The 72,089-nt window shown below is 36.7% G+C and overlaps 2 protein-coding genes across 3 annotated transcripts in view; both read right to left on the bottom strand.

The window, feature by feature from the left end:
• The window catches only part of LOC131075745 (transcriptional corepressor LEUNIG), a 4,890-nt gene extending 2,927 nt beyond the window's left edge, over positions 1–1,963 (bottom strand). Inside the window, exon 1 of the mRNA XM_058012630.2 lies at positions 1,755–1,963. Coding sequence (XP_057868613.1) covers positions 1,755–1,757 — 3 coding nt within the window. The 5' untranslated portion in view covers positions 1,758–1,963. The remainder of the gene's footprint in view (positions 1–1,754) is intronic.
• A 14,803-nt stretch (positions 1,964–16,766) lies between these two features.
• On the bottom strand, positions 16,767–51,486 carry LOC131075753 (uncharacterized). Of its 2 annotated transcripts, XM_058012642.2 has the most exons (5): positions 50,443–51,439; positions 50,259–50,295; positions 39,030–39,266; positions 38,868–38,915; positions 16,767–17,362 (listed from the first exon to the last, which is right to left on the bottom strand). In XM_058012642.2, the coding sequence occupies exons 1-5, from the start codon at positions 50,781–50,783 to the stop codon at positions 17,117–17,119; spliced, it is 909 nt and encodes a 302-aa protein (XP_057868625.1). In that variant the 5' UTR covers positions 50,784–51,439; the 3' UTR covers positions 16,767–17,116. The 2 variants fall into 2 exon arrangements, with proteins under 2 accessions (XP_057868625.1, XP_057868632.1); XM_058012649.2 differs by lacking the exon at positions 38,868–38,915 and having other exon boundaries at positions 50,443–51,486.
• Between the last annotated feature and the right edge of the window lie 20,603 nt (positions 51,487–72,089).

The raw sequence follows: 72,089 nt of genomic DNA, 5'->3' as shown, positions 1-72,089 counted from the left end.
CGTTGTTAAAAAATGAATACTAATAGCTGGAAATTGGTTTCTGGAATAAATTGAGAAAAAAGTTTGTAGAAATATGACTACTTCAAACTAACATTTAGAATCAATCAAGCTGTATGATCACTAAACTTGTCATAAGTAAATCTAATCATGAATCATTTAATTTGCTTGGGAAAATTGGGTTAAGTTTCTGTTTCAGCATCCGAACAATCAATTGAAATGGAAAACAATTTTGTTAAAAATGAAGATCAAAAGAAATTTAACAATCAGTGGAATGGATGGCGAGGCAAGAGTCCCTGTGCCATCAGCTCTATACATTATCATGGCTTTGATGAGCTGCCACTGCGCTACAATGCACCACCCATGGACATCACAATATCAGGGGTATGAGTTGATGGAGTTGCGGGTGCAGAACTTAGAGAGGGACCAGTAGTATTTGCAGTTCCTGAGCTATTAGCTGGACCAGAAGATGAACCAAGCTGCTTTCTTTTTCTTCAATTCTGACCTTTAGAAACCAGCCTTTAACAACCGCAAAAATTCAGAAAATAAGTTTTCTCAACCAAACTCTATTAAATACTCACTCGGAGGTTTCCGGCGCAGGCGCATGGGCTTTACATTTTCTCTAAGAATGACTTGTCATGTTTCATATATGCTATAACCCAATACATTGATGAGACAGGAAGGAGGTGCAAATCCCTTAAAAATCCCCACACCAAAAGAAGGCATCTCATAACCCAATACATTGATGAGACATATGGAAAGGGTGAGTATAATATTCATGGAGCATTTTCAAGAGTTATAAAGCTGAGGTCCAAGCTTATACCTCATACCCTGTTAAATACAAACTATAACTCACCATATATTTTACCAAACAAAGGAAGAAAAATATCCAATCAGAAAAATAAGCTGAGGTGCCATACAGTCCTGGCATAGGATACCCGCCGTGATAACTTAACCAAAAAGGAAGATCAAAAAGAACCCAAACCACAGAGATGCAAAGACTCCTCTGTTTCAAGTGCTAAGATGGTTCCAATTATATAATACAATCTAGAAATGTGCCCTTGACAAAGGGAGAAATATTAATTATTAGAAAGGAACCAACCCATTTTTTCTTCAATAGCAGGCAAGTCCTGTTGCATACAAAACGGCAATAAATTTGAGGAAAGACTAAGGTAATAATCTCCAACTAACCAAATCAATCCAAATACTAAGATGCACTGTCAAGAAACAATCATTTGGCGGTTAGGGTAAGAGTTAAGACCATGAAAACATTATAACCGAAGAGAAATCCCAAATCCTTTTCATCCTCACGAAAACGTACTTCAAAATAGATCAGTAATCCTCCCAAGAAGTCACACACGATGACCATAAGTAAAGGTAAATTCTTATGGCACAATATTGCATAACATCGAATGGTTACCCAGCATTTCCAATTTAACAATAATTATTAATTCCAAACCACAGCGCCCCCAATGCCATTTAAGAAAAAAAAATTAAATCATCGGAATACAACCTCAGGAAAAAAGAAGCGAAAACAAAACCTTATCAAACCCTAAAGATCGAACCACATGGTAGTTGAACTTGAGGACTGCTCAATTTTCAAAAATCTAATTGACAAAAAACAGGAAATAACACCGATCTCATCACATAGATCCAATTAACTTAACAAGACAACGGCTGGATTACATGTCAACCTTATACAGACCAAAAATATACAGCGAAGAGGAAATTTTCGTTTTAAAAATAAACCAGCGTACCATTTTCCTCGGAGGAACAATTCCGATCTGTGTAAAATTAGAAGCTACTCGTAAATATTGTGCTAAGATGGGAGAGGCGTGGCACAGAACCTTCTCTTTCTAAGACAAGTAAATAAATGAAGTAGAAATTTTAAAGACGCCTGGACTGAGAATTGAACCATGCTGAAACCAACTAAAGTATCAACAAAAAGAAATCACAACTCTTGTTTCTGGTTGTTTACTATTTTACTGTAATAGATTTTGATCAAGTAATTTATTATTTTGTTTCTTTTTGAATAAAGTTATTAGAGATTTTTTTAGAGGAAAGTCTAGGAAAGATGTCTAGACTTGCAAACTATTAAATGAAAAATGCTAAGTAATTCTTGTATAACATGAACATTTCTTTCATTATTTTGAAGAGATGTTTCATTTAAGTATTGTGAGGATTTTATGATCTTTTGGTTAATCAACTAATCACAAATACATCGAAAAAATGAACACACTACACATCTAGAGACTCAATCAAGGTCAAATATGCACTTTACATTCATTCTCCAAAGATTACAAGGTATTAATTACAATAATCGAGTAAACCCAAAACCAACATAATACTAAAAATGTGATACCTAGAATTGGAACTTGAAACCATGGGGCTTCTCACAATATTTCTTATTTGCTAGTTATGTTGATGCTCTATATCTATTTTTTCATCCTCTATGCAATGAAATTTTAAGCCCTTAAATTTTTCTTGCAAATCATGTTCAAAGGGGGGATGCCAAGTATGCTTGAAATCCTAAAAATCCAATATTTTTGGGGTCAATAGGGCATGCTTGTTCCTTCATGTCATGTTTTTTTGTTTAATTTAGGTACATGAAATTTGTTTTAATCTTATCCATTTATACATGTTAAGGGTTGAGGGGCATTGTCATTAGATTTGCAACATTTATAAGCATTAACATCTAGTTTAGGAAAGGTGAGCGAGAAGGTGAGAGGAGAACATTGAGCCTTGGCATGAATTTTTCAGTAATCTAGTGCATGCAAGGGTATGGTCTCAAAAAGGACCTAAGGAGATGTCCATGGAGAAATTAAGAGTTGTTATAGAATAAAGGAGGAACCACATATGCAAGGAAATAGTGAAAGGGGAGAGGTATATCTATAGTTCTAGAGCCTAAGTATGGAATAAAATGTCAAGGATCAAATCTAGAGAGGACATCAAGACCAAAGAGAAAAATGGTTGGGGATTGAGAGTATTAAAATTTGGTGCAAGTCCTATAAGGGATCTAAGACTAGCAAGGAAAAGGAGAGAAATTTTGAGAGGCAAGTCACTAGAAAGACTTGACATTAAGGAACTAGTGCCAAATTTTGGGGTTCCTTGTAGGTACACGATTTTGGGTAACATAGGATAAATGATTGAGAAATTTAAGTCGATTTCATAGGATAAAAGCCAAACTTGGGGCTAAGTCCCAAGGTTTCAAGTCCAAAAGGACATCCATGACTCGAGAGAAGGATAGGGAGACAGAGATGAAAACCAAGGGTTGAGTCCCAGCCCTATAATTTCTTATCCTCTATGTTCCCTCAAAACCTTACTTCTCTACTCTCTCCTTGCTCCTTGATCCCTCTTTTGTGTGTCCTATGTCCTCAAGAAGACCTAATACTAAGGGACTAAGTTTTTGTCTCTAATCTCTAGTCTTTTTTTTACTTGGGTCCTTGTGGTCTCTTCCCATTTTCTTTCCCTTTCCTCATTGAGTGTGGACCCTTGGCTAGAACTAGGACCTTGCTTGAATTTTCCCTACACTCTAATCCCTATAATTCCTTATCCTGCACTCCTTCTTGGTCCTTGATCCCTCTTAGCCAAGGGTCCACGCTCAATGAGGAAAGGGGAAGCAAAGAGGAAGATACCATAAGGACCCAAGGTAGAAAAGGACTAGAGACTAACACTTAGTCCCTTAGTCTTAGGTCTTCTTGAGGACATAGGACACACAAAAGAGGGATCAAGGAACAAGGGGAGAGTAGAGAGGTGTGGTTTTGAGATAACTTAGAAGCCCAATAAAAAATGCTTTGGTGCTAATATCTAAGGTGAATGAAGAGTGAGACACAATGTAGAATTGTAAGGATCAAGCTTTCAAGGGAATGAAGAACCCTAAGGAAAATTCCATAGGTCCCAATTCCACACAAGACCCTGTTATCGTTGATTTCAGACTCAACAAAAATATTGGATAACCCTTACAAAATTTGTTTGTTTCACCCACACCCTCTAAGCATGCATGTTGAGGCACTTGTCAAACCATATCATGTGTAGTCAAGCTCTCAATTTGTCAATCTAAAAGATTGATAAATTGTCTTTTTAGGAGTTAGTTTGTATTTCTTTGTATATTATTGGAGTTAAACCCCAAGTTTGCATAAGTCTCAAGTATAGGTGTAGTTCATATTTACAACTTCGAACTACACCAAAGTCACCCTCTTAGTGTAGTTAGGAGTTACAACTCCAAGCTACAGGAAACCTGTGCATTCACAAGATGTAGTTCGGGGTCGTAACTTCAAACTACACCCAAAGCACATTCATAAGTGTAGTTCAAAGTTGTAACCCTTAACTACACCTAGCTTGTCGTGAAATAATCGCAAATATTACACAACAAGACCTTCACATTGGTGTAAATCGGAGTTATAACTCTAAACTACATCATCCCAAATACAAACCCAAATTGCATGACTTGCATGTGTTGAACCCTCCCAGGTACAAATAAGGTTTTAAACCCCTATTTGCAATTCTTGGTCTATTTTGTCTAACTCTGGGAATTCTTCAATCAGTACTGCACTCCACTCTAGACGCCAAATTCCACACACCGAAACCAAATGACTCTAAAATACAAGCTACCTTGAAACAATATGAAGGTTTTTTGAAGAAGGATGATGATAATGAAGATGTGTCTTCAAACGCTTAGTCATTTTCTCCATGCTTTCTAGTTTATGTAATTTGTAATTTGTTTTCAACATTTTACATCTATTTTTGTACAAATGAAATGGCATGTAACAACAACACAAGTCCAAAGTCAAATAGGACTCTGTTGTTGAATAAGTCAATATTAGTTGCAATTTTCCCTCTTTTTTCTCATAAGTTCTTCTCTATAAATATAAGGGTGCTCATTGTAAATATTTATCTTTTAGCATTGCAACAAAACTCTACCAAATTGTGTAGCATTTTGAGACTTTGAGCTTATTTTGTGAGGCATTTTTCAAGTAAATAAAGGAGCAATTATGCCTTCAAACTTTGTGTTGAAGCATTATTTCATATGAGTGTAGTGTTCATATGTCAATATAATTATATGACCTTGTATTTATTCAAGAAGTATAGTGTTATTGTTTTGAGTTTTAAAAGAAATTTGAATTTGATATCTGAGAGTCTTTGAGCTACAATACCAAGTTTAGAAGTTAGAATTCGGAGTCAAGAGATAGAAAATTTTGATAAGTCTTTGACCTACAAATTTTCTCTCTCTCATATGTTTTAGGTAATATTATATCTAAAAGTTTTTGTGCTTCAATATATTGTTATCTTTGTTGTTGAACTTAGATAAGAAATTGTGGAAGTCTTCGTGCTACACAATTTTCTTAATTGTGTTGGTACATTGTTGAGTTGTTATTCCATTCAACTTAACTCTTTACTGGTTATTATTGCTCATACTAGTGTCTTGAAAGTTCCAAGTATTGAAATAAGTGAAACCCCTTATTCTCAAAAAATAAAAATAAAGAAAAGAAAAAAAGAGAATAAAGAAGCATTCATTCTAAAAGAGAGAATTGAATATTAGTAACACCCTTGGATAGAATAGAGTAGTTGATTTTATAATAGATACTACATCCTTAGTGGAAAAGCAATAAGAAGACATCCTCCCCTTTGTGAGGGGCGATTTAATATCTCATATTGTGGTTGAAACTAATATTTTGTAAACCTTTCCAGTTTACATAATTTTCAACCAACAAACCCCATAACATGTTGAACACACACCAAATGCTAAGAACAAGAGGGGGGTGGATCAGCATCAACTCAAATTCATCCATCTGTGAATACTTAAAACATTAAGTTCAAATCTGTCGAAATAAAGAATAGAACAGAGCATTCATCACACAAGGACAAAAAAAAATTACACGAAAAAACCCAATGGGGGAAAAACCACGATAAGGATAAACTCACAATATATAAAACAAGTATAACAAATGTTTGTTTTAGGCTCACTACCAAGGAAGCTTATTGCCACCTAGACTTGTAGGCTAAAGCGTATTGCCCTAGGACAAGATACAATGACTTGCAGACTTAAGATCACTTCTCTAGGGTAAGATACAATATCACAATATTACAGTGAATCACATTAGGTGAACCATTGTAGAAGAAGCATCTCAAATGTTGATAGTATGGTCCTCTTTGTAGCACAAATCTGAATATGTCACACTGACTTAGCACACTTCAAAACTTCACATCAATTCTCACATCTCTATGACAAATACATACATTCATAACTATATTCACATGCTTGCATATTCATGATGATTTGTCCTTCATATGTGCCCTTTGCAACATCCAAAAATATCAAGTAGTTCGGCTCAATAGGACTCAATAAGTGAAACATATGACAATGCACAAGTCATCACAATACATAATCAACAAAATAGGTTGTGGATCAACCCAAATCATAGTCGGCCTTAATAAATGATAACAGACCTCCAAGCATTCTCCAACATAAGTAGAATAGGTCGGGAGCCACTGCAATCAACAAAATACACAGTTAGCTTTGAAAACATCAAGCATGCTTATCAAAAATTGATCCAAACACAACTTGACATCCAAGACATAATATGAACCACCAAACGAGACATGTGACCCATATACAACCATTCTTCAATCATCTCCTGAAGTGACAAGTCCGCAATCATAAGAAAGACTCATTGTCACAACACTTAGACCTTTCTTCGAACTTCTAGTTATGGAAAATTTACCGTCATCATGCAGGCACACAAATATTAATCATAGTGACCTCATCATTTGCATAAGATGTAAAACATGTGAACCAATACATACCATAAACTTGCAACCATCTGATGAATGTACAGACTGCCTTCCACACCACTGACCAATCTGGCGTGGCACAACTCTTCTCAAACATCCCCAACATACATCATATGATTCATCAACATCCATGACACAAGTTCCATCTCTCCAACTTAGTGACAGCACATATGACACAAGTTCCATCTATCCAACTTAGTGACAACACATATTGTTAGATGTCATGGTTGGCATCAATGATAACACATATTTCCAACACTCTCAACAAGTCTCCAACACAATCTAGGGTGAAAACGGCCCAACAAAAACATAAAATCTTAGGATTCGGATGATCACAAGCAACTCCAACACATGGAGGACCCATTTGTGATTTCTTTGATCGAGTATATTTAATGGGTAAAACAAGACAAGGGGAAACAAAGGGGTAAAGACTCGATAAATTCTATAAATCAAGAGGCTTGTAAATATAGGCACCAATAAGAATGATGGCATTTCATCCAGCATAAGAACTTTGTAAACCCCTCAATAGAATGGAATTGTGTAGAGGATGCACATGACAATGGTTTATAGGGCTAGTGGAGCATACCTTACAATTTTTCCCTTCAACTCACTTTGGCTAGGGTATCCTTTTATACAATAAATGTTGGCATAACTGATGGAGATGGTGATGAGATTGTTGGCTTGATGATGATGATATAATTATAATAGGATGTTTGATGACTTTATTTGTGTTGTCATTGATGGCAACCATGTTTGTTTAGTCATCTAGGTCATCTAGACCAACCGGTAGTGGAATGAGTTAGACAATAAAACTGCTAAGTTGTTGTCAACCGGTAAACAAGAATCAAGTGACTGGTACTGATGATTGGAGAAGATTCAGGTGTTGCATTTCAAAATATATGTTCATAACATTGGCATGAGTCTGTGATTGAAATCACATCAAGTTTGGTGAACCGGTAAGCACATTTATAACTGACTAATATGAACTCTGTGAAGAAGAATGAATACCGGTATCAGATCTTTAACCAGTAATGATTTATAGTTTGGTGGTGGATCGTATCATGATCATAACTTAGTGATGACGTGTCATAATCCATGTGTAATGATAAGATGCTATTTGAGCGTGTACAAGGATCAAATTTCTTGGGAAACAGTAAAGTGCTTAGAAGAATGAAACAAGGGTTTGATTGCTTATCAAATCGATGTGCGGTGATCATTCAATGGCGGAAATCATCTAGAAATTTATTATAATGATCTGCAATGTATTTTGGCAAAGTTTTTTGCAGCACTAAATGTAAATTCATTGTATCTTGTTGATGTAATTAGGGTTTGTAGCTGCCCTAACTAAAATGTGTATTTAGGGCTAGTTGGAGAAGAGATTTTGTGTCGGTGATTTGAGAAGAAGGCATTGCCGAACCAATTTGAAGTGTTTGCATGTGTGTAGTAGAGTTGTGTTGAAAAAGATATGTACTAGCAAGCAAGGAAGTGTTGTAATCAGATCATTTGCCATGTTGTTCCCTAACAGTTACAACAGTTTGAAATTCCTTAATCAAGTAGATCCTAACAAGTCTTATATTGTAAATCCCTTCATCGGGTGGCTCATTAACTTGAGTTTGAAATCCTCTAACAAGGTTACTCTTAACAGGGTAGAGCTCCTAAAAGGGCTGAGGCAAAATCCCTTAACCGAGTGACTCCTAACAATGTCTACTCTTAACCGAGCATATTGTAAGCTCTTAACCAGGCTAGGCCTTTAACCATGCGCATTCCAAAAGAGTGCAAAATATTTTGCGGGTGCTAATTCCCACCGTGGTTTTTCCCAGTTGGGTTTCCACGTGAAAAATCATTGTGTTATGGTTTGCATGTTTTGTTGGATGTTTGCTTATGTGGTTATATTTCTTGCATGCTTATTGATTTTCAAGTTGGTGAAAGTTGTTATCAGATTTATTAAGTTTTTGCTTGCACTGATTCACCCCCCCCCCCCCCCTCTCAGTGCCTTATAAGTTTATCAATTGGTATCAAAGCCTAATTCCCTTAAGGCTTAACCGCTTGGGAAGGATCTCTAATGCTAACATGGGGGAAGGTTCAATGAGTTATAGAGAGCTTTCACACATGCTTGCAAAATCTGAAGAAGCCCTTGGTGAACTAAGGTCAAGTACAAAGCTTCATTGGCTAAGAGAAGAGAGTTGGTTGAGCAATTGATGGAACTCGGTGAAAACAGTTCCTCTAAGGAAGCAACCATTGATGCCTTGTCTAATGAGGTGGAAAAGGTGAATGATGAAAAGACAAATTTGAAGAGAGAGTTGGAAGCCCTCACCATCAGGATGAGCCAAGAGTTGGAAGCCAGGAGGGCAGCTGAAAACAAAATAAGAGATAAGGAGCATGAGATCTTTAAGTTGAACCAGGAAATTGGTACCTTGTGTGTACATCTTCATGAGGAAAAAGAGGAAAAAGAGGAAATATAGGCTCATCTATACATGGCTATGTCTCTTAGAGAAAGTCTCACAAAGAAGAATGAGGAGCTTACCAAGGAGATGGCTGATGCAAATGAGTTACCAGCTAAATTCAACAAGGCCATTGCTATGCTTGATGAGAAGATTCAGACACAAAGGTAGAAAGGTGATACACATGGCTTGGATACACAACCTTTGAACAAGGAGAGCCATCCAGTACTAAGGACACCATGTGCATAAAGCCAAATCTGCACTAAAGACCAAGAAGAACACCGATAAGAGAACCTACAAACCAATATGTTTTAACTATCATAAGGTAGATCATACTGCAAATATTTGTAGAAGTAGATCCAATACTTTTGATGGATATAGACCTAATGTATATCAAGGATATAAGCCTAGTACTTTTGACTGATATTGCTTCAATTATAACAATTATGGGCATAGAGCTGTTGAATGCAGATCAAGAGTGAACAATCGGAGATCTTACATGGATCAGAGGTATAATGGTGAATGGTAGAGATCTTACAATGACCGAAGAAACCCTACTTGGCAGAGACCTTATGTGAACCGGTCTAGTCCATATGAAATGGAGAATAGATGGAATGTGACAAGTTCAATTTATCACAACTATGGTCATGTGGCTATGAATTGTCGGAGAAGAACTGATAGAGGCAATGTTGGACCTTGGAGAGAATCTGGAATGGCATGTTTCCACTATCACAAACTGGGACACATTGTAAGGTTTTGTAGAGCTATAATGAACCAACTAGTTAATCAGTCTGTTGACCGAAAAGGAAAGAAGAAGGTAGATGTGGAAGAAACTAGAAGTGAGATGAATAAGATATGGAGGAAGAAAAGTGAGGAGAAACCATCGAAGGACTCCAATTCTTCACCTGGTGTGGAGAATCCCTGACTGGAAAACCAAGCTATGTATGAAGCTTAGGGGGAGCCTATTGTCAAAACCATTTCCAGACCCCCTAAATGGTGTGTGGTAAGTCAAATCTGCATGTTTTGATGCAATATGATGTTATGAAGTGATTTTGAACCAGTTACATCTCAAACCGGTAAATTGGATGTAATATATGAACCGGTAGCAAGTTCTAGGGTTGAACGGTGATTAGGGTATGTTCAACCAATTTAGCATTAAATGCAGTTGGTAAAAGGCAAATAAAAAGTTGTTTTATAGTCTCATTTTTTACTTAGCATTTTTTAGAGCACATTTGGAGAGAAACAGAAACATAGAAGAGCATTTAATTGCTACTTTGGCGAAGTTGATAGCATATTGTGAAGATTTGTGGAAAAGTGAATCGGTGGAAGAGCATTCAGACCGGAAACCCTAGTTGCGAGGAAGTCTGATGCTTTCAGCAAGTTTAAGGCATTCAAAGTCTTAGTGGAGAAAGAAACCGGTAAGAACCTAAAGTGCCTAAGATCAGAACAGGGTGGAGAATTCACATCAGCTGAATTTGTGAAATACTGTGATGAGAATGGAATCAAGAGACAACTATCTGCACCAAGGACACCACAACAGAATGGGATTGCGGAAAGGAGGAATCGGGCCATAGTTGAAGCAGTAAGAACAATGTTGATATAAGGGGATGTACCTAAAATGTTTTGGAGAGAAGCAGTCAGCACTGCAGTATACACAATGAATCGGGTATTGGTCAAGAAAGGTAGTGACAAAACTCCCTATGAATTATGGTATTGTCATACTCCTAATGTTAGTTATTTAAAAGTCTTTGGCAGCAAGTGTTACATAAAGAGAGATGAGTATACCAGAAAGTTTGATCCTAAAAGTGATGAAGGAACTTTCCTTAGTTACTCAACTAAGAGCAAACAATTCAAGTGCTTTAATAAAAGAACCAAGAAGATTGTGGAAAGTGTCAATGTGAAAGTTGATGAGTATTCTGACAAATCTGATGATACCAGCAAGTCTGATGCAGTAGATAAACAAAAGATAGTGATCATTGATTCGAAAATTCAAAATGATGCTGAGAAAAACAGTGTGGAGGATACTGCTCAACTGGTGGAAGATGATGAAGAAGAAGAGGCTTCTACATCAGAACCGGTTATACCTAGATATGTAAAGTTGAATCACTCTGTAGATCAGATAATTGGAGACAAGAATGCTGGAGTACAAACAAGAAGAAAAATCAGAGAAAGTGTTTGTCTGATTTCCACAGTTGAACCTAAGACAGTGAGGGAAGCTCTCAAGGATGATGATTGGATAAAGGCTATGAATGAGGAGCTTGATCAAATAGAGAAGAACAACACTTGGTCACTTGTCCCAAGACCAGTTGATAAAAATGTGATTGGTACTAAGTGGGTGTTCAGGAACAAATTGAATGAAGATGGTGAAGTGGTTAGGAACAAGGCTAGACTAGTTTGCAAAGGATATGCACAAGAAGAAGGTGAGGATTATGGAGAAACCTTTGCACCGGTTGCAAGACTTGAAGGAGTAAGAATGCTACTTGCATTTGCAGCATTCAAAGGATTCAATGTATACCAAATGGATGTCAAGTCATCATTTTTTAATGGAATTCTAGAAGAAGAGGTTTACATTGAACAACCGGATGGGTTTGCATTGACTGAAGACAAGGACATGGTGTGCAAACTTCATAAAGCTTTATATGGGCTAAAGCAAGCTCCAAGGGCATGGTATGAGAGACTCTATTCGCACTTGATAAAGATTGGATTTCAAAGAACCAGTGAGGACAGCAACATTTACTTGAAGACAGAAGAAGACAAGTTATTGATTGTAGAAGTGTTTGTAGATGATATCATATTTGGAGGAGATGATGACATGAGTTTAACTTTTGTAGAAGAAATGAAAAAGGAATTTGAAATGTCTTTGATAGGTGAAATCAAAGTTTCCATTGGTTTGCAGGTCCAACAGATGAAAGGAGGAATCTTTATCAGCCAGTCCAAATATGTGAAAGAGGCATTGAAAAACTTTGGAATGGAAGATTGTAAACTAGTTGGAACCCCTATGGTTATTGATTGCAGATTATCCAAGGAATATGATTCAGATCCAATAGATGAAACTGAGTATAGATCAATGATTGGTAATCTACACTATGGTGTTCATAGCAGACCGGACATTGCTCATGTAGTTGGTATAGTGGCTAGATTTCAGAAAAATCCTAAAGAGACATATATGGTGGCAGTGAAGAAAATTTTCAGGTATCTTAGAGGAACTATTGATTATGGATTATGGTATCCATACAAAGGAAAGTTCTCTTTGAAGGTGTTCACAGATGTTGATTGGGAAGGTAATATAGATGACCGGAAGAGCACAACCAGTGGTACATTCTTTCTAGGAGGAAGACTGGTATCCTAGACTAGTAAGAAACAAAGTTGCATTTCTTAGTCTATAGCAGAAGCAGAGTATGTGGTTGCATCTATGAATTGTACTCAAGCAATATGGATGAGTCATGTATTAGAAGGATTCAAGGAGAATATGACAGAACCGGTGGTCATATATTGTGATAATACAAGTGCAATAAGCATTTCAAAGAATCTTGTATTGCATGCTAGAACAAAGCATATTGAACTGAAGTATCATTATACAAGAGTAAGAGTGCAGGAAAAGAAAGTCGGGATGGATCATGTGTCAAGCAAGGAGCAGTTGGCTGACATCTTCACTAAGCCATTGCCTAAAGAAACCTTTGAGTATCTCAGAGGCAAGCTAGGGGTTATACCCCTACAAAAGGTCAACTAAGATGTTGTTGCAGCATCAATCTAGTGGACTAATTGAAGATCATTCACTGTGGATTGATGAGAAAAGGGCTGCTCCTCAAGGGGAGCGGCAGAGATGAAGAAAACAATAGCAGCAGAAGATGAATTTGACACTTTGCACCTTTGGCATTGTTGTCAAAGGGGGAGAAGAAAAGTAAAGGGAGAGAAGAACAATGAAGAGCAAAAAGAGAAGAAGAATTGATGAAGGGAGAAGAACAAGTGAAATAGAATAGAAGAAGAAAAGAACACTACAACGGTCATAACAGTTAGAGTTCCAGTTTTGCGTAGTGAGCTTTTGGTGTTGCCATCAATGCCAAAGGGGGAGATTGTTGGCATAATTGATGGAGATGATGATGAGATGAGAAGATGATCGGTAAAGTTGATATAAGGAGATTGTTGGCTTGATGATGATGATATAATTGTAATAGGATGTTTGATGACTTTATTTGTGTTGTCATTGATGGAAATCATATTTGTTTAGTCATCTAGGTCATCTAGACCAACCGGTATAGCCTAATCGGTAGTGGAATGAGTTAGACGGTAAAACTGCTAAGTTGTTGTCAACCGGTAAACAGGAACAAAGCGATGATCAAGTAACTAGTATAGATGATTGGAGAAGATTCAGGTGTTGCGGTTCAGAATATATGTTCATAACATTGGCATGAGTCTATGATTGAAATCGCATCAAGTTTAGTACTAAATCGGTAAGCACATTTATAATTGACTGATATGAACTCTGTGAAGTAGAATGAATACCGGTATCAGATCTTTAACCGATAATGATTTATGGTTTGGCAGTGGATCTTATAATGATCATAACTTAGTGATGGCGTGTCATAATTTGTATGTAATGATAAGATCGTATTTGAGCGCATACAACAATCGGATTTCTTGGGAAACAACAAAGTGCTTAGAAGAATGAAACAAGGGTTTGATTGCTTATCAAATCCATGTGCGATGATCATTCAATGGCAAAAATAATCTATAAATTTGTTGTAATGATCTGTAATGTATTTTGGTGGAGTGTTTTGTTGCGCTAAATGTAAATTCATTGTATCAATTTCAAATCATTTGTATTAATTATTCTAATTAAATCTTCTCTTCCACTTTAACATTACTTTTCTCTTTTAACATTACTTTCTTTGTGTCACACAATAGAAAATATTATTTTTAAGATAAAATTGTATTCAATATTAACATTTTTATTGATTGGCCATTTTTTTTAAAGAAATCTATGAGGGCACTTAGTAGTTATAGTTCTTTGTTTTTGAGGAAAAAGACAGTTGATACCAAATTATGTGAATATTCTCCAGTTCAAACCCAAGAATATCTTTCATAATGTGAAACAATAAGAATTTGATTAAGTCAAATAGCGAAGTTCCAAGCAGAAAATTCATGGTAAAATGCAGAAGCGATAAAATAAGGCATTTTCACTGTTGATCCATTCGAAGCAGTGAATATTCATTTGAAGTTTTCTAAGCTCTTTTTAAAAGACTTATCCCTTTGTTCATTTGAAGTTTTCTACATTGTGGGAAAAATCCTACACATCACAAATTTGACTCCAGACGAAATGATACAAAATATAGTAATATAATGAGCAAAGATAAATTTATGAACATCTAGGTTCCTATATATTTTTATCAAGACAATCGCTCAAAATAAACTCAAAAACTAAATGTCAATTGACATATGTATTGTACTCCGGTTGTATATACAAAAGATAGAATTATCATTACTATCATTATTTTTTTAATTAACCTGGAGATTTATTTACTTGTTGATAGTATGAAGATTACAAACGTCTAGTATTTCAGACCAACTCGCTTGGATTGGGAATAGTAGATTCTAAATTGGGTCAAAGCTTTTACAAGCATGGCTAAGTTAGCTTTTTTTTTATTGGAGTGAGCAATTTCAAATTACAAAGATGAAAGTCAGCTGTAGATGAAAGTCAGCTGTAATCAAACAGCTGTTACAAAAATACAACAGCAACAAGAAATTGCTACCAAAACATCAGAAATAACAGTTACATGATATCATCAACAGAAGTAAATGTCTCCTGTATACAATCAGAAATAACAGTTACATGATATCATCAACAGAAGTAAATGTCTCCTGTATACAATCACATGATATCATCAGCAAAAATAAAAGTCATAGCTGTTGTCATCTTCAACAAATAAAATCATGGTTGTCGTCATCTTCAACAAATACAGTCATGGCTGCAATAAAGGTTCCACCTTTGTGTACAATCCGCTCCAAAGCAATGTCCATCATAAGTTAGTTGCCCTCCAACCAATTGCTACACTTAAAGGCTTTATGAACTTGATTTATTAAGTTTTATAGTATGAAGCTTACAAACATCTAGTATTTCAGACTAACTCCCTTGAATTGGGTATAGTAGATTCTAAGTTGGGTCAAAGCTTTTACAAGCACAGCCATAAGTTAGATGCCCTCCGACCAATGGCTAAACAGAAAAGCTTTATGAACTAGACCTTGATTTATAAAGTTTTCCAAAAGGATAAAACAAGATTTAAAAATATTTTAGTATTGATAAAGGAATTAAGGGTGGTTCAGTTTCTCTCAATATTCAAACAAGAATAATGTGTTAAATGGAACTTAAATACAAGATACCCATCTCATTCTATAGTTAAAAAATGAAAGCAGAGCTATTAACTATCCATATATAAACATGAGAACTTGCAGTTAAAATATCAAAGTTTTGTTGAAATTCAGTCTCAATTACAATTTTTGACAACATACATCAACTTCGTGTCAGCAATCATCGAATAAGTGTGATTTAAATGTCTGCTTGTTAATTCCATACTTAGCTACTGCTGCAATTTATAGGTTATGATAGTTATGAATTCTACCAGTCCTCAAAAGTTATATAGCTAGCATGTCACATAATTGGTTATTAATAATACACCTGAACTACCCATGCAGTCAGGGCTATTATCAGGAGACAGACAAGTGACGTGCGCAATATGATTTTGCGAATCTTTTCACCTTATGCTAACCTAAACCTACAAAAGACAAAGACCACCGGACAACGATAACGATGACGACGATGAACATACAGCAAAGACGAAACAACGACCAACAAGAGAGGATAACTAAATCAGTTATACCTGTACTCGGTTGATGTGGTTATACCTGTAAAGGGGCCTGCTGGTTAGAACTAAATCTCGTTGGTTATGGATAACTGCACTTTCTTTCTTTTTGTATTTTTATGGTTTAAGATTCTCTGGGAAATAAAATGCGAAGCGTAAAGGGAAACAAGAAAATAACAATAAAGACCAATATAATAACAACTTAATGAACTATTCAATTAATTCCCTGCAACCCAAGCAATTATCAAATATTATCCAAGTTAGCATTCAACAACAGACCTCCAGAAAACCTGCAACTTCCAATAGAACAATTTGGAAGTTGCTCAAATTTCAGACAATATGATTGTTTAATTTGTGTCTTTTGAGCTAATCTGAATACATATTATTTTAGGATCCACTTTTCTTCCTTAATTGCAACGCACTGTTATTGACAACAAAAATTGGTAAATGCCAGTTTTTTGACAGGATGGTGACCTTGTCAAACTCTGCTGAACAGAAAGTGATTGATTTGATTCATACCTTTATCATCATAAATTTATGAATGTATGTCTAAATTTCAAAATGCATTGTGACAACTAGATAATCAATTCATCTGACACAACAAAAATTGATGATCTACCAATCTGAATCTATATTGAAATTTACAAGAAATTTAACGTAAATGCAAGTACACAACACATGTAAATATTTCATTCTCTTGGAGAACTTATATTCGTCCGTTTGAGGATTCCAAAATTACTAGTACAATTTAGTAAGCATACAGAATCTGAAAGAAAAACTCATCCGTCCATCAAGGTGTGAAATTCATGTAAAACAAGTGATGTCTATATGCATTTTTACATCTTGCACATTCCAAATTAAACAATGGAATGCATCTGAGCCATAGGTTTATTCTCTTGTATTAGAAATTGGAAACAAATCCTCTAGTCCTAGCAATTATGAGACAGAAAAAAAAGAAATGGACAGATTTGTCTTTTTTTCCTTTAATTTGTCTTTCTTTTGATTCAGAAGAGAACAAACTACAGGTGTTTATCTACACTTCAAGCACATGACACATTTTGAACGCTGCTGTTTTTGCTGGTCATGTTCTTGATTAGTTTCTGTCTCTACATTCTCCATTGCTTTGATAAATTTTCGCATATGTTGTATATACTCAGGGTACAGCTCCAAATTGCAGTGGCCACCACCTTTTATCCACAAAGGATCATATCTTTCTTTGCTTAGCTCCCATAGTGTCTTTCCATGTGCCCAGTCAACTACATTATCAGCTGTTCCCTGCAACAATAGTGAGGCATTATGTTAAAAACTCCATTATAATCAATAAATACTTCATTTGCAGCCATCACACATCCATCCAACCCTTCACCACTGGAAATTAAGACAGAATCCAACCCATAATATTAATCATATTAATTAGCAGGACTAGAAACATAATCAAAATATGGTCCAAGGGATTGGTTAAAACATTAGGTTTTCATTGTGGAGATCAAAGTTCAATTCCCCATAGGGGCATCTAAAGTGGAATTCTAAGTTGTACTCTTGGTCTTCCATTGATGGCTTCTAATATGGAGGTGGTTTCTAAATAAAAGTGGATTTCTATGTAGTCACTCTTGGTCTTCCATAGGTGATTTCTCACATGTTTTCTCATAAGGAGATTGCATTGGTCTCACGTTGATGCTCGAATAAGCAACATATTTGTAATCAATAAGCAAATCAAAAAAATCAAAATATGATAACAGATGTAGGTACAGGTAGGATACAGGGACCCCATTCTAGAAATTGAATTTCTTGGTGCATCTGGTTCTTCCACAGATGTCAGCATCAATTGACAGCAGATCATAAGAAATGGACATCAGACAATCAGATACTTGGGAAAGGATTAAAACTTAAGCCCTTATCATCTTACTAGAGTCTAGAGTAGTCAAGTATCATCTTACTAGAGTCTAGAGTAGTCAAGCCTTCCAAAAAGTTTGTCCCAAGAGATAAAAGTGAACTAGCCTTGTTGCATAAGTAGAAATTGCCAAAGAAATAAAGAGCTTTTTTCAAGCAAATGATTGTGAGCTCCAATATTTATCATAAAATTGCAAAGAAACCCAAATTTGCAAAGTATTTGTCATAAGCTTGCCATTGCATCTAAAATTAGACATAGATCATATAATTTAATAATAATTTAAATTAACGGCTGTACACATATTTGGTTTTTGATTATGTGAATTATGACCTCTACCATACTCAAGATATATAGTTAGTTTTTACAAGTTACTACAAACGTCTCTCTACTTTATACTTTCATTGATTCATGCAAAAGTGACTCACAAATTCTGTGAATTATAACCTCTAGCATACTCAAGATATATAGTTTGTTTTTACAAGTTACTTACACCCAGAATGCATGTAACAAATGTGTCTCTATTTTACACTTTTATTGATTCATGCAAAAGTGACTGACAAATTTCAATTAAGTTTTGGTTATCATTGATGTCGTCTTCATCACACGTAACTGGAATCTCTGTTGTTTAGTTTGTTTTCCAGTCAGTAGTAAAATTAAATGAAGGAACAACCATTAAGTTGTAACGATCAAAGTCCCAACCAAAAAGTTATTACTAGAGACCTCGGTGATGAGACTTTTGGATTTAAAAACAGAGATCTTATTTGTTGTTGCTTCCCTAGTATCGAATTTAAGTGTGTTTTCCTGTCATATGTGCAATATTGATACCACATATCTAAGTGTAATTTTTTTTAAAATAAAAAATTATAAAGTCTTGTGATAATTATAATTTATGTACTTTTAATTTGTCCTCGTATGATGAAAAGGTTGTTGCTTTTCTTTTAAATTGCACATATGTTTTCCTGAAGCTACATAGTTGTCCTGGTCATAAAGGATCAAATGGAATTCTTATTAACATCCTCAATAATTATGTTACAAGTTTAGCAATCTTGGATACTGTTTCTAAGGACTTTACAAGTATTAAAATAACACAATTGCAATTCTGAAGAAAGTGTTCATTTGCTCAAGACAAGCTAACAAATAAAATTGTCATCAATTATGCACACGTGAGCACATGGACAGCTCCCATATATGAGTACTCCGCACACACAGTGCCTCGAATAGAACTTATAGACAATCCACAGCTAATGAATCACAATTTAACATAATACATTATCAATCAACTCAATAATGCACTGATAAGTTTCCAAGACCATTCCTTTGTTTACTTAACCTTCATAAATTTAAAACCATGAACTACAAAACAAACATGTAATATAGCATAATGTGATGCATGAAGACGTATATATACAACATCATCAAAGTCTTAAATATTTCGTTCAGTTCATTATGTGAAATGTGCCTTGCTATTTTTTCCGGCAATTTCTACCAAAAATTTAAATTTTTACAACAATGCAATTTTATTTTATTTTTGGAATGGACTATACATACCATGTGAATAACAGAATTATTCAAATTCAAATAAATTATTTAAATTTGAGTAATATTTAGATAATTTTAATTAACCTGGTCAATTCTCCTTATGCTTGCAAACACCTTCAATAATTTCCAGAGCCTTTTAAATTTGACCTACTAGTGGCCAAAAGGGCCACAAGGAATGCAGCAGATGGGAAAGAAAACACAAATTGAAATGCGCACCTTACCAATCTGAATTCCTCATTTTATTATTGGCTGCATCCCTTTTCCCTGTGATCCCCTTCTACAGTAATAATTAAAACAAGATGGTAGTGGCTGGGTGTTTGGACCCCACAAACATTCTGAATTTCCCAAACAAAATTGCACTACTGCACTAGCTTCCCTATTTCAATCTATCATCTTCCAAAGCCCCTTCTTAGAATTGTGCTGTCCCATGCTGAAGTCGCATCCAGCGAATGGCATTCAAATGGTGGTGGTAGAGATAATAGGCAGCTGCAGACTTTAGGGAGCCCCACAGCTTGTAAGGAATTCCCTTATTTATTTATTTTCCTTTAAAACCTAGCGGCCTAGTTGGGAGGCAACTAGCTGAAGGCCCAAGTAAATTTTGCAAATTTATACCTGCCTCTCCCTTCCGGACTATGAATATTCTTCTTTTTATGTCTCTGCTACATTTCAACAGAGAGATGGCAGCAATGTAGATCTGCGCTCCTCTTTATTTATTATTATTATTTTCTTTTATGCTCTTTCACCCAATAAATTGTAAAGCTTGCGTCAAGAGGAGGATTAGGGTAGGGCTGGGAGAGAGAACAGAATCTCCTGATTTATTCTGCAGCAACGATGCCTGCAATTTAAATGAAATATATTTATTTTTTGACCTGCTTCCTACAATAACCTATAAGCCCGAATTTAATCTCCGAAATAAGTCTACTCTGGAAACTAAAATATTTATGTCCTCTAATTGCCAAAGATCCAAGAGGGTTTACATTCTAAAGTAGAAATACTAAACCAAAGCTCTGCACAAGGGTTTCTGAAAAAATTGAAAATGATAGAATGAATGTGCCTTTTCCAGCCAACCCTAAAAAGTAATTAAAAACTGCATTTTTTATTTTATTTTAAATATTCAACCTTCCCTTTTCTAATTATAATTATTATTTCTTTATTTGAATATTCACCATTTTTCAGTTTATGATTCTTATTTTGCTTCTTAGCCCAAATTCATAATAATAAATTAAGTGTCACCTTCCAATGTTATACTTTAAGGTGCTTTTGGACCACTTCATAAATTATTATTTTATTATTCCCCTGCAAGTCTTCCCTTCAGCCTAAGGGGATAAAATATAGGCTTCAGGTCCACCAATTTGACTCAATTTGAGAAAAAAGGACATTACATTATGCATGCCCCTTTTATATGTCCCACATCAAAACAATGATTCGGGCAGCATTTACTCTTGACTTGTTCAAAAGCACGTATTTGCCAATAGTTCACTTAATGGAAGGGATTACCTGAGGTTAACATCAGTCAGTCATGCAAGCAACATGCAGATATGCATACTACCACCCTTTCCAATAGGAAGGAAACTTTCTCTTTTGGGAACAAGGACGTGTTTTACAGCAGAGCTGTTAGAGTGGAAAGACAACACAGAGGGACATAGGACACCTAAGAAAGAATTGACATGCTAACTTTTGCAAATTATTAAATCCCAAAATTTTGACCAAGAGTGGTGAACAGAAAAAGAATTTTGTCCAGCATCAGGAAAATTCCACATAATTAACTAAGCTCACAATAATCAATCCTCTATGCTAAATATTTATTTTCTTTTTTGAAATTTTGACCCAGTCAAACACATCTTGTTACCTAATAATATTTAACCAAGAGAAAATATTGGCTTGAGGCCTTCCATTTCAAAAATAAACATAGATTTGAGGTCTTCCAGTTCCCACATAGAAAGAAAAGTGAAGATCAGATTCAATCAGGCTATGCATATAGCTTTGAATTTTCCATTACAATTCCAAATTTCTAACCATCACAACATTATTATAGAAAATGGCATTCCAAATTGCAAGAAAATATAAATTTAAATAAGCAGCAATAAACAATCAGGACCAAAAGCACAACCATAAAAAAGGTAACCGCTTGTTAAACAAATATCCATTGGGACAAAAACATTACTCCCTGCATACTACTGTATATTTGATGTAATTGTCACACTAAAAACCTGTTTTGATAAAAAGGTGAGCATCTTTCATTAATTTCATCAAGATGAATTCCCCCATCATCTGTACAGGTGGGAGCCTAATCTCAATAAACATCCTAAAGCTTCCATCAAGTCAAAGCCTTAATTAGGATTCATAACTAATATGCAAAGATAGACATTGAGGATCCTGCACATCTAAGACAGATGCAGTTCTAGAGGTGGGAACTCCAAAACATTGGGGCCCTCTCATATCTCTCCTGATATGCTTATTCCTCCGATATACTTGGAGATGGCCTACAATATCATATACATGTTGGAGTCTCTATTGGTACCATCTCCTTGTGACCCATCTGTGGCAGCGAAATAATATTGTTCTTTGCTTCAGCGCAGTGCACATATCTGAACTTCATAGAGTTCCCTAATTTGCAAGAGAGTTCTACATGATACAAAATGGGTTTTGTTCTTATCTGCTTGAACAATGAATTTATTTCTTTGATTATATTATTATCACTAATACACAGAGACGTGTCCCCGGGGTTTTCTGACTGTGTCCCCATACTGGAGACATCTTGGGGATGGGGACAGCTTGGGGACGTTTCCTCGGGTCTAACACTCTAAACAATATATGCTTTGATCAATTTATTGGGGTTTCAATGAAAGTATATAGACTAACTATTCACGAGAATGCTACCAATGTTTGATAACATGAAGATTGTTGTGTTTTAAGGATTCTATAATGTATATGTCAATATGATGAATGATTCTATAATGTATATATAATTTTATATAGCCATCCCCTTTGCTGTCCCCTGACGTCCCCAAAATATTATATGTTTTCCTACCAGCAACCTACAAACTAAAATGGTCCTGTTTTGTATTGATGGATCTTGCACCTTCATAGCTAATTCATAAGCATTGTTTCTTCGAGATTTAGAACAGAGAAATGGATTCCAGGGTCAGGGGACTACAGGCCCCAATTTCAGAATGGTGGAGGAATGGTGGCTAGAGGTGCAAATATAATATATCATGGGTCCAAAACATATTTTATTTTTGGCTTTTTAAAACCAAAGCAAGGGTATGGGGCAAAGCCCCTCGTGGGGTTGGGTAAGAACACACCTGCCCTCATGAAGGTTTTGGGGCAGCTCCCCCAGTGGGATTTGAGAGGCAACACCCCTCACAGGGGTCCGGGTAATGGTAGAATGTGACCAACAAGGTCGAGGGGCAGCATCTACCATGCAGTTTGGGGACCATGGGGGTGGAGCCCACACCATTAAGCCCAAAATTAAGGCCCTCAAGATCACATGGTACCTACATGATGCATGTCATTTCCATAACTTCATCACTGAAATTTCTCTCTAACACCAAATTTTCATTATTTCTGATCAAATATTCATTCTTCAAAGAACTAGCAATGAAGCTGGAAATCTGACCAGTCTAAATGATGAGGGTATGCAATTGAAGACAAGAATAGTGTCATTCTTGATTTTTTTCAATTTATTTTCTTCTCAGTTTTTAGAATCCCCTTACAGCAGTCAGCACAAACTCAAAATATTTACAAAAACTTGATAAAATTGACCACCACCCCACCCTCACCACTTCCCACTTTCTACTAAGCCCGAGGTGTCAGTAATGTATGAATTAAGAAGTATTTGACCACCAACTTTCTAAAGTTGAGATAGGAGAACATGCATCCGAGTAAACGAAAACAGTAACAGCTATTTTAAATTTTAATAGTTTATTTTGCATCCACAAACACTGTAAATATTCCTTCTTTCTTCTAAGTCAACCATTTGTATATGTCATTGTGTCATTTATCTGTTAAAAGCTTCCACACAAATCAAAATTGCTATCATGACATAGAGAAACTTTGTTTTGAGACAGTTCAAGGATGCCCAGGCGTTCCCAGATATCCAGGGATGTCAGGGAGTCCTTCCAACGTCCCTTGCAGTTGGGTATACCCTCAGGACATTCCCTGCTTTGGCAGAAGTGTCTCAGGGACATCCCCTTTCACAGGCAGCAGGGAGACATTTCATCCCTATCCCCAAAATGGCTCATTTTTAGGGGAGGACATGTCCATCTGGAATACACTCATAAGTCGGTTCTTTCATGCACTGGACCTCATTTAACATATGCACTACGTGACTACTCCATAAGGCTTTACTGCAGAAACTCAAAATAGATTTACAGGAATTAGTTTGGAAAAAAACCATGTTTGTTCTAAATATCTGCTGAAACATACTGATTTTTTCATCTATATCCCTACAGATAATATTTAACAGCATAGGTGTCTGCTGAAATTAACCTGTCAATTGCATAGGCCTTATGCCCTTCTAAAAGATATATGCTACATACACTTGTGAGCATCTCTATTCTTTTTTGGCCCCAGCATCTTTATTGACTCTGCATCTTCTCCATAATTACTTTCTCTCAAAATTCTATAATATGCACATTCTTGCTTCCTTAAGACATACAAACTTAAGATTTAGAAGTTAATTTCTTATGCAGCAAAGATAGGCAGGTGGAAGCAACAGTGAATATGTTTACATAAGTTCCTACAAAGGACATATGCAGTGTGCATGATGCCAGGCATGACAGTTCATACAACCCAGCTGCTCTTTGTCCACATCAACCTTTCCTGCAAATGAAGGTTAGAAAAAAATCTATTGAGTGGTTTGCATGCTTACATTGGCGGCCACAAAAAACATTATGTACTGATGACCATGAGCAAGGAAATAATTAGTCTGGCATATTAATAACTGTGATGACTCATAAATCTTGAGGGTAGTACCCCACACTAAAAAGTCTATTGATTAACTCGTACAAATTTCATGACCACATATGTAGGCATATCTAGCAATTTGCAGTCTAATTTGTTGACAATAATTGTAACCTCTCCTAGTACTCCATTGACTAGGCCAATTTGAATCCATAACTTGTTGGCATAATTTATCAAACAATACGTAACAGAACTTCTTGGTCATGATGGTGATAATCAAGGCAAGGACACTGTTGTGCATTCTCTGCAACACCATAAATAGGAGATTTAGAAATGGAATTTTTTATTGAGAGATGAGATAACACATCAAATCTTATCCCTGCCTGCTGCTATAGCCACTGCCCCTGCTCCTGCTACACTACTAATGTACTTGCATTCTCTTGCCATCAAATTATACTGTTTGTGAGTGGGCCCCACACCCCACTCTTTTGCATGCCACTTCTCTTTTCTTCTATTCCATCCTCTCTCTCTCTACTTTTCAATGGACCATACAGACAACGATGGTGAGTGATACAGCTTTAGATGGTGACAGTGATAGTAACAACACAAAATGACTGATGAGCAAATTTCCCTACAATTACCAAATATTAACAAGAGAGGAAGAGATTGAGGATTCTTCGTAAAACATTGGACTATATACTTCACCACCACATACGTACAAATATCAGATAATTTGGAGTTTAATTTGTAGATAATGTTTGTTAACTCTTACAGAGCTCCATTCTGTTGTGCACTCTTTGTAATACTCAATGCAAATACAGGATTTAGCAAATATTTTTGGCAAGTACACAATCAAGCTGAATAGTTTTATTTAATATTGTCCTCTGACTTGGGTTAAAGCAGACTTCAAATATATAAAAAATGATAGGCAGAGTGTCTGATGTAGAAAAGAATGAAAAGAAAGGTTAAGTGATTTGTCATCGACAACAACAATAGCCACGATACAAAGAATTGATTGCAGTTAGGCTAAGAAAAGAATAATGTGCTAGAAATTTCTATCAAGAAATGACAATGCAAGCTAGCAACAAAAGAAGACCTGGTCATAGGAGAGGAACCCTTGGTAAATGGCTAGGTGTGGTTGCAATAAATAGGGGGACCCAAACCAATTTCAGAGGACCAGTCCAGTGTTCCAAACTTGCAATAAATATAATGAAGTGTATAAAAATAATAGATGCCCCAAGATGGTCGAGAGTACCATGTACTGCAAAAGTAAGGCCACAAATCATCATTAGGATCAAAGATGTAAATATCTTAATCGGCAATAAATCTTTTGGCCGAAAAAATTTTAAAAATCGGGAATCGGAAAAAAATCAGCAATAAATCGGCAAATTTATCGAACATTTGAAAATATATAATTTCTTAAAATATTCTTAAAAAATACATATACACTAAATTTATAGAACATAATAACATATTATTGGTTTCCATCATATATAAATCAACTTAAAATGTAAAAATTTAAAAATATATTCTTTAAAAAATGTAAAAAATACTAATATATTACAATAATTTTAAAAAATAGATTAACTTTAATTATAATTTAGAATAAAAATAAAAATTTAATAAAACAAAATATCACATAAAATATATAAATAAATATTACACGATAAGGTTTAGAATAAAAATAAAAATTTAATAAAACAAAATATCATTTAAAAAATATAAATAAATATTACACGATAAGATATTTTTTTTTAAATAATTTGATACCTTTATATAAATCACTGGTAAGAAGCAATTTCAATAAAATAAAATTTAATTTGATACCTTTATTTAATTTCCAGCTATTCCTTAAGAAGCAATTTCAATTTCCCACTGGTAAGAAGCAATTTCAATCGTCCCACTACACGCAACTTGGTGAACTTTAACGATTTTTAAGATAAAATAATTTCAACTACTTGAGTCCCTTAAAGAAGTGTAAAGACCTCGCCAAAAATTTTGTTCATTGTTGGAGGGAGAAAGCCAATAAAATCGCAGAAACTTCTGTTTCACCACACGTTTTTCACCAACCCTCTTCACCGTTATCGCAATTTTTTACATTTTAGTCGCGATTTTTTTGCGTCTGATAGTCGCGATTTTTTACTCCACGATTTAAATGACGATTAAATCGTCTGCATTTTTTACTCGCGATAAATCGCAATTTAGGCAATTTTTTAGCGATTTTTTCATCACTGATTAGGATGATGAGACCAATTTATGAAGCAGACGGAGCTGTATGCAAATATACCAAGACTGGTATGAAAATTATACATGGCATCTCTTATAACAATAAATACCTATCCAGAACTTGTTCAGGAAAAGCAGTTTCTGCACAAAGCAACACCCATGATCCAATGATTACAAGACGCATCATAAAAGCTGGACAATTAGTGAGAGGAAGAGCCAAAGCAAATTTGAGAAGAGTTAAGATTGGGAACACTAAAAGATATCTTGGCATTAATACAACAAGATGGAGACAGGAAGCCTTCAAGACATCCCTCAAAAAGATGTTTGATAGAGGCAAAAATGGCATGAGAGGTTTACATCTATTGCTGCCATGTTTTCATTATAATTTGAATGTTAGATGTTGATATCCTTTCATTTTGAGAATGGTAAAGGAGATCTTACTTTACACAACGCGGTAGTGTTGTACAAGGATATGATTTGATTTGCAAGTTATCCCTTTGGTGTTGCTCTTCTTCCTGGATGTTTGTATTCACATTATATTAGATTTAAGATTTGTGTGAAGTCATGGTGATCACTATATTTGTGGTCAAGTGTTATTCATCGTTCTTTCATAACAACATGGAGGTTCCTTGATCTCTTTCTTTTGTTGAGTGTGGAGAACTTGTGAGAGCTATGGAGACTGGTTGTGAGGAGATGTATTGCTTCATATTTGTTTGCAGGTTTGGCATATCATTGTATGTTTCTTTTACACACTGTGATAGAAGAGTTAGCCACGTCCTCTATGTGAAGTACTATAAGTAGACTTGGTATGCCTTGATCTATTTTTCAGATTTGGCGTTGTCCATGCAATGAGAGTTTTTGGATATATATGTCAAGTTATCTTCTTTGATATCTTAGTTTGCACGTTACTAATGTGATGATGAGTTTGCATCTTTCATTGTTTGGATCTACAAGTTATTGAATTGTGTGGGCTAATCACCCATTTGATTGTAATGGGATTACTTGGATGTGGATTGTCTATATCCATGAGATTGATTCAATGTTCATGCAAACTTTGTTAGTTGGCCTTGTTTGTGGCCATTTGTGCATTGGTATGTTGCATTTGAGATAGCAGGATAGATATACAGAGACTTGATTGCGATTTGGGGATGATATGTTGATGGCATGAAGTTTTATCTACAATGGTTTGAATATGTTGGTTTGAGGTATGGTTAGGTTGGATTAGTTGCAATTTGTTGTGGTTGCTATTCCAGCTTGTATGAGTATGGCAGCTACTCAAAGCCTTTGTTACCTACACCTTGACATGTTCCTTGTTTAATCTGTAAATGATGTTCAATTTACATTCAATATGCAAGTTATATTCTATTTAATATTATCTTGTTCTATATATTACTGAATTAACATATGAATCTGACTATCTTCTTTTGTGTGGCAGGTGAGAGGAGCATTTGTTATTTTCTGTGTCCTTTCTCACGAATGCCATTCGATATATATATATATATATATAACAAGCGGGGTACGATCAAGCAATGCCTTGATCGGTCATGACCGATCAAGACATTACTTGATCGTGCCTCTTTGTTAATAACAAACAATGCATATTAATTACCAATGCCAACCGGTATATGTTTATACTTTTAACACCCGATGACTATCGGTGTATGCTTAACCTTAACAGCCGATAACTATCGGCGTATGCTTAACCTTAACAGCCGATAACTATCGGCGTATGCTTAACCTTTGATAACTATCGGTGTAACTTTATCATGCCACCCGATATTAATCGGTGTTGATTTGTAACTAGGTTAGAAAATAAATAGGATTCGGATTGCCTTAAGGCATCATCCGAATCCTTATAGGGCAGGGCCCTATCTATTGTATTTATGTGTAAAATAGGGCTGGCCCCCTTATATCCTCCACGCCAAACATAAAAGAAACTCATGCTTCATTATAGGGCCGACCCTATATTGAAATATACTAAGTTATTGTTATATGCAAAATGATTTTAGCGCCCAAGGATAAATGGGCCGACCTAGAGATAAGTTAGAAGATGAACCTCATATATATTTCAGCTACTTGCAAGGTTTAAGATACATACACATTCAGCGAATATTATCTATGTTATCAAGCAGCGAACTACCTTCAGTGATCAGCGAATTTCATCTAGAAGACAGCAAGCAGCGAACACATCCAGTAAGCAGCGAACATCATCAATACACAGCAAACCCTATTGGAATTGCAGTGGTAGCATAGCAAACTTGCTCAGGAGCACAGCGATCACCGTTGGAGGTCTGCAAATTCCATTTAAGGGACATCGAACTTCATTCTTGTGACTGTAACATCGGCAGATAAGCTCTCTATTACAGTGTGCCCTAGGTTAGAATTATTACTGTGATTAGTTTAGCTTCAAGTGTGAAGCTCATTGTAAATTCAATTGGTTATTGCCTAATCAGATCTGAGGATCTGTTGTTGCTGGGTTTTTCCTCCTAGAAGGAGGTTTTCCCAGGGTACTTGTGTCTTTGTGTTCATTTTTGCTTATCTCTATTTATCAGCAAACAATCTAATTAGGAGCTAATTCTGATTTCTGGGTTCTTATATTAATCTGAAAGGGTAATTTCAACAATCGGTGCACATATAACCCGATATCAATCGGTGTTCGATTAATCATTTGTTTATTATCAATTATGTTAATCGATACAAATCGGAATGCATTAGCATGATTTAGTAATCGATGAACATAAACAACGATATAGTATGATTATCGATGTTAAGGATCTGATCGAACTGAATAGGTTAATAATATGCAAATGTAGAATGGCTATCAAATGAAGAATTAATTGCTTGAAGCTTTTCATCATAATTATCGATATGATAAATGATTGAATGAGAGACTTCATTTATCTCTCATTCAATCATTTATCTTACCAAAGCTATCATGCATTAACACTCCCTCTTAGCTAGGTAAGGTAAATGTAAACAATATATTCAAGCATCACAATTCAAATGATAGTTAGCATTTTTTACTCAATTTGACATTCTAGAAAATCATACCACCTAATCACATGATATGAAGTATCACCTAAACATGTGATACAGATGTCCATCACGTCAATCTTGTGAAGACAGGATATCACTTAAGCATGTGATATCAGTATTGCCTAAACACACAATACTTAAGGATAATCATATGAGAAGGATTAACTTCTCATCTTATCCAAGTTGTGATATGTGCACTAACACTTTATACAAATGTTTTTATCACAACACAATCATGGCACATCCATGACACACCAGAGATCCAACATGATAACTGATTTGGACATTATAAGATCGTCACCTTATAATGTCTCCATGCAAGTGTTCATTATCTTGAGAGATTGTCGCCTCTTAGATAAGAACTCAGGGGCTCAAAATCCAAAATGTCCTATCATGACAAAGAAGTTTACACATTAAACATCTTATTGATATGCAAATACAGATTACAAAGCAAATTACCTTTCTATCATACCTAAACCTTTTCTGAAGTGATCAACCTTCACTCTGGAAAGAGGTTTGGTTAGAATATCTACAGTTTGATCCCCTGTACAAACATATTCTAATTGGATCACATTCTTGTCTACCATATCTCACACATAGTGGTATGGAATCTCAATATGCTTGGATCTGTCATGGAACACTGGATTTACTGAGAGTTTTATGCAACTCTAATTGTCACAATGTATAACAGTGGGTTTCATAGGCTCTCCAAACAACCCCACAAGCAACTTCCTAAGCCATACTACTTCTCGGGCGCCATAGAAGCTGCAATGTATTTTGCCTCGGTGGAGCTTTGAGCTACTGAAGACTGCTTCTTGCTGATCCAAGATATCATGGCTGAACCTAGACTGAAGCAACACCCTGAAGTGCTTTTTCAGTCAGCTACACTTACAGCCCAATCTGAATCTGTAAATCCATGCAGGTTTATGTCAACTTTCTCATATTTGAGACCAAGGTTTAGAGTACCTTGTAGGTATCTCATGATGTGCTTTACTGCAACCAGGTGTATCTCCTTAGGTTCACACATGAACTAGCTTCTGCATAACAGATATCTGGTCTTGTATTCACCAGGTACATCAGGAACCCAATCATCTGTCTGTATTAAGTAGAGTCAGTGGATTGTGACTTTGTTGTTGCTTCTTTAAGTTTACGTAAATTGGTTTCCATAGGAGAGGTCATGGGCCTACAGTTTAGCATTCTGAATCTCTTCAATATATCCAAGGTATACTTTCCTTGGTTTAGTATAATGTTGTCAGAATTCTGTCATACTTCCAATCCTAGGAAGTAATGAAGGAGTCCTAAGTCCTTCATATCAAACTCTTTGGATAGATCTTTCTTGCATTGATCTATAAGATAATCATTTCCTGTGATTAATAAGTCATCAACATATAAAATCAACATTAGCATATTACCTTTATTTCTTTTGTGGTAGAGATTAGGATCTGCATCATTTTTAGAGAAGCCTAATCCTGAGAGATAGGTGTCAATTCTTTCATACCAGGCCTTGGGAGCATGTTTAAGCCCATAGAGAGCTTTCTTGAGTCTGCACACATGAGACTCTGCATCATAAATTTCAAACCCTTCAAGTTGCTCTAGGTAGACTTCTTCTGAGATCTCACCATTTAGAAATGTTGTCTTAACATCCATCTGGTGTACCTTCCACCCTTTAGCTACTGCAATGGCTAATACAGCTCTTACTGATGTATATCTGGCAACGGGTGCAAAAGTTTCTTCATAATCTATTCCTTCTCTTTGAGAGAACCCTCTAGCTACAAATCTAGCCTTGTGTTTTTCAATACTACCGTCTGCAGCATGTTTGATCTTAAAAAGCCATTTAGATGAAACAACAGATTTTTTAGTTGGCCTAGGAACAATCTCCCAAACATCATTTTTCATAATGGACTGATACTCTTCAGACATGGCATCCTTCCATACTTGATGTTCAAGAGCCTCTGATACATTGTTTGGTTCGGCTTTAGAGAGATCATTCATAAGGGCAACATAGCTAGCGAATTTGTTAGGCCTTTTGCTTTCCCTGAAGGTTCCTGGAGGAGCAACAAACTTCTAAGCTTCTGCTACAGTTTTGGTGGTCCATAGTGGTCTTTTCTTGAGGTTTTCTCTAGGTGGACTTTGAGTTTCACTTATAGTTTCCTCAGGATTCTCCCTCTGAAGCTCAGGAGAAGGATCTCTATCTATGCTAGGGTTGGGGATATAGACTTCAGGGTCTAGAGAGCTTTGGGCTCTTTTGAAGGCTAAGTCTTCTTCAAAGATCACATCCCTACTTAGTTCAATATTCTTTTGACCAGGTATATAGATCCTGTAAGCCTTGGAGGTTTCACTATATCCTACAAAGAGTCCCCTTTTCCCAGAAGGCTCTAGTTTTAATCTTTTCTCCTTAGGTACATGAATATAGACAGGGCATCCAAATATCCTAAGGTGGCTAATATCAGGTTTTGATTTGGTAAAGACTTCCTCAGGGGTCTTATCTTCAAGGTGAGAGTGGGGACATCTGTTTTGAATATATACAGTAGTGCTAGTTGCTTCTGCCCAAAGATTGATATTTAGATTCTGATCAAGAATCATAGCTTTGGCAGCTTCAACTATTGTCCTGTTTTTCCTTTCAGCTATATTTTGTTGGGGATTATAAGGTATTGTTAACTCCCCCTCTTAATCCCTGAATTTTTACAAAACTCTTTAAATATTTCTGATGTGTATTCCCCCCCATTGTCAGTTCTTAGGGTTTTAATTTTATTTCCTGAGTAGTTCTCTGTTAGTGATTTGAATTCTTTAAACCTATTAAGGATCTCTTCTAATTCTTTACATTTCAGAAAGTAGATCCAAGTTTTCCTAGAGTAGTCATCAACAAATATTACATAATACAGAAATCCCCCCAATGAAGGCATGGACATAGATCCACATACATCAGAATGAACTAACTCTAAAATTTTACTTGTTTTCCTAGTACTGTTCTGAAAGGCACCCTTAGTATTTTTACCTAGGGCACATCCCATGCATGCCCCTGAATGATATTGCTTTAACTTAGGTAGACCTGTGACAAGGTCTCCCATTGATGATAAAGCTCTAAAATTTAGGTGGCCTAGTTTTCTTTGCCAGATTTCATTGGCATCTGTGGTCTCATGAATTAGGGCTAAGTTGGGCTCTGTACATAGTTCATACAAATAGCCTTGTCTTTGACCAATTGTTTTAGCTTTCTTGATGGATGAGTTATTTGGCCAAGCCAATACTTTGTTGTCCATGAAGGTTACTATGTATCCATTGTCCTCCAGTGCTGATATTGAGACTAGATTTCTCTTGATGCCTGGAACATATAGCACTCCTCTAAGTTGTAATGATAAAACCGACTTTAGTTTGATGGTGCAGGTTACAACTCCTTTGACAGGGTGTGTAGAGTCATCTCCGATAGTTACTTCCTCATCATTTTCCTCTTTCGTTGAGTCTAGTACTTCTCCGAATCATGTGATGTGTTTGGATGAGCCACTGTCGATCACCCAGGAGTTCACTTTATTTGATGCTTGATTTGTGAGTGCTGAATAGAGTACATACTTCTCGAAGTTCTCTTCTCTTTTGGATTTTCCTGTTTTGGCAAATGTGGCATGTTTAGCTCTTTCTGGACATTTGGCAACATAGTGCCCAAATTTGTCACATCTGTAACACTGAATCTGAGAGAGGTCCTTTTTGAAGGTGTTCTTGTTGTGACGACCTTTTCTCTTCCTGAATTGCTTTTGCTTGCCTTTCTTATTTGAGTTCGTATTAATAACTTGAAGATCTTCATCTATATTCTTATGTTTGATCCCTTTCTTATTTTGCCTCGATTCCTCTTGAAGACAATCAACCTTTAGCCTATCGAATTTTGGGAAGTTATCCCTTGCACTGATGCCTTGGACGAATGTTTCCCATATGTCGGGCAACCCATCTAGAGCAATGAGGGTTAATTCTTTGCTTTGGATCTCATATCCAAGGGTTGCCAGTTCATCCCTTAGGGCAGATATTCGCATGAAGTAGGTATTGACTGATTCTCCTTTTATCATGGCTATGTGATTTATTTCTCTTTTTAGAGCCAAGGTTCTACTGGCATTAGATATCTCAAAAGCGTCTTCAAGTGCTCTGAACATGTTGAAGGTTGTTTCATGTTTCCTTATAATGGGCATTATGTCGTTCCTTACCCCATCAACTATGATTTTGATAGCCTTATCATTTCCTTCTCTCCAAATTGCTTTGTCGGGTTCAGTCTCAGGTTCTTCAGTTTCAGTCTTTACAAATGATTCAACTTTATTTTCTTTTAGAATCATTTGAATTCTGAATTTCCATGCAGAGAAGTCATCACCTCCTGCAAGCCTGTCTTCAATATGCAAGTTATATTCTATTTAATATTATCTTGTTCTATATATTACTGAATTAACATATGAATCTGACTATCTTCTTTTGTATAGCAGGTGAGAGGAGCATTTGTCATTTTCTATGTCCTTTCTCACGAATGCCATTCGATATATATATATATATATAACAAGCGGGGTACGATCAAGCAATGCCTTGATCGGTCATGACCGATCAAGACATTACTTGATCGTGCCTCTTTGTTAATAACAAACAATGCATATTAATTACCAATGCCAACCGGTATATGTTTATACTTTAACACCCGATGACTATCGGTGTATGCATAATCTTAACAGACAATAACTATCGGCGTATGCTTAACCTTAACAGCCGATAACTATCGACGTATGCTTAACAACTGATAACTATCAGTGTAACTTTATCATGCCACCCGATATTAATCGGTGCACATATAACCCGATATCAATCGGTGTTCAATTAATCCTTTGTTTATTATCAATTATGTTAATCGATACAAATCGAAATGCATTAGCATGATTTAGTAATCAATGAACATAAACAATGATATAGTATGATTATCGACGTTAAGGATTTGATCAAACTGAATAGGTTAATTATATGCAAATGTAGAATGGCTATCAAATGAAGAATTAATTGCTTGAAGCTTTTCATCATAATTATCGATATGATAAATGATTGAATGAGAGACTTCATTTATCTCTCATTCAATCATTTATCTTACCAAAGCTATCATGCATTAACATAATCATGGGTGACATGATGTGAGGAGTGTTTTGCTTGGTCGTTATCGTGGTTGCATTTGTAGGTCTCTTGTTGGATCATGAGAACATAGTGAATATTAAGTTATTAACTTTAAAACTAAAGTTCCATTTTTTGAAACAATGATACTTGAACTCGATATTGTTATTTTGATATTGAACTTCATGTATATTATACTATGATGGTATGATCATGATGCTATAATTACAAGTTTATGGTGGTTTTGTTGTTTATATGATGCTAGGTGACATTCTAATGTTAATTCATGCTTCAAACCGGGTTCTCGAACCCGAATCTAAACCCATAACTTAGGATACAACTATCAAAACTCTAGAATTCTCTACACTTTTAACTTTCACTACCTGATTGAATCACATTAAACTATTGATCCCAAAGGTGGGTCCACCATACGTGACTCCAAAGAATGATTTCTCTATGTGTTCATGGTAAACCAATTTAGTTTTATGTCATCTAATTGCTTTCCATATTTATACTAAGCTTCCCCAACAAATAATATCATTATAGAACAACATCAACAACCAAACATCTTAATGCAGAATTGAAAACTTAACAAATGTGGGAGACAATCCACAAAAATTGTTCCTGATTGGCAAAAGATTCATTTCAATGTTAGACATAAACTAGTGATAAATATATTCTCACATTCCTCACATTCCATAATGGAAGAGCTAGTTGTCTTTCACTCACCTATGTAAAACTCATTAATACCTTCATCCAATGGAGTATTGTTGCTATATATTCATCATTGCTTTGTAAGCACATATGCTGCTAGATAACACTAACCAAGCACCATCAACAAAATTTAATTTTGCTGCCGAACATGAAAGCTATGCAATTTTCACCATCAGATTCAAAATTGGCCTACATCTACAAAAATCCAATCTTGTGACTGTTTAGTGTTCAAATTTCTATAAATCTGGATGGTAATTATGTTGTTTTTGATCTTTTCTATCAAAGATAATCTTCATCTAAATCTACACTATGTTGGCAATCCTTTATTTGTCACTATTTGAAGTTCATGTATATGGCGACTAGCCAATGAAATTATGTACCAGTTCATATCTAGATGAATTTCCAATTATCTTCCATATTCTTTACAGCATGTCTCTAATACAGTCAAAGGTCAAAAAAAATGAACAAAATAAGATAAAGACCAAAATTACAGAAAGAGAATGGACAACATACCAAAAATACAGAGTAAAAAGGACAGAATATCAAAAAATGGATTTATGATTAATAAGTGAAGAGGGAATTTTCTCTGAGAAAAAGGAGCCCTTGGGTTAAGAGGGAGATTTCTACCAGAAGGAAGCCCTTATCAAAGCCTTATTCTTGAATCTTTGCCTTCAAACCACAGATCCATTCCCCTAATTGTTGCTTTAATACCACCACTTGTAACAATTTTTCATATGATGTAAAAGAAACAGCAAAAATCCAATGAAACCGGAATATCATTCCACAGAATTGTGGGGAGAATAGAGCAAAAGAACAATAGCAATATTAATAATGAATAGATCCAAAATAAGAAAAAGAGAGAAAATATTCCATAATAATAACAACAAATTTGAGTAGAATGACAATTGAAAATGAATTATATGTAAACATATATCAGGAATTGGAAGGATTGTGTGGGTGAAGGCCTAATACATCTAATCTGATTGCTTTCTTCCTCACCTGGTTATTTCTGTTAGTCTCTGAAGGGATTAAAATCTCGTTCTGGAGGACACGATTTTGTGCATGTTGAATTGTGCGAGGGTTTAGGAGGGAGGCAGTCTATCGTATTCTGAGGAGAACTATCCAACTGTCCATCTATCCAACTATATAACTGGGGTAAAGGGAAAGAGATGAAGAGGGAGGTGTGCAGCACCTGAATCAGATATTTTTTCCAAAACTTTGACAGGAGGGAGAAGAGATCAGAAGGGTTCTTTTTTCTTTTAACATTCTGAAACGTGGTGGGAATCAAAAGTTCTCTTCTCTACAGAATCTTACAAACATGTGTCTGAAAGCAGACAAAACAGTCTCATTCTTGAGATGGATATAGATTGTTCAAAAGGTAACATACAGAGACTCTCTTCCCATGGTGTAATCTGCAGATTTCTAAAGATGCAGTTATCGGTAGGAAATTCGAGAAAGAACAGTGACAATGAGACCAAAACATGTCCTCAGGGGGTACATTATAGTTACCTTTGCAAAATAAGTTAAAACTGATCATGAAATGATTTTTCAAAGGGATTGAGGCTTTACAGAAATGTTGGGTTGTTCCTAACATTTTGGCATTAGGGTTTAAAGTTAAGCCCACAAAAAAATTGCCATCCAAAGCCCCTGTATAAATAGCCATATGCTCTCCTTTGCGAGCTTTGATCACAATTTGTTTTCAAGACAATAAAGGGCATTTTAGGGTTGTTTCCTCAACATGGCCTAATCTACTTGAGGCAAAAGAACTAATAATTATGCTCAGCTGCATGTTGAATTGGAACCCAATCAACCGTTGCTGAAAAATATCATACTTGAAGCTGGAGCATTGAATGGATCCAACAAATATACCATGAGAGTATTTCTTTCAGATGTCAAAAATGTCATCAATATGGTCACTTGGTGAAGGAATTTCCAATGGTCATCTTGGTAACTAAGTCCATCTCAAATGAAAAAAGTTGGTGAAAAAGGAAGCATGTCAACAAAGCCAAGTGGGTGAAAAAGAGAAAAACAAGTAGACAAGCCTCAAAGAAGGGAGAAAAGGCAGCGAAAGATATGAAGATCAAATTAGAACAAACTCACAAAAAGAATCCTTGATACACAGGATGAAGTACATCAAGAAGCAATTCATTAATTAGATGTATTCCTTTTTGGAGATAAGGTTGATAGGGAGGCTCCAAAATCTCTTCTCAAGTCTGTAACAAGGCCCATTTCCCCTTATCAATGCCTGAATCTGCTTCTTCTATTCTCAAAGGAAGGAGTCAAAGCGTATCTTTTTAGATTAGATAGTTATAGTGCTCCAAGCCCTAATGGCTTCCCAGCTTTATTTTTTCAACACTTCTGGGAAAGCTGGTGAAGGACAAACTAGCGGTTGTCGTGGAAGAATCACACAACAATCAAAAGATCCTGAAAGCTTTTAGGAAAATCCGGATTGCACTTATCTCTAAATCTCAGAATGCCAGATCCTTAGATAGCTTTAGAACTACAGATAAAAGTACATCCATAAGCATGTGACTTTAGATAATAAAACGTCCATAGTTAATTTTTCTGTACTTTAACCATTGACTACATTTGTAACCTTGATCCCTTTTTGTGCATATGTTGTTGTTAGTAGTAGTAAGTACCACAAATTATCTGGAATCAAAACCAAGCTTCTTGCTTGTTGACAAGTAACACATGTCCCCAACAATTTGAAGAAAGAAAAACCTCTAAACAATAAAGATGGAGTAGAATACTCAAGAGTAAGTCATGAGAAAATAAAGAAAGACTACAGTTAGATGTGCCAAATAGAATATGCTTAATATCTGTACTTCTATTCCACATCCAACACTGACTTGCTTTGAGTCAGAACCCCTACAATAATCATTATTCCTTTTATTAATATGAAAAGCCTGCAATCCATTACCCATCAACTTCACTATCAAATCAACTTCCCAATTTACATAAACATTCTTAATGGTCCATTCTAATACAGAATACTGTCATAGACTTCCTCAGCACTAGGATGTAAAATTACTATCATTTTTGTTAACATTGCAATCAAACCTTTTAGCAATTACAATTTAACTCCAAAGCTTGCAACTGAACCCTTCTCTTGTCTTATGAGTTGCCATAGGTTTATATGCATTACCCATTCGCACCTAGGCTTGGAAAATTATGGGTCATTATCTTGTATCTTTTGAAGGTTTGAAAAGAGGTTCAGGCGAAACCATTTTACCTCAAATTTAAATGAGTGTTTCATTTCTATTCTCTCAAAATGGCATTCGCAATGATTACAATTTGATGCACTGATGTTGCATAAAGAAATTGAGAAGCAATAAGGGATATACTTACATGAATGACAAGGACGGGACATTTCACATGTCGAATCTTGTCTATATTCTGCACATTAACATATTTCTGCTCAATTCTGCTAGCTATGTTCACTCTTAATATAACAATATTCAAGAATAGCACATGTACAAATCAAATGCCTTATTGTTCTATTTTACTTACTTTGTAGATATCAAACCAGAAGGTGATTTTGATAGGGTATAGTACACGAAGGCCTGAGAGTATAGCACTATGAAGAACAACAGCTTTAACTTGTGGCAAGCGAGTTGCCAGGTGCAATGTGGGTCCACTACCAACAGACTGTCCATATAAAATCAAATCCTCCTGCTTCAATCCATACTCTGTTTCCAAACATTGGTACACTGCTTCAATGTCTGAATATGTGTTGTATTCTGTCGCCTATCCATTTCAAACGGCATTATCTCACACATGAGATTTAGTCTTTGATAAAGTTCAGTAAATCAACAAGAAAAACTTCCCACATTATTATATAGTTAAAAACCAGATAAATCATCTAGCACATTTCTGCTAAAATTTGCCTTAATTCCATAGTCAAAGTGGAACAAAACCTTCAACTTTTACCAGATGAGATCACACTATAGTAGCATTCCATTTATATGTCATTGACATGGCATGGCAAAAGTGTATTTTTTTGTCAATTACATGGGTTTATAAATGGGAACAACATGGAAAAATGAAAGAAAAAATGTGGTATTCCTAAAATCAAACAAAACCAAATGAACTAATTTGTTGTGTCATGCAAAATATAATGCAGACATTAAAATAAACATATATACTGATTTCATTATTTCATGTCAGTCACATAATCTCATTGAAACTATTTGCAAAATTTGCAGTCTCCTTGTGCTCTGAATGTTTTGTCCTATAAATGTAAAAATAACCAAAAAAATGAATTGATTATTAAAAAGAGCCAAATTATTGAAAAGCACGGTGCATTTTAATGGTCAACCCTGGGGGTTTGACTGCCATCCCATGTGGCAATCAGAATGCCAGAGTTTGAGCCAGCTCACAACTGCTAGCATATGTCAAACAAACAACAGTTGTTAATCAGTTGAGACACTACTGGGAAAATTATGACACTGGGAACAACCTAACACTACCTAACAGAAAATGTTGATATCAAGTTATCAACATACTTTGTAGGCAAAAATTTAGATAGTATGACAGCTCACTGGATAATTGACAATCATTGGCTGGATTTGGAGGAAATTTAAACCTCGGGAGCATGTGTAAGTTTGTTTGTTTTTGTTTTTCTGAACCTCAGGAGCATGTGTAAGTTACAACACTTAGATAAACACATTTCTGGAACTGTCTCTGGTTAACTATATAACTCAAGTGTCAGCATTCCATAATTTGCAATCAAAATCAATCTTGTCAAATAATGCCTTGACCATTCAGCCACTTTCTATGAATCCAATCCTTTCCAACAGACATTCTACTCATGTTTAAATAGTAGCTTTTTAGACTCAAAGAATAAGTCAATCATTTTGTGCAACAAAAATTTAGTTGGACTCATGTTGACAGAAATCTAGAAAATCATGCAAAAAGATCTTGTATGCAAATCCAAACAGTTTGGTACATGGCAAAACAAAATTTACCATAGCAGGATCCTCATTTTTATGGCATATAGCTATGAAAGAGTTTAATGGTTATTATTAATTTCACTTCAAATTCATGGTTGAATCTAAGGTTCAGTTCCTCTGAAGGAGGCTGGTGCTCTTATTTCTACTGTGCCAGTGGCCCCATGTAATTTGTTTTCACATAAAACCCTAGAATTAAGACTCTGTAACTGAAAGATCCATTCCTTCGAAAAACGAATTTGAACCACCGCTAGCAGTGGGGGTGATAAGCCTCACAAACATATATGATCGTATAACCTATTCCTATCTCTGGGCATACTTTTAACCTAGAAATACACTGGACTAGTGGAATTTTCCATCTATTCCACGCAAATATAACTTGAATTGATTTCTGTTTTATATTAGAATTATTGTAGATAAATTGATTGATTTTTAAGTAGGAAAACATATAATGCACTAATAAAACTGAGTTGGATATGATTAAGTGGTTTTGAACAAGTGCATTTGTGAGCTTCTATGCATTCAAATGCAAATCTGAGATGTTATGCAAGATCAGAAGACCAATAATAGCAGGTTGCATGTAATGTCCCCATTTTTATGCCACACTGTTCTGTAAATGTTGGCCAGTTCTTTTGGGTTTGTCCTCCTCAGTCCTTAAAGACCACTATTATTTATGGTAAGAGCTTGTTTTGGCACCAGTATTTCTGGATCTTCCTAAGTTTTTTCTAGGTTTGTTCTCCTCAGCCCTTGGAAGACCATTGTTGTTTATAGTAATTGCTCGTTTCAGCACTAGCATTTTTGGGTCTTTCTAGGTTTTTCTAAGTTTGTTCTCCTCAATCCTTGGAAGACCATTGCTATTTATAGTATGGGATTGTTTCAGCACTAATAATGGGGGAGAAGACCTAGCTGGTAATAAAACAAAAAAGAAAAGGAGAAAAAGGTCTCCTAAGGCCAATAAAGAGACTACAGCTAGGAAAGAATCATTGGGAACTAAGCAGCTCTCTGAACTTAGGAAGAAGAGAGGTAGACCACTCTCAACAGTGGCCTTTGATGCCAGCCATCTTTCTAAACCTGAGGAATGGCCTAAGTGCTTTGAGGGGTTTAAATTCTTAGTGGACACTCCCAAATTAACCTCCTAATGCTGAAAACCATCTCATGGAACATCAGGGGACTAGAGGCCCCTGACAGGAAATATGTGGTCAAAAGATTTCTAAATATGCACAAGGACATTGATTGTCTTATGCTCCAAGAACTAAAATCAGTGGGGTTTACCCTAGAAATTGGTCTAAAATTCATCTGGAGGGAGGCCACTCCCTTCTACACCAATCACCCTAAAGGAAAGGGTGGAGCTGCAATATTATTAAACCCTAAATGGGCGAATAAAGTTGTTAAATGGGGACAATCCCCTTGTGAAAGGGCAGTATGGGCTATCATACAGAATGACAATTCTACATTTGGTCTCTACTCAATCTATGCATCTAATGACTACAGAGAAAGAGGGGCGATGTGGGAATGGCTTGCAAAATTGGAAGACATCCCCTGGCTCTTGGGAGGGGACTTCAACATGGTAATTAATGCACAAGATAAACAGGAAGGGAACAAGGTGGAATGGAAAGGTGCTAAGAGAATACACTGGGAAAGGATGGTTAACAAGATGAGACTGACTGACCCGATAGCAAGAAAGAAGGGAGAGCATAAGTCAATATGGTACACCTGGTGTAACCACAAACAGTATAATAAGAGAGTCTACTACAGACTAGATAGATTTTACTTCAACAAAGACTTCTTCGAAATTGTTAAAAATGAGGAGGGTGTTCAATATTCTGTCATACCATATACACTATCAGATCATCACCCTATTATGATTGAGCTAAAGATAACTAATAGTAGAGTGGCCCCACCAAGCCCTAGTTCGAACTTTAGAATGAACATTAGTCTTCTAAAGGATGATGACCTAAAATGTGCACTATGCCTGGTCAGAATGTTTAATAAATATGGCAACAGCCATTTGTCCAACATTGATAGATGGACCAAAATGTTATAACCTGGACCTCACTTTGTCAGGCTGTGGGTAAAAAGAAGGCTAAAGATGCCAGAGCCTCTGAGATGCAATTGCATAGTGCCCTGCAAGTGGTTGAGCTTGATCTTCAAGGGGCTCCTGAGAATGTAGCACTCACCAATCAACTAATTAAGGCCAAGAATGATCTTAGAAGATTGCAAAATCAAAAAAGCAAAGGATGGAGAACTAGGGCTAAGTTAAACTGGCTGGATACTGGGGATCGAGGATCTAAATTCTTCTTCCAGATTCTTAAAATGAAACAAGCAAGAGAGAAAATAGACACCATATGGGAACAGAATAAGAACCTCTTTGAGCCAACTGAAATTCTAGAGTGCTTTGCTCAGTTCTACAAGCAATTGTTCTCTACAGAACCAGTTAGGGAGGAGCAGGATAATGCTAGAAAGATAGTCATGTCTTTGGTCCCCAAACTTCTTGATGAGGAAGATAGTAAGATGCTTGAAATGACTATTTCTAAAGAAGAAATCAGGAAAGCTATATCGGCCCTCAATAATGATAAATCCCCTGGCCCTGATGGATTTCCGATAGAATTCTACAAAGAAAATATTGAATAGGTTGTGGATGATCTTCACTCTCTATATACTGAGGCTATCCACAATGGATCCCTGGGAGCAAACATTAACCAAGGTCTGATCAAGCTCATCCCTAAAGAGGGTGACAGAACCCTAATTAAAAACTGGAGACCTATTACACTGTTGAATGTGTCATATAAAATCTTAGGGAAATTGACTGCATGCAGATTGGAGAAAATCTTACCTAAGATTATCAGTACTACTCAAACAAGGTTTGTCAAAGGACGGTATATACTGGAAAACCTAATCACATGTTGGGAATCACTCCATTGGGAAAAGGAATCAGGGCAAAATGGAGCTATGTTACTCATAGACTTCGAGAAAGCTTATGATAGAATAGAATGGGAATATATCATTCAGATGCTTCAATCATTAGGATTCCCCCCTGGATTTTGTAAACTGGTCAAAACGCCTATTATGTGATGCCAATGCCTCCGTTGAAGTAAATGGGATAAGGTCCTCCAATTTTACACTAACTAGATCTATCAGGCAAGGATGTCCCTTAGCTCCAGCCCTATTTGTTCTAGTTGTTGATGCAATGTTCTACTTACTTAAAGACTCCTCTATCACGCCTCATGTTAGGGGCATATCCTTACCTAACAAAAAGGAAATTTGTAATGTCCAATTTGTTGATGATACTACAATTTTGATTAAACTCGAGGAAGAAAACCTTGTTGCTCTGCTGAAAAATATAGATATCTTTTGGCTAGCCTCTGGCAGTAAGATAGCTATGCACAAATCCAATCTCCTTGGCTGGGATGACAACCCCCCGAACTGGCTTTCAAAATTATCGCTCAACTGGTTGGGCCCTACATAGAATGTAAAATACCTAGGCATCCCTTTCTCTGTCCTTCCAAATTTAAAAGAAATGTGGGAGTGGGTAAGAAATAAGATAGAGAAGAAGCTCTCTAAATGGAACAGGAACTATCTGTCTTTAGCTGGAAGATTTCAGGTCTGTCAAAAGATATTGGCATCATATAATATCTATTTCTCCTCTGCTTGGCTCTTTAAAAACTACCAATTCAATCATATCCAAAAACAGATTAGGGAATTCCTATGGTCAGATGGAAAAGGTACTAGGAAGCAACATGCAATGAAATGGGAGTGGTGCACTATGCATAAGCTTTTTGGTGGGATGGGGTTAAAAGACCTCGAACTATAGGGCATTGCCCTCGCCTCCAAGTGGATTCTCAAGGCCATGGAAGGGGATGAGCCATGGAAAATTCTATTAAGAAATAATATTGCATCCTCAATCCCTAAGAAAGCCAGGAAATGGAAGGATCTCCCCATGCTTGACCTTCTTCTTGGACAGATAGAGGTATCCCCAACTGGTTCTGAGGTCTTTAAGTCCCTATGGAAAGCTTGGGAACAGGTGAAGCACTTGGTACACATCAAAGTGAATGGAACTATACAGGGGCAGATTGCCAATAACAGATCAATATGGTGGAACCTATTTCATAATGGGAAACCCTTAGCTACTCTTCAAGGCTGCTCTGCACTGAAATGGCACAATATGGGTATTAAATATTTTGATCAGATATTTGAGAATGGCCAATTGAGAACGTGGGAGGAGCTGAAACTTACCTTCTCTATCCCGACATCCCAGAGTAGGACCTATAACATCCTTAAAATGGCCTTAGCTTCTGTTTTGCCCCCCTCTCACCCTCCTCTCCCTCACTCCCCCCTTTCTGCACTCTGCTGGCCCGATGGCACACCTCTCCCCTCCCTTAAAGCCAAATGCATATATTCTTCACTTACCGAGGCTGATACCATATTTCTTCACCTTAACAGATGTTGGGGTCTAAACTGGGAACCAAAGGACTGGAAAGATAGGTTGGGTAAGTTCTGGATGGCTCAAAATGAACCAAAAAAACAATTCTTTGGCTGACGCCTGCTGTTAAATAAACTCCCCATAAAAGATAAGGAGGGTAATTGCATAAACTGTAAAATATGTAGAGTACCTGAAACAGTGAAACATATATTTTTTGAATGTCACTTTGCAAAAGAAATATGGAGATTGTTCGGCCTTAATCTAGAATCTAATTTTGTTGAAATCATAGAAGTTGTTTTAGGCTACATTAAGGGCTGTAGGAAAACTGCAAATATCTTTTGGTCTTGTTTTCCTTTAGAGGTTCTTTGGCTCATTTGGAAGTATCGCAATGATGACGTCTTTGATAACAGCACCAGGCACCTCACTGAGTCTCTTAGGAGACTCATTTTTTACACTGTCTCGATGCAGGTCACTGTGGTAATAAAGCTGGATTCAGACAAATTTGACAGATGGATAAAGGAAGGAGCCACCACTGTGTACATCCGAGAGCTATCTCACGGCTTCACGTGGGAGAGGAATGAACCGGGCAAGGCTGCATTTGAACAAGCACTAATGGCCTTCATGAGGCAAATGGAACGTAGACACCTACACATGGAGATCTCTCGAGAGGAAGCTGACCTGATCCATGAGCACACCTCACACCCCCACAAACAGGACATACTTGATGGTCGAGTGGAAGTATGGCAGGATGCAAAGTTGGGATGGGTGGCTTGGATCCCTCCATTGGGAACCAACTCTGCACCAAAATCTGAAATCTTATTTTCCTAGTTCTCTAAGACTGTCTATTTTGTTTTTGCTGGTATAAATGTGTATCTAATGTAATCATCTTCCCACAGTGGAGGTGCTCGTCAACTGTATATTTTTTGTGTATGCACCTTCCCTTGGTGCCCTGATACTGCTAAACTCAGACATTCCTGATGATATGTAATGTTTATATGATATCTAATCCAAAAAAATCCTTGGAGGACCACTGTTATTTATAGTCAACGCTCGTTTTGGCACCAATCATCATCCTTCAGCACCAATTATGTTCCGATACGATCAATATTCCATTTCGATGTCTTGGCAAGATTTTTGTAAGATGGTTGATATTATTTTAATATTTGTTCTAAAGTAATAAGGTGTCAATTGTTGGGAAAATTTAAATAATAAAATAAAGCACTTTTTGAAGCAATAAGGTTTAGTTAAAGTATAAAATGATTTAAATTGTAATTTCTGATAAGTTTCCGGAATGGTCATAATAGAAGGTTGAAGGGTCTCCTTGGATTCATTCAGATTATTCAGAAGTTTGTTTATATCTCTTTGGAGATTTGGAGATTTACGCCTATGGCCAACTCTACCAGCGGGACAAAAACCCCAATGGTTTCTTGAAGCTGAGGACAAAAACTCTGCATCATATAAAACTCAGAAGTCAGAAAACTCTCCATTCAAATATTCATGCAAACTGTTTGTTAAAATGGTCATGGTGAAGAATGCAAAAACTGGTGAAAACTTTGTGGGTGTTGGAAAATTTTGGTTTCAAATTCAGGGTGGTCATTACAGAAATGATTTCTGTTTTATATTAGAAATATTGTAGATATATTGATTGCTCTTTAAGTAGGAAATGTACAATGCACCAATAAACTGGGTTGGATATGATTAAGTGGTTTTGAACAAATGCATTTGTGAGCTTCTATGCATTCAAATGCAAATCTCAGATGTTGTGCAAGATCAGAAGACCAATAATAGCAGGTTGTGATACTGTGCAAGGTACCCTTCTCTGCTGCACAAGGTATTCTTTCACTACACAAGATGTTTCTTTGTTGTGCAATTGCCTTTGCTGCTCAAGAAGATTCATTTGTTCGCTATCTAACATCTCTGTTCCACAAATATCCCCTTCGCTGCCCATGCAAATGCATATGCTACACGAAGTGATTCTTCTGCTATGCAGGACAATACAACCATTATACCAGATTTATGGAGCCATCCAGATTTCATATGTTGTACAAGATAGTTCTTTTGTTATGCAAGACAATAACTGCCATAAAAAAACTGCTGAACTCTCAAAATCAATTTGTTGATGATAAGTGGATTTCATGGCAAGACCTAGATCTTATACAGCATAACAGAGCGCAAATGGGTGCATTATGCAAGGAAGATTTGTTTGTTTAGTTATTTTATTTTTAAATTAAAAAATTTGAATTTATATTGGCAGTTACTACCTCCCTGCACCATCCCTTTTGAGTGTATTAAATTGTACATGATTCTTGATTTTGGTGACCGCACTGACAGTACCATGCCCCTGGCCATCTATTCTCTTCCTTGAATAGAAGTTATTAGTATATCAGAGATTAGGGGTGAGAGATATGATGTGAAAGGCCAAACAAAAAATTCTGGGAAAGAAAAGCGGAATTAATATAATAAGTTGTAGAGCAATGTCAATATAAATGGTGATAACAAGAAAAATTATAACTGTAAGTTGGATTGTTGCGGGGGGACGAATCTTACAGGAGCATTCTGCAATCAAATGATCCTAACTAGAGAACTAGGGATGGCCAAATTTGCTGCAGGCTACCATCATAGAAATGGAATCAACAGCCTCATCAAGAGCCGAAGCCCCAACAGTGGAAGACATGAGCATGCTAAGTAATCATCTGCCCTAAAATACTTGTTATTAAGCTTAACCCTGCCATGAATGTAGTTAAAAAGGCCGAATGACTAAAAAGTATTACAATCTTTTTTGAGACTTGACAAGGATGGCCCTACAATAGAAGACATTTAATTACTAGGTAACTGATGTCTAGGGCAAAAAATGGGATTGTATGTTTCTTTCTGTAGACTAATGAAACATGGATTGTTATTGTATTTTTAAAGAATGCAACGTGCAAAAAAGGTGCTTAGCAAAACCTTCTAGAACATGGAGATTTAATATGTCGAGTGGTTTCCTAAAGCTGTGAACTCACTCTTTGTGAGGTTTTAGTCAGGTTAGTACCTAGATGGGTTGAATTAAAACTTAAAAGATGCCCCAAGGTGGTTGAAGAAGGAAGCACCTTATCCACAACCACATTCAAATAAAATCTAGCAAACAAGAAGTATTTTCTGGAATCGGTCACCACATCAAAAGCTATGAGCTAAAGACAAGAAATACCCATCAAAACCTCCTCCTCCCAATATTCCAACAGTAAACTTGGGACCCTAACCAAAACTAGGACCCTTTTATGCATTCCTTCTCAAGATAAAAACATGGATTTTAATTTTTAAGCAACAGCCTTGGCTTATCAAGAAACCACAGTCATCCAAGAGGGTCCTAATGCAATCGTCATGGTTTGAAAAGGTGATTGGAAAGAACTTGTTCATCAAAGCTAAGATCTCAACCTGGCCACATAGTCTCCATTTTCTCTTAGTCTATTTTAAAGGGTGCAAGAAACAAGTTTTAAATCCTTAAAAATTACTAAATTTCTTAGGTTTTTCAAGTTGCCAAGTTTTTTCGCCGAGTCCAAGTCAAAATCAGCTTGCCGAGTCTGACTCAGGTCCCAGTCTCATAACTATGGTGTTACACCTATCTCAACAAAGATGCATTCACTTAGTATCTATATAAACATAGTCATAGGCAAGCACTTGGCATTCGCTAGAGTTCAGATTAGTGATTCTACAACACTCAGCAATTCATTTTGAAAGACATTTTTTATATTAATTCAAATACCAATCTAAAGGAGTGATTGTGTGATCCGTAAATCAGTCTGACTGGGAAAAGGTTCACTCATGACTATGAGGATTGGTGGCAATATCTAGGTTTGTTGTATTGTTTTTAGGTGTGTTATTGTGATTTTGATTCTGATTTGTAGAGGATATTTATGTGATTGTAGTTTATTTAATAATACAGTTCAGATAAGCTTGCTGTTGTAGTTTTAATTTCATTCTGAAAACATCATAATCAAAAGTGTGTTACTTTGAACTTAATCCTTCACTGATTTGCAATCTACTTAAATCAATTTCTTCTAACTCAATTCATTATTATGCCAAACTCCTTGAAAATTCCCTAGTGTAGAATTGTGTTTCACATAAACACTAAGGTTTGAAAATAACTTGCAATCCAAATATATTTTGCAAGGCACCTAGTCAAAAGCCAAACATCCCTGTGCTCAAAACAATATTGAGCATGCTTGACTGGAGGCATAAAATTTTGCTGGTGGCCTAAACAAACGGCAGCGTCCTATGGATATAAAAACTTCATATATGTTTTTTTTATATGTCAAGTAGCAGTTGTTTTGTGTAGCCGCATAAAATATGCAAGTGAGGTAAAATTTATGTTTTCCATAGGAACTTTGTCCTGCAAGTAGCTTCTAAATTCCTCCAACAGGATCACCCAGAAAATTCTGCATGGCCCTCTACATATGTCCACGGTATTACAAGATTGAGCCTACTACCTTCATTCCACTGGGATATTTTGTTCATTGGCTCATGGCTGAAACTAAACAGCAGAGGTTGCACAGGTACTTGAATTGATGTATGCACATAGTTCCATGATAAAACTCCACATTCCTCTTAATCTATGAGAAATATATTTGCATGGTTACAAGTAAAGAAAAAATTACCATATTTTTTTGTTTAATTTTTTACAAATACAAGATTTAAAAAATGCTAATCAAATGGCCAAAATAGACATAAAAAAAATTGCAGTATTCATATAAACGATGTTTTGCCTTACTACTATAGTACCAATGCTTTTTACGTCAGGAGTGGAGAATTGCACGTTCATGTCACAGTTTTTATAATTGAATAATTTAAAGATGTTGAGTTGGTCACAACAAGATATGATCCCAACTGACACTTTCAAAAACATACACGAACCTAAAAGCTGTAGAAAACAACACCCTGTTATCTAGAAAACAACACGGCATGAGGTTTTCATAGTCCATTACGCTGAAAGGAAAAGCTTCTAAAAAATTGTGTGTTTTGTTTTTACCATTGTTTGAGATTAAACTCTTCAACATCCGCTATGAGAGAAAATGATAACAGGATTACAAGTTTGGGTCATTAAAAAGTGCCAAAAAATACCAAAGAAAGCACAGAAACCAAAGATGAAGCGGGAAAAACAAACTCTGTGCTTAATTTATTAAATTCAATTTTGAAAATTAGGACTTTCTAAATTGAAATTGAAATTCCATACAACAAATGAAAATTTTCACAAATTTACCTAATTTTTTCGCGAAGTTTCTATTTAAAGGCAAAAATTCAAAAAAGTACTCGCGTACAATGCATTTATCTCTTGATAATTATTTTTCCTTTACATTCGACCTCGTAATTTAAATATCCAAAAAAGGTCCTCACCTTACCCGTAGAAGCTCCATATCCAGAGTAATCATAGCTGCATAAAACCAGTGCAGCCTCACACTCAATTTTTATCTTAAAACCTAAAACTTATCCCAAACAAAGTAAAAAAATCGAAGCAGAGTTTTAAAAAACACAGCAGCAAAGAGGCTCCCCTAACCTAACCTAACCCAGAGTAGCATACCCCATCAAATTGACGCGGAGATGCTTCCTGAGCTGCAGAAACAAATCATACATCTGCCCTAAATCAGCAGCATTGCCGTGCGAATAAAGGAGCGTAAACTTGGCATAAGGATGACGCCAATACATGGCCACAATGCTGTTGCCGCGCTTGGTGTCCAGAACATGAACGCGGGGGTTCTTATTCTGGCTATTGTTCTTGGTGTAGTTCTTGTTCTTGGTAATACTCCCCATCCTGCCCAGCACAATCCTTGCATTGGCGCCCTCACCATTAAGACTGTAAGTAGGAGGCTGCGGCGGGAAAAAAGCAAACTTGGCAGCCACATTGGACGCCGCATTTCCCATCTCAATACCAACCCTTGAACGCTTTGAAGAGCACCAGCATTGCTGCACCAAATCTCAAATCATCTTCTCCTCTCTTCTTTCCGCCCGGCCAGTCTCTGCATACGAGCGCTTCCCCTTTTTTAAATTTCTTCGATTGAAGTGCTGCTATGCGACAGTCCACAACTCCTGCCATTCAACAACGGAATCCATCGCTTCCTCGTTCATCCAAAGTACTTCATTTTAACCGAAAGAATTGCCCGCCAGAGAACCGACGGTTCGGATCATAGAGCGGGCCTCATGGATGGCTAAGATGAAGCAAGTGAAGAAGGAACGCAAACCAAACCTGAAAGGTGAAAGGTGAAACTGCCATTTTGACCGCGACACACGGCGTATTATTATAATGCTTTCCAGCACTGGGAAATATGTTATATAAGCTACCTATATCCTCTTTGTTTTTCTCCATTTTTAAATTTTGTCAAATCTGAAGTGGGACTGGTTTTCCAAAGCCCACCGATCGATCATTTTGATGTTTCAAGCCAACTTAAAATTGGGTCCCTCGTCACTTTCCAAGTTTGTTAAAGAGAGCAAAGGGTGCGACAAAATGTTGGAATTTGAGGTGTTAGCTCTAGTATTTGTGGGTCACCTTTCAATTTATCACAGTAGTAATGATGTTCCAAAGTACGTTGAAGCCTGCCTGCCTGCCTGCCTATTTGTTTCAGTACCATAACCTTACCCTGGTTCAATCCTAACTCGTGTTAACTGCAATCGACATCGTCTATGGACACCGCTTTTTTCTTTCACACATAAAACAAATATACACCTAGGTTGACTAGCTTTTGCTTTTGTTTTTTCATGAGGCAAAATCCTCCAACAAGAAGCTCTTCTTTTTTATTTCTACATTGTGTGCTTTTAATTATGGAGGTGAAAACTTTACACCCTTACTTTTCTTTTTCGTTTTATACTCTTTTTTCTAGAATTTTAGATGTCTTAGTCTTGGCACTTAGTTTTTGTCTCATTTAGTGTATTTGTTGATCTTAAGTTTTGAATATTCATTTTTTATGTTAGAATTGTCTAAGTAATCTTGATTATACTCTTTTGTGTGAGAATTTTAGATGTCCTAGTCTTGGCATTTAGTTTTTGTCTCATTTAATGTATTTGTTGATCTTAAGTTTTGAATATTCATTTTTATGTTAGAATTGTCTAAGTAATCTTGAGTTTTTGTCTCATTTAGCGTATTTGTTGATCTTAAGTTTTGAAAATTCATTTTTATGTTAGAATTGTCTAAGTAATCTTGATTCAATTAAGGGACACGTGTGTAATCTTGATTCTTTTAATTCAAAGAATTGTCTAAGTAATCTTGATTCAATTGAGGGATACATGTGTAATCTTAACCCTCTCAATTCAAAGAATTGTCTAATAAAGACTCAGTTGAGGGACGCATGTAATATTTGTTGGCATTTGGCATAAATGATGCAAATGAGATGATGTAGGTAATGCAGTTGAAGGACGATGACTAAACCGGTAGAGGATAGAAGACTGAGATTTTGTGGTTAGATGACATGATCAGTTACTTGTGTTGTCATTGATGGCAACTGATGTGAAGTGATGTTTTATGATGTTTGGCTTGTCATCTAAGTGATTTGGTTTATCGGCGACAGGGTTTACCGGCAGAGAACTAAAGTCTGTGAAATAGGACTTTAACCAGTAAAACTGAGATGTTTTGCTTGAATCGGGCGATCGGTAATGTTTGGTTATTTGAGGTTTGGATGGTGAACTTGTATCATGGAAAGATGTATCTGACTGGAACCGGAACTTGTGATGATTACCAGAAGACATGTTTCAAAATTTTGATGAAGTTTTGCTAAGGTTTTAGTAGGGTTTAAGACCGGTGAAGAAATCATCAACCCGATAATGATTTTTTTATGACGATGATCGACAACGAGTCTACATGAAGTTGGTAACACGGCACAACCCGCGTGAAAAGATTTGATTGTTTTTTTGGCGTGATTCAAGGAAGAATTTCTTGGGAATCAATGAAACGCCTAGTAGAGTGTTTTGAGGGTTTGACTTTGGTACAGATTGGATTTCCGTGATGGGTTATGATCAACCAATGGTTGATATTGCATTGCAATTTGTTGTAATGATTTGTATATCATTTTGTGGTGATCTCTTGTGATTTGAATTGTAAATTCATGATGTAATTAGGGTTTTGTGGCCGACCTAGTCGAGATGGATATTTAGGATGACATAGTTGATGTTTATGATATCGGTGGTCTTAGAGAATGTGTTAAGCCATCCAAGTGAAGTGTGAGATCTGCCTGAGAGTTGCAGAGTGTTGAGCATAACTGGATTTGATTAAGAAAGCAGAGAAGTGCAAGTAACAGATCATTTTCTTACTGTTGTTCCTTAACAGTTGCAGCTGATTAAATCCCTTAACCAGGTAGGTCCTAACAGGCCTTGAACATTTAAGTCCCCTAATAGGGCAACTCTCAAAAAGAGTGGTAAATCCTCTTAAGAGGTTGATCCTAATAGGTCATTAAGCTCCTAACCGGGCTGTTGGGTAAATCCCTTAACTGGGTGACTCCTAACAGGGCGTACTGTAAACTCCTAACAGGGCGTACTTCAAAAGAGTACAAATACTTGTGGGTACCAACTCCCACCGTGGTTTTTCCCATTTGGGTTTCCACATAAAAAACTTATGGTGTTCATGTGTGGAATGTTTTTCATGTGATGTTCTTGTTTATGTTTCATTTCATGCATTATTTCTGAGACATCGGTTATGTTGTTTTATCAGAAGTTTATCAGAGGTTATCGGTACTGATAAGAAGTTGTTAGAGAAAGTATTTGATCTTATTGATAAGGTTGATAAGTTGATATATGACCAAATTGATATGATTTCTTAAGTGGTGAAAGTATTGATAGTTGTGATAAATGATTTGATTAATGTGTTAAGCAAATCTGATCAAGAGGTTGTTAGATTTGATTAAAGAAGTTGGAATTTTTGTTAAATGGTTTCGGATCTTATATAAGTTTGTTTTTGGGATTTTAGTTTCAGTTGGTCTTAATACTGATTCAGACCCCCCTCTGAGTATTAATTAGATCCTCGTAGTATTAACAATATTAACCCTCTTAATTCAAAGAATTGTCTAAGTAGTTTTGACTCAATTGATAGACACATGTCTAAACTTAACCCGCTCAATTCAAAGAATTGTCTAAGTAACCTTGACTCAATTGACATACACGTGTCTAATCTTACCTTCTCAATTCCAAGAATCGTCTAAGTAACCTTGACTCAAATGAGGGACACGTGTGTAATATTAACCCTATGAATTTAAATTCAAATAATATATGGCTCAAAGCTGACTCAATCCAATGTTATTGTTACTTATTAACTCATGCATTGAAAAGTTTAAATTTTGTGCTTGCAACTTGTACAAAAGGAGATCAACCCTAGGTCACTTCTTTATTGACTATCATAAGATCACTCTTTTACATTAGTTAAAATACACATAATCACTATCACCTCTATCATAGACCTATCTTTGCATTTACCATCGTGTTTATATCATCTCTTGTATTAATAATATCAAATCATAATCCTTACACTCCATCTACTACTTTGATATTCATTACACTTATCAATTGATCAAGTCTTGAGCAATCATTGAAACATATCATTTCCCTATCATTTACATGTGTTCATTATATATGCTAATTCGTATATTTTTCAACCTATCACAAAATCATTAAATAAAGTAACAAGGCTTGACTATAAGTAAGGAAGCCTCGAGGATTCTCCATTGCCATCTGGTGTAGGGGCACTTAGCAATTTTTGTTGAGTTTGTTTCCAAGATGTTGGAATCATGTTTTTAGTTTTGGAATAAGGCCAAGAGTCCATTGAGTATGTTCTCAAATGATTGTAAGGGCCCTAAGAGTCTTTGTTTGGCCAATGTTGGCATATGAGCTCTTAAGGGTGTCAGGTAGAGCACTTAATAGGATAAGTTGTTTTGGGGTAATTTAGGTTGGTTGATGTTGTTATGAGACTGTTAAGGTCATGTAAGTCATTTGAAGAGTGACCAAGTTTGGGTTTGAGCAAAGTTGCTCACCTATGCAACAATTTGCAAAAGTTCCCAAAGTTGCTCATAGCAACTTTGCAACATTTTCATATACCAATAGTTAGTTGGTTGACACAATCAGTTGTGAGCATTTGTAACTACTCCAAGGCCAGTATAAGGCTTGGAAAGACCGATGACAAATAGTGGTTGAAACTTGTTGAAGATTTGAAGCAAATAAAGAAGTTTTGGTTTCCCATTTGGTGTGTTCCTAGTTTTTGTTGTTCTTTGCAAGTTCATACGACCTGTACGGATTGAGAATCCCAAAACAGGGTCATGGATTGTTAGACTGGTGTCTTACCTTCATTTTTTTTTTGATTTGGAGTCTTTAAGTGTTATAGGTTGTAAATAATCTTCATTTTGTTGCAGGTGGGTTTAAGAGCCCTAAAAACCAGGGTTTTGAGAGAAAAATGGCTCCAACCTAACGTTCCATGGTGGATTACCACTTTGAAACCTTGTGGAATGTTAGGTTGCAATGTATTTTATGTTTTTTTTTGGTTTTGAGTTAGGGGAAGCCAAATCAGAGATTTTCCACCATACCCTAAGCTTGGCACGTTGAGTTGGCAAGCATTAGGAATCATGGATAACAGGCCCTAATTAGGTGATTCTGGTGGGGGAAGGAGAAGTATGATAGGTTTAGAACTTCGTATGGAAGCACATTGACGTAGAGCCCTCCTTGTATCTCGCCAAACACTCCAAGATGTATGACATTGATCCCTCAACACAATAGTAGGATCCTATCAAGGCAAGGCTCTACAACATTAGTTCAACATCTCACAATCTCCAAGACTCGTACTTACTCAAATTGGGAAATTTGCTCCAACATACACCATGAAGCCTCCAAGGGTTGTTGACCATTACCACACCTGTTTTGGGTTAGACATGACTCACATGGACCAGATCAAACACTGGTTTTGAGGATTCAACACCATATCCCATAGCACCTTCACAATTAGGCCTATTTGCTAGTAGCCCTGTGAAACGGGTAAAGGGACCTTAAGTCCAAACTTTACCAAAAAATTTGACAAACAAATCATAGATTCAAATACCCTTTTAGGTCTTACAAAATTCCCCAAAAGGAAGGGTCAAGGTTTGACAAAAAAAGGTCTGAAACCGGTGACGGACAACTGTGCTAAAGGGCTAATTAGGTCTCCATTTGTGAAGCAACTATATCCAAATGAACAAACCATGTAAGAACAACCCCATGAGCATGTGGGGAACCATAAACCATCATGGATTCCAGGATTACACGCCTAGAATCATCACCATTTTACTTCTAGGGTAGCTTTGTTGTTTAAGGACTAGGTAGCCACATAGAGATGTCTACCTAGGGTCTGTTCAAATACACATCTCCCTTTCTCCTCCTGCAAAATGCTTTTGAAATCTTAAAATACATCATCCATACTTGCATTTAACCCAATCCCATGAGTCTCGGATTGATAAATTGCAAGTTATGGCCATTGAGAAGCAAAACCCTAGGTAAACCCTGGTTTTCCAGGCACCTACAACAAAATTGGAATAACAGGAGCAAAACACACAATCTGAACCTCAAAACAAATCCAAATCAGAGGTTACTCACTATTATAACAAATTAAAATCATTGGGAATTGAACCCAATCCGTACAATGTCGTACCTCGTACCAAAACTCCATAATTGCAGGAAAAAATCAGAATTTCATTAGTTTGCAGTCATCAAAACTTTCCTTCGTATAGTCTCTCCTTGGGAATTGGATCCTCAAGGTGTATATACCTCTCCACAATTTCTCTCAACCGAAAAACAGAGATTAGAGTCGTTGGGGGAGTTCAAACAAATGAAAATTCAAAAATTGCATAAAAGTTGCTAATGACAACTTTTGACAAAGTTGTCAAAATGTCATTCCTCGCCTCATAATGCCTTGGGTTAAGACTAACCCCTCCTAAAACACCCTAGAAGCACTAAAACCACTAGGATAACTATGTCCTACACACACTTGATCCCCTTTTGTCCAAAAGTCCTAATTGGCTTATCAAGATGCCAAAATAGGAGTTTGGCTCACAAGATGGGGTCTTTTATTACAAACACACAATGCATGATTGAAACACATGTAAAAAAACCTAAGACATGTTTGATGCCTTATCCTTCCTCCTCTGAGCCATATTGATCAACTTGAAGGGTTGCTCCTGCACCAAGGATTTTATTGTTGTAATTGTTAGAAAACAACAAGAGTTTGCTGATTTGTTTAAGTAGCACTACACTTGCTTGTTACTACACTTGCTTGTTACTACACTTGCTTGTTCAAATCCTTTTCATGCTCCTATCTTCCTTTACACAAACTATAGATACATCATCCAGTTAGGCAACCACACACTCAAATAAAACTTTGCCAACTCTGAAACAAAACAACTCATCGACCTTATAAACAAATCACTAGGTCGGTAACACAACAAAAACCTAATTCTCTCATAAAGATTACAAACAAGTCAGTTCAAGTATGATCGTTGGATTACATAAAAATATCTGCACATCATTCAAGATAGCCTCGACTGCTCCTTGATCACCACTTCATCAAAATCAATAACTCATTACGCATTTTGCATTACATGCAATATACTTGCTCATTCCCTAGACAAAAATATTAACTCAACGCACCAAAAACTCTTTGAAACTCTTCTCATACAATATGCATACATGTCATAATCATTACTGCTCATCATCGTATCATAAACCAATATAACAAACTTCATTGGTTAGGGTTTATCAAATCAATTGATAGGGTTTACCGGTTCAACTTTGCATTACTTAGCAATACCGGTTCACTCCACAAACTCACCTACCGGTTACAGTTCCCCTTCACTAGCTCTTCCTACCGGTTACAAAACAACATTGTAACAACATCATTACCGGTTACAATTGACATCAATGACAACATAACATTTCATTAATGCAATCTTCATGCAAATGCCAACATACAGACCCTGTTGTGATGGATATGTTGCGAGGAATAGCAGCCTAGTTAGAAGTCGTGGAGACAACCCAGAGAAGAGGCTGACATATTGAAGATGTAAGTGAAGATGAAGGAGAAGAAGCCCCAACAAAACAAGTAAACCTACTAGTGGTTGATCTAGATGAAGAAATATTTTTAAGGGTTTTGAGTAGGGTGAACACTAAACCTCATTTTACCCCACCAGAATATGATGGGAAGTTAGATTCAGATGAATTGATGGATTAGATCTCAGAGATGGAGAAGTATTTCGATTTTGAAAACACTGCAGAAGAGAGGAAGGTGAAATATGCATGTATCCGGTTGAAAGGTCATGCATCTCTTTGGTGGGAGCATTTGCAAGTTAATAGACAAAGAAGAGGTAAAGAAAAGATTAATACATGGGATCAGATGATTGCTAAGTTGAAATCAAAGTTTGTACCGACGAATTATCAAGTAGATTTGTTACGGAAGTTGCTGAATCTGAGACAAGGAATTTAGTGTGAAGGAGTACATCGAAGCATTTTACAAGTTGAACATCAGATCTGGACATGTTGATGATGAAGTCGAGGAAATTGTAAGATATTTGAATGGATTACGGATGTCTATACAAGATGAACTCAACATGATCAAATTGGAGAGTGTTGAAGAGGCTTACCAGTATGTCATAAAGGTTGAAGAGAAATTGAACAAAAGACATGAGCAGAGACAGAGAGTTAGAGGTGGAAGGTTTACTGGAGGAAGATTTCAAGGAGGAAGAGGATATACCAGAGGAAGAGGAACCAGTACAGATCAGAACAAGGACAAGGAAGTGAGCAAACAAGGTAATTCATACCGGAAGGATGATAGAAATTTCTACCGGAGGAGACAATTGGATGGTTACCGGAATGAGAAATTTGGAAGACAAGACAAGAGGACATTTAGAGGAACTTTATTTAAGTGTGGAGGAGAAGGACACTGTGCATTTGAGTGTAAGAAGATAGAGGCTACCGAAAGAGCAACAATGGTGGAAGAAAACCCCATCGGATCAGACAATAAACCGAAAGACGGAGAATTGTTGATGATGAGGAGAGCTTTGTGTCATACTGGAGGAGATGAAGAACCCTTGCAGAGGAAGAATCTGTTCAAGACCAGATGTAAGGTATCCGGTAAGTGTTGTAAAGTTGTTATTGATAGTGGTAGTTCAGATAATCTTGTTTCAGAAGAGATGGTGAATAAGTTGAAATTGGAGAGATTGAAACACCCTAAGTCTTTTCAGATAACATGGATTCAGGATGAACATAAGTCGTTAGTAAGTAAACAATGTTTGGTGAAATTGAAAATTGGGAATTATCGTGATGAAGTTTTGTGTGATACTATGCCTATGGATATTTGTCATCTTTTGTTGGGTAGACCTTGGCAGTTTGATAGACAGGCAATACATGATGGGAGGAAGAATACATACACTATTGTGGCCAATGGGATTAAGTAAACCTTGTTACCTTTGTAGGAACCTTTGAGGAATGAAGTCTGTACGAATGCCAAAATCTGTTTAGTAGATGGAAGGAAAGTCATGGATGGATTGAGACATGAGAAGGTGTGTTTTGCCTTAATTCCTAAGAAGACTAAGAGACTAGAATCAGAAGGAGAGCACCCGAAAGAGATAAGAGATTTGCTGACAGAATATGAGGACATCATTTCAAATAATGTACCTGATGGATTGCCACCTGTAAGAAGTATTAGTCATTGCATGGACTTGGTTCTCGGAGTTGGTTTGCCTAACAAAGATGCACACCGGTTGACATTGATGGAGAATGAAGAACTGCATAGACAAGTGCAAGAGTTGTTGAAGAAAGGTTTGATCAAGGAGACTCTGAGCCCTTGTGCAATACTAGTCGTATTAGCACCTAAGAAGAATGGAGAGTGGAGAATGTGTACCGATTCAAGAGTAATAAACAAGATCATAGTGAAATACCGATTTCCTTTGCCTAGAATGGATGATATAATGAACTGTTTGAGTGGAGAAAATACTTTACAAAGATAGATTTGAAGAGTGGATATCATCAAATCAGGATTAAAGAAGGTGATGAGTGGAAGACAACATTTAAGACAAACGAAGGACTATATGAATGGTTGGTAATGCCTTTTGGATTGACTAACGCACCGAGTACTTTCATGACGCTAATGAATGAGGTATTGAAGAAATTCTTGGGTAAGTTTGTTATTGTGTACCTGCATGACATTCTGATTTTCAGTAAAATAAAAGAGGAGCATTTGTTGCAGTTAAGACAAGCTTTGCAGAGGTTGAGAGAAGAAAAGTTGTTGATTAATATCAAGAAGTGTACTTTCATGAAGGATGAGTTAGTCTATTTAGGATTTGTGATATCTGAGGATGGTTTGGAGATGGACCATGAGAAAGTGAAAGCCATTGTTGAGTGGCCTACACCAGAAAGCATTGGGGAGGTAAGATAATTTCATGGATTGGCTAGTTTTTGTCGAAAGTTTATCAGAAATTTCAGTTCAGTTTGTAACCCTATGACTAAGACCATGAGAGGAGATCAGAAGGAATTCAAGTGGACCACCGGAGAAAACAAAAGTTTTGAATTGTTGAAGCAGAAAGTGACTAAGCAGCCTGTGTTAGCTTTACCGGATTTCAATAAAGTATTTCAAGTGGATTGTGATGCAAGTGGAACAACAATAGGAGAAATATTGAGTCAAGAAGGGAGAGCAATAGCCTATTTTAGTGAGAAATTGAATGATGTCTGGAAGAGATATTCAGTGTATGATCAGGAATTTTATGCCATAATTCAAGCCTTGAAGAAATGGAGATACTACTTGTTACCTAAGGAGTTTGTGTTGTATACAGATCATCAAGCTTTGCAGTATTTGAATAGTCCGAGTAAGTTGAATTAGAGACATATGAGATGGGTAGAATTCTTGCAGAGTTACACCTCTGTGTTAAAGCATAGAAGTGGAAAATATAACAAAGTTGTTGATGCATTGAGTAGGAGAAGGAATTTGCCGATAGAGATGAGAGTGATAGTATTAGGTTTTGAAGATTTGAAGACCTTGTATGATGAAGACCCGAATTTTGTAGAACCTTGGAAAGCATGTAGACAACCGATTATGGTAGATAGAAGCAAATTGTTGGATTATTTCATTCAAGATGGAATGTTATTTAGGGGAGTTCAATTGTGCATACCTAAGAGTTCCTGAGAGAGAACCTGATAAAAGAGAAACACAGTGGAGGACTAGCTGGACATTTTGGCACTGACAAAAGAATTGCATTGGTGAGTGAGCAGTACTTTTGGCCCCAGATTCATAAGGATGTTAAGAGATATGTGTAGAGTTGTAGAGTTTGTCAAGTTGCAAAGGGTAGTAGTCAAAATGTGGGACTATATAAACCTTTGATAGTACCGGTAAGACTTTGGGAGGATATAAGCATGGATTCTGTACTTGGATTGCCTAAAACACCGAGGGAGAATGATTCTATATTTGTAGTAGTGAATAGATTTTCGAAGATGGCTCATTTCATACCTTGTAAGAAGACATCAGATGCATTGCATGTAGCAGACCTATTTTTCAAGGAAGTGGTGAGATTGCATGGATTACCTAAGAGCATAGTCTCAGACAGAGACACTAAGTTTGTTGGCTATTTTTGGAGAACACTTTAGAACAAGATGAAGACAAATTTCAAGTTCAGTTCTACTTTTCATCCACAGACATCTGATGGACAAACATAAGTTGTTAATCGGAGTCTGGGAAACTTGTTGAGATGTTTAGTGGGAGATAAAAACAGAAGTTGGGATTTGATCCTTGCACAAGCAGAGTTTGCCTACAAGAATTTAGTGAATAGAAGTACCGGAAAAACACCTTTTGAGATTGTTACCGGAGTGCACCCTAGAGGAATATTAGAATTCAGATACATTAATAATGAAGTCCAGAAGAGTTCAGAAGAAGAAGATTTTACATATCACATGCCAGCATTGCATATTCAGGTTAAAAAACATTTGGAAGACATGAACAACAAATATAAGGAGAAGGCAAATGAGAAGAGGAGACATAAGGAATTTGAAGTTGGTGATGAAGTGATGGTATATCTGAGAAAAGAGAGATTCCCTGTTGGAACTTATAATAAGTTGCAGATGAAGAAGTTTGGACCCTGTAAGATTTTGAGGAAGTTCAGTTATGGAAATGCATATGAAGTGGAGCTACCAGATAGTCTAAGTATTTCGCCTATATTCAACATTGTAGATCTTCATGAGTACCATGATCCAGAATTCAGTGAGGACGATGTTGTAGACTTGGAGGAACAATTTCCCCGGAAGGAACCAGATCATATTGAAGAGATTTTGGATAGTAGGATTGGGCGTAGTACCCGAAATAGTCAGTATAAGGAATATCTTGTGAAGTGGAAGGGCAGACCAGTTGAAGATTCATCTTGGATTTCTCAGGCAGAGGTAGACCGCCTTGGTTTCCCTCTGACCCCAGCAAAGTGAGAGGCTCCCTTTTTCATTAACCCCAGATGTCTGATGCAGGAGCATCCTCGGTTCACAGCAATCCTACATCAACCAAAAACATTTTCCTTTCTATTTTGTTTTATGTTTGCAATTTCAGTTTTCCTTTCTGTGTGTCCCAGTTTTGGCTCACCAGATCTTGTGGAGTTGGATTCTACTCGAAGACTTGATCATATTTATTGCTTTCAGACCACATCGCATTTGGATCACTTTCTGGCAAGATATCACTACCGGTTTCCATGACAGTTTCTTGTTACCGATTGCCTGAGACCTATTTTGGTGATCTATCGGAACCCATTCCAAAGCTTGCAGAGCCTTGGGTAGTGATTTCGATGTTCCTTGGCGTGTTGCTGACCTTCTACATTTCATCCTTTGGATTTTCTTGAGGAATCTCTTGGCAGAGGCCAACCTTTGTTATTTTCATGTTAGGTCTTATTCTTCGGGTTTTTGATCCCTTTTGGGCCGACTAGATCCTTTGGATATATATATATATATATATATATATATATATATATATATATATATATATATATATATATGCTTTAGAATGCAATCAATCAGGGAATTAGATAGCTAGATTATGCATAGAAGATAGATCTTTTGATTCAAGGTCCCGATTGTGACCTATTCTACCAGGCCTGAGTGTCAGTATGTTGTAACCCAGTTGTAATCGATTGGATGTAATCAAATTTCATGCAATTAATCAGTTTGTTTTGCATTGCATTGCCTCCATCGTATCTTTTTGTTTCTATTGTGTTGACTCTTGCTGACCGATACAGATTGATCTCTTTGAGGTCCCTCCTCACCGTTGACTACTTCAAGTGGTATTCTGATGTAGGAGCATCCCCGATTCACAACAATCTTGCATCAATGAAAAACATTTTCCTTTCTGGTTTTTTTTTTGTTTGCATTTTTAGTTTTCCTTTCTATGTGTCCTAGTTTTGGGTCACTGGATCCTGTGGAGTTGGATTCTACTTGAAGAATTGATCATATTTCTTGCTTTCACACTGCATCGCATTTGGATCACTTTCTGGCAAGATATCGCTACCAGTTTCCATGATAGTTTCTTGTTACCAGTTGTTCCTTTGTTACCGATTACCTGAGACCTATTCTGGTGATCTACCGGAACCCATTCTGAAGCTTGCAGAGCCTTGAGTGTTTATTTCGATGTTCCTTGGCATGTGGCCGACCTTTGTTATTTTCATGTTAGGTCTTGTTCTTCCGATTTTTTATCCCTTTTGGGCTGACTGGATCCTTTGGATCGATATATATATATATATATATATATATATATATATATATATATATATATATATATATATATATATATATATATATATATATATATATATATATATATATATATATATTGTAGCGTCGTAAATTGTACGCACTCGCTAGGGTGATACAATTTCGCACCTAGTTTAGCACCCACCTTAGTGCGTTTTGCATTCTGCATTGCATTTCTCCTTAAGCACTTAATTAATCAAATTAATTAGGTCTAAGGCCCTATTTCATCATTTTCTACATCACAAAGTTGGGCCCTTTCACTAAAGCGCGCCCTTCGCATTTTATTCTTCCAATACACCACTTAATCAAAAACCCTAATTAAGTCCTATTTCGAACTTGGGGGTTTGGTTTCGGGGTCTAAACATCTCAAAATCACCTGTAACTTCGGGATTCTCTCTAAAATCATCATATCCGACGGCCCTGAAAATTTGGTGAAAAGTTGTCGGGACCATGGCGCCCGTGCAACATGGTCCCGGACATTTTTCCCGAAATTTTGGGAGCACGATCCAATCATAAAATAAAGCTTAACCCCAAGAAATTGGCGGGATATTCAATCTCTAGGTCGGCCAAAATACGAATTTACGACCTAGGGTTTCATACATAAGAGCTCTCTTTCTTCATTTGGAAGGATCGGATTTTTGTTTCCAGGAACTTCATATGCAGCGAAAGAGCAGATCTTTGAAGACCTCAACAACACTCAACATCATTCTATCAAGCATCTATCAAATTCATTCATTCATCCAATTAGGGCTTGGAAGATATTGAAGAACAATAGGAGATTACCGACTGAAGATTGGCTTGTACTCCTCCCTTGAGGGTTGGGTATGATTTCATATTGTTTTCATGTCCTTACATAAGCTTTGATATATCATTTATTCATGCTTTAGATCACATTGCATCTTGATTTAGAGCATTTGCATTATCATTTACAAGCAATTAGGGTTTACTTTCTAGGTTGCTCTAGTTTGCTTTCTTGCATTTTGGACCTTGCACACACACTAGGTCTGCACACACAATACATTTTACAAAACAACTTGGCTATTCGTGGAGGTGGAAATCACCAAAGCGGGGGTTTGACTAAGGCAAAACCCTATATAGCCGCCCTTCCCCCTTTTCAGATATTATTGCAGGTTTCGGGATTCGGACGACGCCGCAGGACACAGATCCGGAAAGAGGAGACTGAGACAGAACTTTGTGTGCAATTGCAGCTCAGAAGACTGGGACAGGGGCGCTGGGCACCCTGGTCCTGCCAGGACAGGGGCGCTGGGTGCCCTGGTCCCTGGGACAGAGGCGCTGGGCGCCCTGGTCCTCCGGACAGACAGCTTTCCGACAGTTTCCAGACAGTGTTTCAGGGTGCAAAACAGTGGTTTCCGGTGCAGTTTTCAGGACAGTGGCACCCGCGCCCCCGTCCCGAACATTTTCAGTCCGATTTCGACTCCGGGTACATATCTGCATTCTTATTTTATCCTTACATTTACAGCTGTTCATTGCTTAATCTCAATTCTGCAAACTTGTTACTAGTTCATACTTACATTTTGAGGTTAGGGTTTGAACTTGTATCATTTTAGCTTTCAATTTCAACAAGGGAATAAAAATCCTAATAGATATCCCGTGGCTCTCTCTTTCACCAAAAGAAGTAGCCAACCGTGCGATATCTCTAGGCTCTTTCGTATTCCATAATGTGTGTCAAAAGGTAGGATTAGGGCATGATTAACCTAGTCTCGCTTTTTCCCCTACACATTTTGGTGAACCTGACGTGAATCTATCATTGCTTCCTCTTGCATTGCATTTGTTATTCCTAGATCTAGATTTAGTGTGCTTTCATTTCATTTTTCATTAAAAGAAAAACAAAAACAAAAACCAAAAAAAAAAAAAAAACTGTGTTTCTTTGCATTTTGTGTTTAAAGGTTTATGCTATCTTTTCAAAATGTCAGATTTTTATTTGCAAAATGTTCATGCTTTTGATGATTATTATGAGTATAGCCAAGATGAATTAGATGAAGCCTTAGATAAGTTTTTAAACCCTAAGGATGCTAAACCTTCATTTTACCAAAAACTCATAAACCTTGTTACTATGCCATTTAGGTGTGATGAGAAAGATATGATGAATGATTCCTCTCAAGGATACATTCCTATCCACTCTTCCCCTGAATCTAGTAACATGGTTGTTTTCAATAATCCCCTCTATGAGGAGATGTCTCCTTTTGAATCAAAAGACAAACCTTTTAACCGATATGATCATGCTTTGTTGGATGATGCTCTTGATGACTTTGTGGCTTTGTCGAAACCTATAAACAAAAACAAGACCTCTAAATTGGTTAACATGATAAATTTGAATGAATATAACAAACCTCTCTTTGAAGTCCAAGGTGCTTATCCTTCTCCCACCTTTCAAATTCCTAAGACTCCTCTCCTTACTGTCCAAGGGAGGTATGATCATGATTCCTTTTGTACTCCGAATAAACCAATCATCACCGTACAAGGAAGAAAATCTATAAGTCCTTACAATTATGCTAAGCAAATAACTAGAGAGAGTTATCATGCGGTTGCCCATACCTATCATACCAGAAATAATAGGCAACCTAATCCTCCTCCTGTTGTTCCAGTCTCTCTTCCTAATCCTCAACCAATTCTTCCTCAAGCTCCCCGTATTTCGCAAGTTATGGGTAAGGAATATGATCTCATAGAACAACTTAAAGCTACCCCTGCTAAGATATCCCTTTGGGATTTGATTCAAACTTCTTCCGCTTATCATGGAATGTTACAAGATGCCTTGAAAGATTTGAATGTTCCTCCACCGAATACATCTAGTAATATAGCATCTTTTGTTAACTCTGTGATGAATCCTAAACCTCAAATTGTGTTTACGCAAGATGAGTTGCCTACTAGTGAAGTCCAACAACAATATGATCCCTTGATGATTGTGGTTGTCATGAAAAACACTGCTATAAGACGAACACTAGTAGATAATGGCTCTGGCCTTAATGTGTGTAGCATCAATTTATTGCATAAGATGAATGTGGATACATCTCTTATGGAGCCTGACTCTCGTTCCATTCGTGGCTTTGACAATGTGGCTAAGACTTCATTGGGTATCATCACCTTACCTCTCACAGTGGGACCTGTTACTTTGCCTACTCCTATCCATGTTATGCCGGGAAATTTAACATACAACTTGTTATTAGGGAGGCCTTGGATCCACAGCATGCAAGCTGTCCCTTCTACATTGCATAGACAAGTTAAATTCATCTATAACAATAAGACATATACTTTGATGGGAGATACTAATTTTCAAGCATGTCTACAAACATCTAAAGGAGATTCTTCTAAGCCATCCTCGTCTAGTGATGACTCTTTAAACAAGAAACCTATTGATGAGTCTTCGTTTTTCGAGGATCAAAATCCTTGGGATGAATCTGGAATTCCTAAGGAAGATCCTTCTCGGCTTGACATTACACAAAAAAAGGGTTTTGATCCTGAGAAGGTTCTCGTAGAAGATGATTGGGGATCTCTTGATTTTAATCCTACCTTTGTGGGTGAATATAGGATTCCTTCTAGAGAGCTTAAAGTTGAAAAGAAGGAAGAAGCTGAAAATCACAAAGTTGAAAAGAAGGAAGAAACTAAAAAACAATCAACCCTGCCTGAGGCTATGAGTAATAACTTTGTGGCCGCTTCTCAAACTTCCTCTTCTCACATCTATAACTATGAAGAGTTTGATTCTTTGTCTTATGAAAAACCACCTTCTTTTCCTGAAATGGCTGATCGCTATGGTCGTGGTTTTCACATTTTTGCTAAGCATGGGTATCATGGAAAAGGTTGTGGTGCTAATGAACAAGGGACAAGAGTTCCTCTAGAGACTAATTTTCACAATTATGCCTTTGGACTTGGTTATAATCCCTGCAGACGTACTAAAGCCTCTAAAAGACCATGCATTAGTGTTAATGCTATCTCTACATCTTTATCAATACAACACCTTGAGTATATTGATGAGGATTCTTTGGATGATTGTGCTCTGGATATCTTCCCTACTGACGATGCTTTAGCTGAGTTCTTGGGAGCCTATGACACTCTTCCTCGTTATCATCACAATAGGGGTCTCCCTTATTGTTTGAACACTGAAGCTTATTTTGGAAAAGAGATTGATAATGATAAGATTGTGAAAGAATTCCCTCAGTTAAAGGATACTCCTCAACAAAGTAACCTCCTCATAAGTGATACCCTTGATGTTAAGATGGATCCTTGCAACAAAGAAAAAATCATTAAAATTGGAAAATGTTTGGATAAAGAGGAACAGAAACAATATGAAGAGCTATTGCATGAATTCCCTGAGATCTTTGCTTGGGCATATTCTGACATGCCTGGTATAGATCCTAAGATTGTTACTCATAATATTGTCTTAGTTCCTGAAGCTAAGCCCGTGAAACAAAAGATTCGAAAAATGAATCCTAAGATAGCTCTGCTTGTTAAAGCTGAGATTGAAAAATTATTAGAGGCTGGATTTATCCGCCCTATTGACTATTCCCCCTGGATTTCAAACATTGTCGCTGTGGCTAAACCAGATAACAAAATAAGGATGTGTACCGACTTTCGGGATCTAAATAAGGCTTCTTTAAAAGATGATTTCCCTCTTCCAAACATTGACATGATAGTTGATTCTACGGCAGGACATGCCTTGTTATCCTTCATGGATGGTTTTTCAGGCTATAATCAAATTTTCATAAACCCTCAAGATCAATTCAAAACCGCTTTCACCACTCCTTGGGGTACGTTTTGTTGGATAATGATGCCTTTTGGACTAAAAAACGCCGGTGCAACTTATCAACGAGCGATGACCCTTATCTTTCATGATTATATGCATAAGATTTTAGAGGATTATGTTGATGATATTTTGGCTAAATCCTTTCTTCGCATGGATCATGTTAAAGTCCTTCGTCAAATTTTTGAAAGAATTCGTAAATATCACATGCGCTTGAATCCCCGAAAATGTGTTTTTGGTGTGGATAGTGGAAAACTATTAGGGTTCATAGTTTCGCATCGTGGGATTGAGGTGGATACTAAGAAAATAGATGCTATTGTTAACATGCCACCTCCTCGAAATGTATCTCAACTTAAAAGCTTACAAGGAAAGATTCAAGCTATTCGTAGGTTTGTGTCTCAACTTGCGGATCGTACCTTTCCTTTTACTCAACTTCTTAAAAAAGATATCACTTTTCAGTGGAATGAGGATTGTCAACAAGCATTTGAAGATTTAAAAGTGTATTTAGCTAGTCCTCCTATTCTTCAACCTGCCGAACCTTCTAAACCCTTTATCCTGTATATAGCTGCTTCTTCTCATGCTCTCGCAGCATTGTTAGCACAACATGATAAAGATGGTAAGGAGTGTCCGGTGTATTACATAAGTCGTACTTTACTCGATTATGAGATCCGATATTCTGTGATAGAAAGACAATGCTTGGCCGTGGTGTTTGCGACTCAGAAATTGAGACATTATCTTTTAAATTCAGAAGTCCATGTCATGGTTAAGTTTGATCCGTTGAAGCATCTTTTCTCTAAAACTGATTTATCAGGACGTCTCGCTAAGTGGGTTATGATGTTAACTGAATTTGACCTTAAATTTGTTTCACAAAGAGCAATTAAAGGACAAGCGTTGACTGACCACTTAGTTGAGGCTCCTTCACCTTTTTCATTCCCTAACCCCGAGTCCTTTCCTGATGACTTCATTCTTTCTATAGAGAAAGATGAAACTTGGGAGTTGTATTTTGATGGTTCTAAGTGTCGTACGGGATCGGGGGCAGGTGTTGTTCTGATTTCTCCTACAAAGAAACCTATTCCCTTGTCACATCGTCTAAATTTCCTGTGTACCAATAACATTGCTGAGTATGAGGCTCTTATAGCAGGAATAAAAGCAGCCTTAGCTCTTAATATAAAACACATACATATCTATGGAGATTCGCAATTGGTTATAAGACAAGTAACAGGAATATATCAAGCAAAACAGGACAAATTATCACAATATAAAGACCTTGCTATCTCTTTATTACAAAATTTTGATTCTTATACCATGGAACCTGTCCCTCGAAAAGATAATCGACATGCAGATGCAATGGCATGTGTGGCTTCGTTAGTATCTTTAGAGGACCCTATGGTTGATCTTAACTTCGTTATTCACAATCTTACTTCTCCAGCTATTGAAGATGATTCTAGCTTAGTAACCTGTTGTGACTTTGTAGACTCAGATGAATGGTTCTCGCATATTGTAAGATATTTGACTGATGGTACCTTCCCTGATTCTGCTAATAGGAACACTAGGGCTAGAATCCGCAAGTTGTCTGCTAGATATATCATCCTTTCTGATGTCCTTTATCGAAGGGGTTATGATGGTCTTCTCCTTCGTTGTCTTAACAAGTCGGAAATCCCTATTGCCCTTGAAGAGGCACATTCGGGTGCCTGTGGGGGGCACTTTGGGGGCAAATCCTTGGTTCATAGGCTGCTTCGTATGGGATACTATTGGCAAACTATGCAGAAGGATTCCTTTTCATTTGTTAAGAAATGTCATCAATGTCAACAACACAATAACCTGATTCATGCTCCTGCCCAAGAACTTCGCTCTCAAGTAGCTTCTTGGCCCTTCTCCGCATGGGGTTTGGATCTTATTGGAAAAATCTCTCCTCCTTCATCTCAAGGACACACCTTCATTATAACCGCAACGGATTACTTTACGAAGTGGGTAGAAGCTATTCCCTTTCGCTCTACTACTGCTGAAGTGATTTGTCAATTTCTTCTAGAAAACATTATTTCTCGATTTGGGATACCTTCCACTATTATATCAGATAATGGAACATCGTTTAAGAACAAGGATGTGAAGAAATTCCTCGAGAAGTATCATATCAAACATCGATTTTCTACACCGTATTACCCTCAGTCCAATGGTCAAGCCGAATCATCTAATAAGATAATTGAGCAAATTCTTCGTAAAACCGTAAATAAGCATGGTAAGGATTGGAGTAACCAGCTAATCTACGCTCTTTGGGCTTACCGAACAAGTGTACGAATTGCTACGGGAACTACTCCTTATAATCTTGTTTATGGTGCTGACGCTATTATGCCCTTAGAGTTAGAAATTCCATCACTTAGGGTTTCTCTTAAAGGTATAGTAGATGATGACTCCTATAGAGAACAACGACTTCAACAGCTTGAGATGCTTGATGAACAGCGTATAAACGCTCTTGAGCATATTCAAGCGTATCACAAAACTCTACAGCGAAGCTATAATGATAAGGTCATTCAACGTTCCTTCTCAGTAGGTGATTTAGTCCTTTATGAGAATCAGCGCAATGTGAATGCCTTGCCGGCCGAAAAGGGAAAATTTAGTCCTAATTGGCTTGGACCATATATCGTCATTGAGGATTATGGATCAGGTGCTTACAAAATAGCGGATGTAGACGGTACACCTCTTCAAGAACCTATCAATGCTATGCACTTGCGTAGATATTATGCTTAAATTCTTCACTTCTTATCTATCTTCTTCAACATTGGATAATATGTTAGTATTTCTTAATTAAAAGCAAAATAGAATTAAATGTTATGATGTTTGATCTATATTGCTTCGTTCCTGACAAATATTTCTTCTTACTTTATAGTTTGTCTTGAATTCATTAATGTAAATTGTAAAAGGTTTACATTTTCATAATACTAGCATATTATACGGTGTCTTTATGTGTTAAGTAGAATCGTATCATGTTGTGTTTAAGTTCAAAATTAAATCACATTAGTTGTATGATTCTTAGACTTAATGCATATTTCTTCCTTATCATCAATGTTGTACTTGATTAAATATTTTAATTAAGTCACACATGTATCAATTTAATCATGGAGCATTGAGAAATCAATCACATAGAAATTAAATCCTGAACATACATGTACATTTACCAAATGTATTAGATTTAATCAAAACAAAATATACATTGTTTTAGGCATTAAAGATAACACATTTGAGAAAAAAACGAGAAGCATGTATATATACATATATATATATATGTGTGGATCGTGTACAAACATAGGTCACTGTATATCCAAACTGTGATCTCTCTCTTACATCATACAATCATCTCCTATCCCTAGGGCTAGTGGCTGGAGAGTGACGACTGGATGCTCCCTCCTGATCTGGCCGTGGAGGTGGACCCATGGGTGTGTAGCGCGATACAGATCGTGAGTGACTCCGAGAGGAACTCCTACGATCCCTATCCATGAGGATCGCACGATAGGTGGTAGCCTCGGTCTGGGCCGCTACTAGATCTCGCCGCACCTGCTGGAGGTCCTCTGATAGGACTCTCTCTCTGCCCCGCCTGATGGAGATCCTCTGATAGGACTCTCTCTCTCTGCCGCGCCTGATGGAGATCCTCCGATAGGATTCCCTCTCTCTGCCGCGCCTGACGGAGATCCTCTGATAGGATTCTCTCTCTCTCCCTC

This window comes from Cryptomeria japonica, chromosome 10 (genome assembly GCF_030272615.1).
Source record: "Cryptomeria japonica chromosome 10, Sugi_1.0, whole genome shotgun sequence".
Taxonomy (NCBI): domain Eukaryota; kingdom Viridiplantae; phylum Streptophyta; class Pinopsida; order Cupressales; family Cupressaceae; genus Cryptomeria; species Cryptomeria japonica.
Note: the sequence above shows the minus strand (reverse complement) of the source record. Positions and strands in the feature narration are given on the sequence as shown.

Excerpts from the sequence above, each read along its gene's own strand:
- LOC131075753 (XM_058012642.2), bottom strand. The coding sequence starts at position 50,783 with ATGGGAAATGCGGCGTCCAATGTGGCTGCCAAGTTTGCTTTTTTCCCG. Across the intron at positions 39,267-50,258 it reads ATGGAGCTTCTACGGGTAAG|GCGACAGAATACAACACATA; the intron begins GTGAGGACCTTT and ends TGAAATGGATAG. Across the intron at positions 38,916-39,029 it reads TCTGGTTTGATATCTACAAA|AATATAGACAAGATTCGACA; the intron begins GTAAGTAAAATA and ends GTTAATGTGCAG.